Genomic DNA, 72089 nt, shown 5'->3' on the forward strand with positions numbered 1-72089 from the left:
CTAGAAGCAATTCCGATCTCCGCCGCCATGGCCAACAAGTTCCAAGGGACCAGAATTCCTGTGACGGAACCCTGCCGGGACGGGGAACTGCCCCCGGATTCATCTCGATCGACGTTTCTTCCTCCCTCTATGAAACGGGAGTAGTTCCTCCTCGGGGCTGAGGTCTTCTACTATAGCTATGTGGTTAATTCTCTCTCCCATGATGTGATCTTGATTGTGATCATAGGCTATGTTAATCTAGGGTGATCCCATGATGTTTCCCCTTCTTCTATGTATTGGATTGATGTACTCACTTGATCTTATCTAGTATAATCCCCAAGACCATGGTGACATCGGTCTATTGGACATGGATTAGAAGAATATTTTGATGAGTGACTTCCTCTTTTGTGAATCGATTGAAGATTGATAGTATCTTGGTGCTTGACTTTGACTATCCTTGAGATACGTTGTGGTGATTGTGGTACTCTCTTTGGATGGCGGCGATGACATTGAGAAATCCATAGATGAGAACTACGAACTCTGAGGTGTGCTTTTGTAGCCCTACATAATCCTCATCCTCTCTTGATCACAAAGGAATGACCTCTGAGTACGTCTCCATTGCATATTTTAGTGGAAATATCATGTTATTAGACTATGTTAATGTTGTTGGGAGTTGCCACTAGTGAAAGTATGAATCCTAGGCCCTGTTTCTCTCCATTGTTACACCGTTTATGCTCACTTTTGTCACTTGCTACCTTGCTGTAATTTTTATTACAGATTTATATTACCTTGCTTTGCCACACCTATCACCCATATTTTACCATCTCTTTGCTGAATTAGTGCACCTATACAATTTACCATTGTATTAGGTGTGTTGGGGACACCAGAGACTTCTTGTTTCTTAATTGCAGGGTTGCTTGAGAGAGACCATCTTCAACCTCTACTTCCCTGAGTTCGATAAACCTTAGGTCATCCACCTAAGGGAAATTGCTGCTGTTCTACAAACCTCTACGCTTGGTGGCCCAACATAGTCTACAAGAATAGAAGCGTGCGTAGACATCAACCAACAGGGTTTCTCATTTCCCGGGGCAGTGTTTCAACAGTAAAACCAAGTTTTAGCCCACCCTTTGGGATGGCTTGGCATAATAGCAGAAGGAAATCACGCATGTCGGGACCCCGATCCTAAGTCATAAGAACCAGCTTGTAACACATCACATCACTTTGCGGCCTCACGCACAGTAAACTCCACGGCTGCCATCCTACCTTGGTCGGGACCGCTTGCGTCATTTGGCTCATGTATATGAATGTTTCCTAGCATTCGAACGACAAAGAACCCGGGTCGACATGACTAGTTATAAACCCAAGTGGCACATCCGTACATGGACAGGCATACATAACCCAGCAAAGCAGGTGTCGGTCAAGAACGTGTGTAGACGAGTCATAGCAAGCTACATGGACTCCATTACACCGCATGAAATTTCCCCGAGGGGACAAACACACCAGGAAAGAAGGATACATGCCAGTCAATCAATGTGTTTGGAGCAGTACCAAGCTACCAAGGCTTGGTGGAAGCAAAAAGAGGCATTTCCCCATAAAGGGTACTACTAAAGGCACATAACTAGGTGTCGAATCCCACACATACCAATGCATTTCAAACACACACACAATATGCACGATATGTGTAGATACAACATGGCATCACAACATAACTCTATGACCCAAGCATTTAATGAAGACTCAAAAGAGTCAACATATTATGATATTACAAACATGGGTCACATGACCCAACACTCAAGTCATACAAGCATCAAGCGGAAGCATATCATGTTTGGGTACATACATCTACTAAAAGTGGCTGGAGGATCGTGAAAATCTACAACGACCCTACCAAACGAGCCAGACCTTTATCTGGGATTCCCAAGCTATTCCGGTCAACATTGATCACATCACGTAGAACCAATATTGAGACTAATGTCTCCTCTGCAAAACATAAATTAAGCAACCATGAGTACAAAGGTACTCAACAAGACTTACGTTAGAACTATCTATATATGCATCAGTATCAACGAAGGGGTTGTGGGGTTTAATTGCAGCAAGCTAGCTTTGACTCTTGGCTAGTCTGTACTATGACTACAAGTACTTTCTTTGAGGTGGGATAGCGCACAGAGTCCATATATTGACCAATCAATACACCACTATGTATCCACTGTCGTCTCCCAAAGAAAAGGCCATCCATAACACTCACACTTATCTTGCATGTTTTAGAGTATCCATTTTAAGTTGTCTATGTACCACATCAGTTTCCAAGTAGTCCATACCCGGGGACGCGGCTATTCAAATAGATTAATTCACCCTGCAGGGGTATACTTCTTCACACACGCTCTCACCACTTACCACCATATGCACGTCATTCATCTCGGCAACCTTCAAACGGAAGCACTAGCATGGGCGTCAGCCACCAACTGACTAACCACACATAACTCTAGTCCAGGTTTACTGCCTATTTGAGACTGAACCTGCCAGGAAGTCCGGCCGGAGTTTCCATTACGGCCCCAAATGATGTGTACAAGGTTCCCAAGCCCACATCGACGGATGGTTCTACGTTGGGTACACCCGGCCACTGGTGTATCTACCGTGCCATAGCCTACACCCCCCCGGTCAGCGCTATGCACGACCGCCAACACATCCTACAAACACGAGAAACTAGTTGAAACAACTGGACAAAGATCAAGGCGATTAATAAGTCGAGAGAGTCAATTAAGGTGCCAAATGTGCGGTAGTATCTTGTCTTGGATAACATACACATAACTCAGTTCTTAAGGATGGTCCCAATGAGACAACCCACCATGCATGTACTCCTAGATGGCCTCTCATTGCTACCTTTACCAAATCGGATTCACACCTTTACTCTCACACTAATGACATAGGCCCACCAGTCAGTGACATAGGGCTCATCGCCGGTCAAACCAGAGACTAATTAGGATATGACCCCCTGTGGGGCCCTCTGTCAGCGGATGTTAGTCATGCTAACCATGGGAGATTAGTCCCTAATGACATCCACGTCGGACGTCATCGGAGTTTCACCGACGACTTCACGCCGGAATTACGTGAACGGCGGCGGTTGGATGCGCGGAGACCACCAGAAGGTAGCCCACGCTGGGCTTCATCTAGTTGGAGGGTTAGGTGGTCGCGGGGCTATCGGAATTGTTGCCGGGGGCGACCTTGGCGGACGTCGGCGTTCGGGCGTCGATCGAGCTGGTGCTACAGACAACTAGGGGATTAAATGGCGGCACCTACGGGTTCTCGGGGATCCCCTGGGCATGCTTACGTGCTCAGGTTCGATCTTGAGACACCGTGGCTACGGTAGAATCGTCGTCGGTGGTGAGGAGCTCTCGGACTCGGTGCAACTCGGCCTATGGGCAACAAAGGATGGGGAAGAGATAGGAAACGGGGCTAGCAGCTCACGGCGGATGCAGCAACGTGGGAAGCATCCTCAGGGACAACTTGGAGACGGCGAATCGACGGTGATGGTGGTCGGAGCCGAGGATGAGGAAGACGTCGATTGCAGCGATGGGGAGCTTCCTGCGATGCTTTGGCTCGGCGAGGAGTAGCAGCAGGTCAAGACAGAGCTGATGAGCTGCTCGAGTGCGAGAGGGAGGCACTGGGGAGGCGTGTCTATGGCGCAGGCTGCGGGGTGCGGCGGCCATGGCGACACAGACGAGGAAGAGGGGAGAGGGGCGACTGAACGACGGGAGAGCGGTCGGGGGGCTTCGTGGCGCTTCAAGCGACCACCAGCAGCAAGCAAACGAGTAGGAGGTGGCCGGGGCAGCGTCGGCGTTGCGCCACGCACATGCGTGTCCTCCTCGGAGAGGATGAAGAAGACCCCCTGCCCCTGGTGGGATGGGCCGGCTTGTGCTCCAGGGAGGCCAGGTAAGTACAAGTTTATTCTTTTCTGTGTTTTCTATTTTCTGAGGTTTGTTTTGATTTGTTAAAAACACGAAATCACTTTCTAAATTTCTGATAACTTATATGTGGCATTTTATAATATATCCAAAGCCACTCTCAGGTTTTCAGAATTATTGGATCTATTAAATACTTATAGTATTTTGATAAGTCCAATTCAAATAATATTTGGGTTAACTCAAATGCCCAAGATAGTACTTATGTGACTGCAAAAGACTCCAAAAATATTGGTTTTACTTTTAGACCTTGCCAATATTTTCATAGAACAACTGGAACATTTTCTTGGAGTTATTTGAGGAGAATTTTTATATGGCGTATTTGACAAAAAATCTTTGTGAGGCTTGATCATTCCTCAATTCAAATTCAAAAGAAAAATAAAAATGCATGCATGAAATGCAATGACAAACAAGTCTAAATCTAGGGCTTTGACAACTCACCCCCACTAAACAAGAATCTCGTCCCGAGATTCAGGCATAGGGTAAGAGGAAGAGGGTACTAACTATCACAATATTCACGACCCAATTTCCCTTCTCACAGATGTTGATTCATTTCATCATGTTGATCTTCACGTCTCTATCTTTGAGGTCTTCATCTAACACGACGACAAAAAGAACAGGAAGACTCGACAAGATTTGACCTCCTCGAAGATGGAGCAACTCATGATCAACTAATAGAATGAGACGGAGGAACGTCCCTTGAAGTGAGACACAAAGCACATAACAGTAATGAGGAAATGAGGCATATGATAGAGGTTCAATTGGTAGACCACAATTCCAAGCTAAAAACAGATGGTGACGAGGTTTCAAAGTAGCGAGGATTATGTTGCCCTTCACATCGTAACGATGCACTTAGGAAGGTGACTCGTAGAGTTATTCCCTTAAGTGGCAAAAAGAATTACATTTGATCCAGAGATCATCGAAACTCTTCGTACCAAGTTAAGGTAATTCACAAATGATCGTTTGAAGGAATTCGGAAGAATGGGATACTCAGCTCGGAAAAGAAAGCTAGAGTTATAGAGCAACTCGGCAAACGGAAGGCACATTCAAATAGATACCGAGGATATAACCTAGTGTCTGAGTGTGCTCTCAAGAACTTGATCATTTCCATATTCATCAGGGTTCTTCCAACATCTATGCCAAGATCTGAGTGACACATCATACTACCATGATGAACAATGATGGAGGATGCAGATGCAAAGGAACAACACTTTCTCAGATTTCACCTTAGCTATACCAAGGGAACGAAATCTGGATGATCGACCGAGAGACATTTAGCAGTCCGCTTCTAATGTTATCCTTGATGTGCTAGCATAACCCAATTATAGGTAACGTTTGGTATCTAGAACTTCAAGTAAAAGTCAGACTTCGGGTCTCCAAGGGTCCATGATGAACAAGTTATAAAATAAGTCATACAAAGTCCTCATGGGGGAATGGCTAAGGTTGCTGATACAAGATACTATAATAATAGGTATTCCGGCTAGGTGTGTTAGCCACAACATCACATTACCGGGTTACAGAGAGACCAATATTATAATTCTTGGGAATGTTTCAACCATCATAACTGCTTGAGATTCAGACTTGATTGGAGACAAGATGCTTCAGACTCAGGATGTCTGAAAAAGAAAGGTTTGCAACTTAAATCGACGAGATAACGTTGCGAGATTCTCAGGAGATGAACTACGGAAACAACTCCAAAACATGAGCTGGATGGCAGGACACATGTGAACACAATGTCCAAGACAATGATGACCACATGGAAAGTCTTACAACAAAACACTACCGAGTTCTCGGTAGGAACCATCATTGCGGATAAGGAAGCAATGTGCAAGTCCATCTGGGCCCTTCAAGAATAACACTTAACTTATTTTCCTTAAACAAATCAATCAGTGGCTTGGTGTGCTAGGAATTACATATGGAGTGGAGATGATCATTCTATCAAATTATAGAATACTTCGCACGTGTGTAACTGACTTGGGATGATTCCAAAGAATACGAAATAACTTTTATCGAATTCATGGCGGAAACTTGCATCAATTACATGTGAATGGAGAGGAAGTCACTTCTTACACCTAACATATAGTTCATGAACAGACACGAAGACAATATCTACAAAGTTTCCAACAATAGCTTAATGTCCAACATAAGTTATGGAGAAGACAAAGGTGTTGCTAATGGGCTCAACAACAGTTCATCAAAATATGCATATAGATGGAATTCCACATCTCATGTGAGAAAGATGATAGCATTGGTGAGATCAAAGAACATAATGATGTATGCTCAAGGACTTCCACAAGTAAGACACCATTACGAAGATCTTTGGTTCTAGTTTTGATTTGACGATAGCCCACACTCAAATCAAAGGTTGGAGAAGAAGATAGGTGCAACAATTGATCACACGAATCAAGCGATGGAATATCATCTTCTTTCAAAGCTGACACACACGCACACAAAGATATCCCTCTGAAATGAACTAAATTAGGCAGAGCTTTTATCTTCCAACTCTCCAAGTTGTTGTTTAGCTTAACCAACTAGTTCAGGGGTATCCAACACATATTCTTGGAGAAGGGGTGGATTATAGGAAAACCAACGTGATCGCAAGCTCACCATAACAGTCAAGTAACAACTTGGTAATACTTCCAAGAAGATATTCGAAAAATCACGAACCACCAATATGTTGTTAGGCTCGAGAAAAATCTTACTGTTGAGGGCAATAAGATATGATCGAAAGAGCGAAGGATTGACACAATCCTAACCCATTGATCGAGTAGTGCACCAGGTAAAATGGACTAGGTAGCAAGATCAATCTTTAGAATGATGATTTAATAACCAACACACTAAGAATGAATTTATTGTCCTTTAAGTACAAGGCAATTGGGTTTCTAGGAGTATTTATTTCACACATCATGGTTCACTTGTTGCTATTCCCGTTACAATCGACACGGAAATCGAGAAATGAATAATGATGGCAAAGAGCATCACTGTATCAAGAGTTCATAGGAGGGGTGCAATTCTCATAATATTCTTGACAAAAAAGGGTAATACTCCAAGGTAGAACAGAACAAAAGCTGGATTGGCATTTGATTTGTGGAATACAACTTCTTTGACCTAATCCAAAAAATGGATGAGGTACTGGAGTTTGCTTCTCCTAGTCATTTTGAATTAGAATCACTCGACACACCATAACAATAATAGGCATCGATGACACGAATGCACAACTACTCTTGACTTTCGTGTGCTAGATGAAGGTCAGAACTCATTTGAAGTGGGGCAACTCAAGAGCACATGATTTTTCTATGTTGTAGATGCATAGGCTAGCATGTCAAACAAGTTCGACATAATTCTTCTGGAAAACCCATGCAGAAAGGCAGAATTGGCAGAGTCACAATATGAAATGGAGAACTCATCACAAGCACTACTATTGTGATCATTTAGTTTGTGAAGAACTTCTGCCATGATGGCTCATGGTAGTGGAAGAATGATATACCACAAGCATGGAAAACTAGAACAAGGTTACTAATCATCCTAAAGGAATGAGCAATTACTATCACCAGGAGTGAGTAGAATGAATCATGGATTCAAAAACCGAGAAATAGAATACCTACTAGCTAAATAACATAACGAGATGTTTTTTATATCGGTGGCCAGAATTATCACACCGAGAACACAAAACACAACTCAAATATTGGGTGGTTTACTAAGAAAACATGGTTTCCTAAAACTTTTACAAATATGTCGAGGTAATAGAGTACCTTGCTGCGGCAACAAAAGTACTTCCCTGGCGCTTAGGAATTCTTCTTGTTACTTCTCTGATTTGCGTTGGTTTTTCCCTTGAAGAGGAAAGGGTGATGCAGCACATGAGCAGTAAGTATTTCCCTCAGTTTGAGAACCAGGGTATCGAACCAAAAGGAGGGCCTCGTCAAGTCAAGAGTACCTGCGCAAAAACAAACAACTTGCACCCAAGGCTTCAAAGGGGTTGTCAATCCCTTCAAGATTGTTTGCAAAAGTGAGACGTGAAGGCGGAAAGTGCAACGAAGTAAAAAGTGCAAGGCTGAAAATTGGTGTCGAGTAGACCCTGGGGGCCATAGTGTTCACTAGAGGCTTCTCTCATAGTAGCAAATATCACGGTGGGTGAACAAATTACTGTCGAGCAATTGATAGCGCAAAGTCATAAAAATATCTAAGGAAATGATCTAGCATATAGGCATCACGTCTGAGACAAGTAGACCGATACTTTCCGCATCTACTATTGAAGATCCAAGAGAGAGAAGAAGCCATATAGTTACTAGCTATGGACCCATAGGTCTATGGTGAACTACTCATGCATCATCGGAGAGGTCATGGTGTTGATGGAGAAGCCTTCCGTGTCCGAATCCCCCCTCCGGCAGGGCACCGGGACGTGCCCCAGATGGGATCTTGCGGAGACAGAAGCTTGCGGCGGCAGAAAAGTGATTACAATGCTCCCCTGATTTTTTGTGGAATTTTTGGGGATATATAGGCACAAACCCTAGGACAGACGTGGCCCAGGGAGCCCACAAGCCTGGACGGCGCGGCCCCCCTGGCCGCACCATGAGGGCTTGTGGGGTCCCTGAGGACCCCCTGCCTTGGTTCTCAAGTCTCCCGATCTTCTTCCATTCTGGAAAAAATCTTTTCGGAAGTTTTTTTTCGTTTGGACTCCGTTCAAAATCCTCCTCTGAAAGGGGTGAAAAACATGGAAAAACAGGAACTGGCACTTGGCACTGGATTAATAAGTTAGTCCCAGAAAATAAATAAAAGGCATGCAAAACATCCAAGGTTTGACAAGATAATAGCATGAAACCATCAAAAATTATAGATACGTTGGAGACGTATAAAGCATACCCAAGCTCAACTCCTGCTCGTCCTCGAGTAGGGAAGTGATAAAGAATGAATTTTTGATGTGGAATGCTACCTAGCATAGTTGTTCCTTGCAACTTCTTTCACGTGGCATGAACGTTCAGATCCTTAAGATTGAAAACAATAGTTTGCTATTGACATGAAAATAGTAATACTTCAAGCAAACTAGCAAAGTAGTCATGAACTTTCAAAATAACAAGGCCAAAGAAAGTTATCCCTACAAAATCATATAGCCTGGCTATGCTCCATCATCCTCACACAACTAATGTAAATCATGCACAACCCCGGAATTGGCCAAGTAATTGTTTTCACACTCTTACTTTCTCAAACTTTTTATAACTATCACGCAATACATGAGCGCGAGGCATGGATATAGCACTATAGGTGGAATAGAGTGTGGTGGTGGTTGTGAGACAAAAAGGAGGAGATGGTCATATTGACTCGGCGTATCAATTGGCTGTGGAGATGCCCATTAATAGATATCAACGTGAATGAGTAGGGATTGCCATACAAGAGATGCACTAGAGCTATAAGTATGTGAAAGCTCAAAAGGAAAACTAGTGGGTGTGTATCCAACTTGCTTGCTCATGAAGACCTAAGGCAATTTTGAGGTAGCCCATCATTGGAATATACAAGCCAAGTTATATAAAAGGTTCCTACTAGCATATGGTAGTGACAAAGCAAGAAGCTCTCAATCATGAAGAACATGGTGCCAATATGAAGCACAAGTGTGGAAAAAGATAGTAGCATTGTCCCTTCTCTATTTTTCTCTCATTTCTTTATTTGGGCTCTTACGCCTCTTTTTTTCTCTTTTCTCTTTTCTATTTTTTTTGTTTTTGGGCTCTTTCGCCTCTTAATTTTTTCCTCACATGGGACAATGCTCTAATAATGATGATCATCACACTTTTAGTTACTCAAAGCTCAAAAATCACAATGATGATGACTCCATAGGAAATTCCTCCGGCAGTGTACCGGGATGTGCAATGATCTAGTATGATCATGCAATGGCAATATGAGAGTGACGGCACAAGTCATGAGACGGAATGGTGGTAGTTGCATGGCAATATATCTCGGAATGGCTATGAAAATGCCATAGTAGGTAGGTATCATGGCTGTTTTGAGGAAGGAATTTGGTGGGTTTTGTGCACCGACGAGAATTGCGCGACACTAGAGAGGCTAGCAATGGTGGAAGGTGAAAGTGCATCTAATCCATGGACTCAACATTAGTCATAAAGAACTCACATACTTGTTGCGAAAGTTTTTATTAGTAATCGAAACAAAGTGCTAAATGCATACTCCGAGGGGAAGGGTTGGTAGGTGTAAACCATCGCGCGATCCCGACCTCAACACAAAGGATGACAATCAATAGATCAATTATGCTCCGACTTCCTAACATAGTGGTTCACCATACGTGCATGCTACGGGAATCACTAACTTCAACACAAGTATTTCTAGATTCACAACACCCTACTAACATAGCTTTTAATATTCCCGAATCCATGTCTTAAAAGTAAATGAGAGGAATCAAAACTTTTCTTTCTACTCAATGCACATGAAGATGGAAGTTTTTGCATCCTCTTTGGGTACCTAGCACATGGGACTACTTTCATAGCATAAGCCAACTACCAAATCACGCACCGCCGTGCTCTAAAGATATAAGTGAAGCACAAGAGAAAAAGGTATCTAGCTCAAAGGATATAAGTGAAGCACTAGAGCAAAAGTATCTAGCTCAAAAGATATAAGTGAAGCACTAGCGCAAAAGTATATAGCTCAAAAGATATAAGTGAAGCACTATGAGCATTCTAGCAAAATCATGATGAGTGCGTGTCTCTCTCTCTCAAAAAGGTGTGCAGCAAGGATGATTGTGACAAAAAAAAGAAAATCCTCCTATGATACACGACGCTCCAAGCAAAACAGATATCATGTGGTGAATAAAAATATAGCTCCATGTAATGTTACCGATGGATTGAAGACGAAAGAGGGGATGCCTTCCCGGGGCATCCCCAAGCTTAGGCTTTTTGGAGTCCTTTAATTTGGCTTGGGGTGCTTTGGGAATCCCCAAGCTTGAGCTCTTTCCACTCCTTATCTCTTTGTCCATGAGAACGTCACCCAAAACTTGAGAACTTCACAACACAAAACTTAAACAGAAACTTGTGATAACATTAGTACAAGAAAGCAAACTACCACTTCTTTTGGTACTGTAGCAAACTTGAATTCCATTCATATTGATGATGAGCTACTTTATTCTCTCTTTTACATGGCTAGTACCCCCCCCCCCCCGATACTAACCGTAGTTTCATCAAAACAAGCAACCAACTCAATAAAAACAAAATCTGTCAAAAACAGATTAGTCTGTAGCAATCTGTATACTTCGTATACTTCTAGTACCTGAAAAAATCTGAACAATTACGAAGGTCTAGGGAAAAAGAATATAAATCAGTTGAAAAAAGAATCAACCCAAAATCTATTTCTGAATAAAAATTAAAAATCATCTCGTGAGCGAAAAGTTTCTGTCTTTTTCCAGCAAGATCAAACAACCATTACCAAGACCAATCATAAAGGTCTTGTTTGGCTCAAACACAAAAAGAAACACAAAAAACACAATCACAACAGAATTGTGAAAGTGTGGACGCAACAAAACAGAAATAAAAAGATAAATTCATTGGGTTGCCTCCCAACAAGCGCTATTGTTTAACGCCCTTAGCTAGCCATAGTAGCAATAGAATCACGTATCGTCGTCTTTGGTGCTCAAACCATAAGTAGTGTGATCAGTTATCATCTTGAGGTTTTCATATTTCTTTCTAGATGATTCACCACTACTTTTAGGAACAAAGACGGACTTTGTGATTTTATTGTGGGCAAAATTTGGAGTATTCTGCACAGCGGCAAAAGCGGAACCCAAGTTGGTTATAACATCCTCTAGTTTGCCAATCCTAGCGGAATCATGACCTAGTTTTTCGCTAACTGTGGGTTCCTTCTCCTTTAAATTTTTCAAATCCATTCCCATCTTGGAAACGTACTGACTGATTTGATTGTGGATCTTTTTATCCAAATTCTCAATGAGTTCAATCGTAGCAACTTTATTTTCAATAGCACCCAGCCTACGCATCACATGTTCTAGAGTTAAGGTAGTTCCATTAACCATGAGTGGGGGTGAGCCTACTAAATTTATCACAACTCCATAAGAATCAACGGTATGGCTACCTAAGAAATTTCCACCTACGATGGTGTCAAGAATATACCTATTCCAAGGAGAAATACCCACATAAAAACTGCGAAGCAAGACGGTAGTGGATTGCTTATGAGTAGATCTACTATGAGCATTGCAAATCCTATACCAAGCGTCCTTTAAGTTTTCTTCCTCGCTTTTTTTGAAATTGAGAACTTCGCTCTCGGGAGTATCGTTCGAAGTGGTGGATCTAGCCATCAGGATAGACTATCCAACACAGACGAGCAGAAAGAAAGCGAGAGAGAAAGGGCAAACGAAAAGGCGAACGAAAAAGGCGAATGAAAAAGGAAAATTGTGAAGTGGGGGAGAGGAGAACGAGAGGAAACTGGCTAACAAAGTAAATGCAAGAGATGTGTTTGCGACGCTTACTTGGATGAGTTCTTGACTTGATCGTCCTCCCCGGAAACGGCGCCACAAATTCTTCTGCTGCGGCAACAAAAGTCCTTCCCTGGCGCTTAGGAATTCTTCTTGTTACTTCTCTGATTTGCGTTGGTTTTTCCCTTGAAGAGGAAAGGGTGATGCAGCACAGGAGCAGTAAGTATTTCCCTCAGTTTGAGAACCAAGGTATCAAACCAAAAGGAGGGCCTCGTCAAGTCCAGTGTACCTGCGCAAAAACTAACAACTTGCACCCAACGCTTCAAAGGGGTTGTCAATCCCTTCAAGATTGTTTGCAAAAGTGAGATGTGAAGGCGGAAAGTGCAACGAAGTAAAAAGTGCAAGGCTGAAAATATGGTGTGGATTAGACCCCCGGGGCCATAGTGTTCACTAGAGGCTTCTCTCATAATAGCAAATATCACGGTGGGTGAACAAATTACCGTCGAGCAATTGATAGAATCGCGCAAAGTCATGACGATATCTAAGGCAATGATCGAGCATACAGCCATCACGCCCGAGACAAGTAGACCGATATTTTCTGCATCTACTACTATTACTCCACACATCGACCGCTATCCAGCATGCATCTAGTGTATTGAGTTCATGACGAACAGAGTAATGCTTTAAGCAAGATGACATGATGTAGAGGGATAATCTCAAACCAATGATGAAAACCCCATCTTTTTACCCTTGATGGCAACAACACGATACGTGCCTCGCTACCCCTTCTATCACTCGGTGAGGTCACCGCACGGTATGAACCCAAAACCAAGAACTTCTCCCATTGCAAGAATCATAGATCTAGTTGGCCAAACAAAACCCACAACTCGAAGAGAATTACAAGGATATGAAATCATGCATAAGAGAGATCAGAAGAAACTCAAATAAGATTCATAGATCATCTGATCATAAATTCACAATTCATTGGATCTCGACAAACACACCGCAAAAGAAGATTACATCGGATAGATCTCCATGAAGATCAAGGAGAACTTTGTATTGAAGATCCAAGAGAGAGAAGAAGCCATCTAGTTACTAGCTATGGACCTGTAGGTCTATGGTGAACTACTCACGCATCATCAGAGAGGTCATGGTGTTGATGGAGAAGCCTTCTGTGTCTGAATCCCCCCTCCGACAAGGCACCAGGACGTGCCCCAGATGGGATCTTGCGGAACAGAAGCTTGCGGCGGCGGAAAAATGATTACGATGCTCCCCTCATTTTTTGTGGCATTTTTGGGGTTATATAGGCACAAACCCTAGGGAAGATGTGGCCCAGGGAGCCCACAAGCCTGGATGGCGCAGCCCCCCTGGCCGTGCCATGAGGGCTTGTGGGGTCCCTGAGGACCTCCTGCCTTGGTTCTCAAGTCTCCCGATCTTCTTCCGTTTCAGGAAAATCTTTTCGGAAGTTTTATTCTGTTCGGAAAATCCTCCTCTGAAAGGGGTAAAAAACATGGAAAAACAGGAACTGGCACTTGGCACTGGATTAATAAGTTAGTCCCAAAAAATAAATAAAAGGCATGCAAAACATCCAAAGTTTGACAAGATAATAGCATGAAACCATCAAAAATTATAGATACGTTGGAGACGTATCATACCTCAACACAATAATTTGTGTGCTTTGTCTGGCCAAAAGACATCGGGAAAAGGAGGAAGGAATTTTCCGTTGCATCAGATTTAACCCTTGGATAACTCGGACAACATAACGGGTGTATGGGCATGAAATAAGAGACAACCTGCATGAAAACTTACAAAATAACAATGAATTCATATGGAGATATCGATCCAGGAAAACCACAACTTTCCTATAAGTCTCTTAGCATAGTCACTCGTCATCCTGATAGATAGATGAGAAAACCTAATTCTTAAACCCCGTAGAATAAAGAAGAGGTTGACTCGGAATAAGAATGACACAAGGAAAGGAGTAAAAAGACCCTTGCGTTCGCTTCCACAAGCAATTCCCTTAACTTAAGAGTTGCTAGACCCAACATCGACCAGTTTGGCTTGGTTATCCTACACGCAGTCAAGCTCTGATACCAAAGCAGTCAGGACCCCGATCCTAAGTCATAAGAACCCAGGCTGTAACACATCACATCACTTTGCGGCCTCACGCACAGTAAACTCCACTGCTACCACGTTACCTTGGTCGGGACAGTTTGCGTCTTTTGGCTCACGTATCTAAATGTGTCACTAGCATTCGAACGACTAGTTATAAACCCAAGTGGCACATCCGTACAAGTACAAACATACATAACCTAGCAAATCAGGTGTAGGTCAACAACGTGTGTAGACGAGTTGTAGCAAGCTACAAGGACTCCATTACACCGCGTGACATTTACCGAGGGAACAGACACAACACCAAAGAATGATACATGCCGGTCAATCAATGTGTCCGGAGCAGTAGAATGCTACCAAGGCTCGGTGGAAGCACAAGAGGCATTTCCCCATAAAGAGTACTACTAAAGGCACACAACTAGGTTTCGAATCCCACACATACCAATGCATTTCAAACATACACACAATATGCACGATATGTCTAGATACAATCTACAACGACCCTACTAAAGGGGACAGACCTCTGTCTGGGATTCCCAAGCTATTCCGGTCAACGTCGATCACATCACGTAGAACCAATAGTGATACTAATGTCTCCTCTGCAAAACATAAAATAAGCAACCATGAGTACAAAGGTACTCAGCAAGACTTATGTCAGAACTATCTACATATGCATCAGTATTAACGAAGGGGTTGTGAGGTTTAATTGCAGCAATCTAGCTTTGACTCTTGGCTAATCTGTACTACAACTGCAAGTACTTTGTTTGAGGTGGGATAGCACACACGAGTCCACATATTCACCAATTAATACACCACTATGGATCCACTCTCGTCTCCCAACGAGAAGGCCATCCATAGCACTCACACTTATCTTGCATGTTTTAGAGTATCCATTTCAAGTTGTCTATCTACCACATAAGTTTCCAAGTAGTCCATATCCATGGACGCGACTATTTGAATAGATTAATTCACCTTGCAGGGGTATACTTCTTCACACACGCTCTCACCAATTAACACCATATGCACGTCATGCATCTCGGCAACCTTCAAGCGGAGCACTGGCGTGGGCGTCGGCGATGACCTGACTAACCACACATGAATCTTGTCTAGGTGTATCACCTATTTGGGACTGAACCCGCAAGAAAGTCCGGCCGGATTTCCCATTACAGCCCCAAAAAATGTGTACAAGGTTCCCAAACCCACCTCGACGGATGGTTCTACGCTTGGGACACCCGACTACTGGTGTGTATCTACCGCGCCATAGCCTACCCCTCCGGTCAGTGCTAAGCACGGCCGCCAACACATCCTACAAACACCATAAACTAGTTGCAACTCTTAGACAGAGATTAAGGCGATTAATAAGTCGAGAGAGTGAATTAAGGACCCCAATATTTGGTAGTATCTTGTCTTGGATAACATACACAGAACTCAGTTCTTAAGGACGGTCCCAATGAGACAGCCCACCATGTACTCCTACATGGCCTCCCATCGCTACCTTTACCAAACAAGTTTCACACCTTTACTCTCACACTATAGGGCATGAACACAACCATCGCGATTCATCATCCAGATGGATCAGACCCGACACGACTCTAAGCATAGAAGGCATAGTAAGAAAGCATGGATGAGTAAGCACAACAAGGCTCAAGCAGTTTCTACTCATGCTAAGTGGTTTCAACTATTTACTGTGGAGAAAACAGGTCATGCAGAGGAATGGGTTCAACTACCGAGAACAGGTAATAGTTGAATCGTGATTGTCCTAATGCAATAAAAGGAAGCAGAAGCGAGAGAGTAGGATTGTATCGGAATGCTGAAGGGGGGTTGCTTGCATGACAGTTCTCAAGATAGTACTTCTGTTCATTAATGTCAACGAGCATAACATCGGAACCATCGCCTACCGAGGAGGAACAACACCGGCAAACAGAAAAGGAATAACATTTACTTCATCGAAATGCAACACTATGATGCATGATCATGACATGGCAATTGTCACATCCCTAGTTTCCATTTGATGATTAGCAAAATGTGCTCATGTTTTATTCTTGCATTAAAAATGAAAATAGAAATCAAAGAAAAACTCTAGCACTTCCATATTCAACCCAATTCAAAACTTGTGATAAATCAATGAACCCAAAATGGCCTTCATAAAAGCCCACCATTTTTGATAAATATCGGCAACAATATTTCAAAGGTGGAATTTATTTTTAAAATACATTTGTCATTTTATTTAAATCACAAAAGCCACTGAAATCACCCAAATATGTGATTTTAAATATTTCAGAATATCATAAAATCTTGAATTATTTATATGGGCTTGGAAATAATTCAAATACCACCCACAACTATTTTCACTATTTATGGGAATAGTTAGGAGCCAAAATAAAATAAAACAAATGTGAGAAATGATTTAACAAAAATCAGAAAAGAAAGAAAAATAGAAAAAGCTTACCTGCCGCTCTCCTTGGCCCATCCGAGTTGCTCCTGTCGTCTTCCCCTCGCTAGTTGGCAGCAGGAGGTGGCCGCTGCTTCCTCCAGCGCGGCCACACACGTGAGTGCGTGCCTGGCCTCTCCATCGCTCTGGCCATGAAGGGATAAGCCTCCCGAGCCCATTCCATTCCTCTTCCTCTCCCCATTAGCTCTCCTGCTCCCCTCTCTCTCGGCCGCCATTAGAGCCGAGCTCGAGCTCGAGCTAGTTGTCACTTCCGGCCACCGCAATCCTCCCCGAGCATGCCATCCTCTCAGCCTTGTCGAGCACGTCGTCCACGCCAAAGGAAACGAGCCCCCGAGCCCTGCATCGCCTCAACGTCGTCGTCTTCTTCCTCGTATCGCCGAAGTTGGCCGCCGTCGTTCTTCCTCTCCAGGCCATCCCCGAGCCCGCTCTCGACGCCTCTGCAACCCCCGTGAGCTCAGGGTGCCTTTCCCCCTCTTTCCCCCTCGATCCCGAGCTCTAGGCCTCGATTCCACCGGAGCCCAACGAGATCCGCCGCGGGAGCTCGTCGCCGGTGAAGCTCAGGTGATCGGTTGGTCAATCCAAGGCCACCATCGGCTCCAACTCGTCGAGTAGGTGCCATAGGAGCCCAGCCCTGTGCGTGTTCAGCCCCGTAGCAGTGACCTCCATGAGGCCCGAGCTTCGGCCGCCGCCAAGCTCGTCGCCGGCGTCGATTCCGGCCACCCCAACCCCTAGGGTTTGCTCCATCGTGCAAGCCATCGAGTGGCCGTTCTCCTAGTTCCTTCCTCCGCTCGATTGGTCATCGGAGACGCGTTTCCGACACTCTCCGACGTCCCTGGTGCTGCCGGAGGCTGACCGCCAGCGAGATCGACCTCGTCGCCGGTGGGTTCAACCCCCCTGAGCCTATGACAGGTGGGGCCAACCCCTAGTTCAATAAAAATAACCTAAACAGAATTAAAGAAAATGTTAATTACTAATCAGTCACTGACATGTGGGCCAGCCACTGTTAATTAGCTATTTAACTTAAAGTTTAACTAAAAACTAACCAGAGTCACTCACCAGTGGGTCCCACTAGTCAGGTTTGACTTTCAGCGGCCAGATTGACCTGCTGATGTAGTAATACTATTTCTGTTTTAAAACAATTCTAGAATAAGTGAAAAATTGGGAAATTCATATAAAATTAAATATAACTCCAAATTTGACAAATAATATATGTAAAATGATCAGAAAAATTGAATGGACATAATGGTGCTACTTTCATGCATGACAAACAAAGTTATGAAACAGCATCAGGTCAAATCAATTAAATGAATTTGATAAATATATTATTTCAAATAATATTTGAATTTTGAATTCAAATCAAATTCACACTAAGGTTATGTTAGTCACCTCAAACCATGCTATATTTCATTTCATGTTATGATCATGCATCATATTGATGCATATGAATGTTATTGATTGTGGTTATTATTTCGTTTGGCTTTGCCCTTCCAGATACGTCTGAATATCCGACTGACAGATTTAATCCTTCTGCTGAGCAACAAGGCAAGCACACTTTTGATCATCCCGATATAATCCCATGTTCATGCTCCTGCTCCCACTTATTTCATTAGGACAAAATATTTCAAAAATTTACTTCGGTAGCTGAACCTACTCCTTTGCATGACCTGTCATTGTCACAGTAAATAGCCAAACCTTGCAACCTAGCATACATGGTAGTTGCTTGAGCCATGGTGTGTCTTATCCTGCTATGCTTCCTATGCCTAGAGTTGTGTCAGGTCTGTTTCATCTGGGTGATGAACAAGAATGGATGAATGTGTTCTAGTCACAAAGAATAAGTGTGGAACCTGATTTGGTAAAGGTACCGATGAAAGGCTATGTAGGAGTACATGGCGGGTTGTTTCATTGGAACCATCCTTAGGAACTAAGTTCTGTGTATGTAATCGAAGACTAGTTACTACCACATGTTGGGCCCTGAAATATGACCCCGCTCGACTTATTAATCGCCTAGTACTCGGTCCAGGATTTGCAAGTAGTTTCTCGTGTTTATAGTCATGCTGGAGGCCGTGCATAGTGGTGACCTTGGAGGTGGGCTATGATGCGGTAGGTAGTGGCACGGTGTACCATGTGGCACCCGGATGGTGGGCTTTGGAACCCTGTGCACATCGTTTGGGGCACTGGCGGAAACCTCGGCCGGACTTCCGTGCGGGTTCACTCTCAAATAGGCGATAAACTTGGACTAGGTATTAGCGTGGTTAACGGTCGTGGCCGACTCCCTCGCTGGGCTTACGCTTGAAGGTTGCCGAGGTGCATGACATGCACATGGCGATAAGTGGCAAGAGCGTGTGTGACGAAGTACACCCCTCCAGGGTTATGATCTATCCGAATAGCCACGTCCGCGGATATGGACTACTTGGAGACATATGCTGTTCATAGATAATGTTAATGGCTACTCACACTACACCATCCACCAGAATTCCCTACAGCTGTCTGTTGGGAAAAGGTCATTATTGCCGACCCACAATTGGACATGAAAATTTCTAACATATTGTGGGTCGGGAAAACTATTTATGGTGACCCACTGTCGGTCGGCAATGATAAAATATATACCATCCAAGTATCGGTCGGGAATTCCATTATGGCCCACAGACCATCGGTCGACAAATAACCCCGACCAACAGTTAGATGCTAGATTGGCCTTGCGTGCGAACGTCAAAATTTCAGCGCCAATATTTGGCCCAACCCGTGAGATGTTTTTCCTCAAATCACCCCCAGCCAAATCCCTAAAATCTTTCCCCACACATGCCGCCCCATAGACAACTCCACCGCCGCCCCACGCCTCATGCCGGTCGTTGCCGACGTCGCCCAACCACCACCCCACGCCTCACGCCAGTCGTTGTCGACGCCGCCCAACCACCGCCCCAAGCCTCACGCCGGTCGTTGTCGCGGCCGCCCAACCGCCGCCCCACGCCGCCCTGTCTTTGCTATGTTGGTCGTCTTGTCCCGCCCTTTGTTGCGTCGCCTCGCACCTGCGCCTCTACCTCTGCTATGCTGCCCCTCGCTTTTGTGCGCCTCCCCGCGTCGTCCTGCCGTCCTGCGCCGCCTTGTCATGTGCCGCCCCGTCTTACCGTCCTGCGCCAGCCCGCGCCGTCCTGAACCACCCCGCTTGAGGTACATCAATCTCTCTTATCTCGCTCTCTCTTAGATGCATGTTGTGATAGTGTGCTGCGTTGAATGGAGAGCTCTGGTGGCGAAGAAGATGGAGCTCAGCAATGGGGAATGAGAAGCACGAGAGATCTTCTGTAGAACACATGTGGCTGGGATGGGGAGACCTACGATAGTGTGGATATTCATCTCTCTGAACATACCTAACTTAAACTCTCTTGTTTTTTGCAGGCAGCACAGAGAACCACTAGTTGCACCATTGAGCAGAGGAAGAAATAATAGTAGCAGAATATTTGGTACTTAGCAACCAGCTTGTGGGTTATTTTACTCTTACTACTACTATTATTAGAGAGGCCACATTCTTTTTGTTTCATTCATGCCTTTGTTGTTGATAGTATCATTATTATTCTTATCACTTGAGATATTGCATGTGCTGACAGTCTGATGCCTTTAGAATTAGCTCCCAAAACTTTCAACCAAGATTAGAGCTAGCCTACAATTTGCAATTTATACTCATACTCATACTGAATGAGTCCCTACCTCGGCTACCGTGCAACATATTCTTTACTTTCACATAAGCTCTAATTTGTAAAGCATTATTGCAGCTATTAGAAACTCTGAATCTCAGATTTGTTTTAGATACAAAAATACCAGTTTGAGATTCATTGAGATAAGGAGATCTTATTCAACCATGTAATTTAAATCTTATCCCAATGAAAATTGTTGATTGTCATTCTAACAATCAACTTATGATCACTTCCATTTGTTTACTTCAGCACCATTCTTTTCTTTTATTCATATTGGCAAAAAGAAATCTCTCACTATCAAATGTATTATGTATTCGTTTTTGCTCGGCAGAAGTAAATTTCATAGAGATAATGTCATTATTGCTGTAGAAGTTGCAGACGTGTAATGTTGACTGTACTCAAATGATGACTATCCATACATCCATAACATATTATAAAGAGATCTTCCTACGTGCCCCTTCTATAAGGATGTATGCTGATGTGCGCATATCCTCTCTAACTTATTTTGATGCATCTTTTATCCTGCTTCAGCTTGTTAGCATAAATCCTCTTTTCTCCTGATTCAGTTGATTAGCAACCACTATTGTTCAGGAATTTCAAGTGGCGCACATCTTGGTCTGGTGAGCCGACGACCGGACATCTTTTGTCAAGGTTTGTTTACACTGAAAACTCTTGCTGAGGATATGAATGATATTCATCGCAAACTGATGTAGCTTCTCAATGGAGAAAACTTCACCATGGAGAAAACTTCGGTTGCTTTGAGCGACAGAGTTTTCTATCTTCTCTCAAAAACACAAGTCTAAATGTTTAGCTTCTGTTGCTTTGAGCAACAAAGTTTTCTGCCTAATTTAGTAGTTAGCATTTTTTTCTTATAGACCACAATATTACCTCTGCTGAGAATATTTGAGCCAATTGTTCCTTGCTATCAGGAACATTTTTGTCATTATGGATGTATAGTTTAAAGTGAATTTATCATTGCTGCTGGGAGAGCTGTCCACCCTAGCAGAAATTATGGATGTACTGTTTTAGTTATGGTGGTATCTATTTTTACTATGTGTACTACCATTGAATTTGTTCCATGATTCCTTGTATTCTCTGGTTCTGATATTATCCATTCGGGATTTAGTGTTGCTTTGGTAGTAACCAAGTGTGAAGCTAACCTACCATGATATTATCCTTGAAAGCTTTATATCAGGTAGTTTCCGCTGATCGAATTGTTTGGCGTGTGATATTGACTCAAGATTACTTTGCCAGATGAAGCCCTAGAAGCCAGGGGCATCTTCCTCGACCCGCCGCTAAGGTACTGTCCTTGACCACCCCTAGCGCTGCTTGCGTTCTGATATTAATGAAAGGGTTAATAGTTAGAGACTGCATCTGCACTTGTGTTAACGGTAGCTTACATTAAACTTACAGTAAACCAACACAAAGGGTATAGATACCTTTGAAGGCATAGAATTTTGTTCAATGATCAAAACCATAGCAATGACAGAGTTATCATGAAAACAGAGGACTATAGAAAATTGGAAAATAGAGCAATGTTATAAATGGGCACAAAACTGCTGCTTCCACATTGGGCATAAAAACTGCGGCTATAACAAAACTGCTGCTGCCACAATGGGCACAAAACTACTGCTGCCACAAAACTGCTGAATTATCAAAAATTGATGGAACACCTCAACAAAAGTGGATGGATGAACTACTCTGCATGCAGCAGCTGCAACACATCCTCCCTCCCTTTTAATCATGGAGGCCATTGCTTGGGCTGTTGGTGCCATCAGTTGCCCCTTGAGCTTTTATCTGGGACCTGACAAACATAAAAAAATCTTTGTGCTGGGCGAGCGAAGGGAAATAGTGCCATCAATCCGTCGAGCAATCCATCATGAATGTTGTAGCTTAGCGTACTCCATAGATATGCGTAGCTGGCTTGCAGTATATACGTTGCTGCTGTCGGCCGTGCTTTTGCCGTTGTATTGCTGCAACGTTTGTCGCGCGACGGTGGCCCTAGCCAGCCCTTGCTTCCTCCTCGTGGTGGCAGCACGGCGCGGTGTGAGACCACCACCCACCTTTGTACAGGATGTTAGACATAGATGAGCACAAAATTTAGGATACTAAAATAATTCCCCGCTGATAAGAAAGAATGACGACCGTCGACAAATTCCTCCTTTTGACTTTAAATAGATGCCTGGTTACTACTTGATCAGAACATGACAGATTATAGGATTCAACATTTTTATGGTTGGGGAAACAAAAATTATCTAACTGAATCCAATTTATATTTTATTTCTTAGAAATGTGTGGTTAATTTATTTCTTCTGACTACCAATGTGTGCCTGATGAAAATAATAGATATTTTGAAAGATACACGTCCAGTATTTCAGGGACACCACCTTGTTTGTGGCTCAACACTCAACAAATGACAATCTACCACAACAGTTATGGGATGTGCCTTCATATAACTGTATATTTAATTAACCTGACTGTATGGTTGGATGCATTTTCAATGTTGAGACTCTAGTGTAGCAACCAACTTTTGATCATTAAGAGATCTTGTGTGCATGTGACTTAGTGACACAGAGCCTATACGAACAATATTCCACAATTTATATGCCATTTTACTTGCTAATAGTTAAAAAATACATTTTTATAAATCCGATATGACCCTTACTATGTCATCTCTGTTGTTAACATTGTAGGAAAGACAAGAGGACAAGGAAGGCACCATGAAGCTGTATGGTGGACCTAGCTATCGTTTTGTAAATCTATATGGTGGATCTCTTAGCCATCGTTTGGTAATGGTGGATCATTTAGCCATACTATGAACAATGGTGTAGAAACAATGCACATTTTAGCTCTCGTTAATTAGCTGGGTATTTTGTAGCAAACAAACGTAGATGTTTGCAAGTGTAACGGAGCAACAAAAATTGATATGTTTGCAGCTGTTTTAATATTTTGAAGTACATGCATATTGTATGGTGAGTTAGATATCTAACGTGGTTGATATTGTTTAAGTAAGGGAAAATAATATATATCATCAGCCTTTGCTGAATTGTTGGTTGGCATTAAGTAAGGCCAAATAATATATATCATCAGCCTCTGCTGAATTGTTGGTTGGCAAAACAAAACATCATCAGACTGTTGGTTGGGAAATTTTTATGATAGGTCTGATGGCAAGTCGGTCGGCAAAGAAGCCACCATCAGTCCATCAGTTGGGGAAGGTTCATATATGGACAACAGATAGTCAGTCGGCAAAACAAAAATATCAACGACACATCGGTCGGGAAAGGTTACTTCAAGGGCCAACATGTCGTCGGTCAGGAAAGAACCATGACATAGTCGATGGACTATCGGTCGGCAATTCTTCCTACTATCGTCGGTCTGTTGGTCGGCAAAACTTTATCGGTCGGCAATGGGCTTTCCCGTCTGGTTTTTCCCCAACAGACCTCATCGGTCGGCAATAATTTTTCCCAACAGAATGTTTGTTGGTGGAAGCTGTTATACCGACCAACTTGTGTGTTAAGAATGTAGTGATGTGGTGTAGTGTCATAAAAGTATCAAGATAAGTGTGAGTATCATGTATGGCATTTCTGTAGGGAGGCAGAAAGGAATCCATTATAGTGTATTGTTTTGGTGGTAGTGGACTCTTGTACGACTTATCAAAGTTGTTTAAAACTATTTAAAATTCTAGTTTAGTCTAGCCAAGATTCAAATCTGGCTTGCTGCATGAAACCCCACAAACCCCCTTTATTGATACATGTGCATGAGTAGATAGATCTATTCTAAAGTCTTCCTGAGTACCTTTGTACTTATGTTTGTTTAATAAATGTTGCAGAAGATACCCACGAGCCAACAGGTGGGTTCTATCTAGACCTCGATGATGACGAGTAGCTGGTGTCCCAGCTACGACATGGCCCCTTTCAGAAGGGATCTGTAGATAGTCAGGCTTTATGCCTTTTCCTTACAACTGTCTGTACTCAGACAGCTTAATGCTTCCGCTTGGTTTGTATGACTCTGCTTGTATGACTTGATTGTCGGGTCATGTGAACCCTACCTGTATGAACTTATTATGCAAGACTCTTCTGAGTCTTCTAAATAAATGTTGTGATGTTGTATGGTTATGTTGTGATGCCATTGTTGTATCTATGCATATCGAGTATGTCATGCGTACGTGTGATGCACTGTGATATGTATGGGATTTGACACCTAGTCGTATGCCCTTAGTAGCTCTCTATACAGAGAAATGCACCTTTGTGCTTCCAACGAGCCTTGGTAGTTCGCTACTGCTCCGGACACATTGGTTGACCGGCATGTATCCTTCTTAGTTGATGTGTCTGTCCCTATGGGGAATGTCACATGGTGTAATGGAGTCCTTGTAGCTTGCTACGACTCGTCTACACTCGGTGATGACCGACACCTGCTTTGCTGGGTTATGTATGCTTGTCTCTGTACAGTTGAGCCACTTGAGTTTATGACTAATTATGTCGACCCGGGTTCTTTTACATTAGAATGCTAGCGATACAATTGCATACGTGAGTCAAAAGGCGCAAACGGTCCCGGCTAAGGTAAGGTGGCAGCCGTGGGGTTAACCGTGCGTGAGACCACAAAGGGATGTGATGTGTTATAGGCTAGATCGCTATGGCTTAGGATCGGGGTCCCGACAGCAATATGTTGTTGATTGACCTAATGCATCCAGAAATAACATTAAACGAAGTTGGTTTGAACCAAGGTTCAAATTCAAACTTCATATGTGGTTATTTGAATGGCATTTAATTGATTTGTCCAAAACAGAGGACATAAGTTGTTCTAACATGCATGAAAACGTCATAAACAGATTATTTGGATTTTTTGATAATTTTTCATATATAATTTATTTTCATTGGACTTACAAATTATTTTCTATGATTTTTAGAGGTTTTAAGCATTTTCTGGAATTAAATATATCGAGAAAGTCATTTATTGCGTTAGATGTGCGTCAGCATTGCGCCAGCAGTCAACTGGCCGTTGCCAGGTCAAACCTGACAGCCAGTACCCACCATAGACTGAAATGGGGCTAAGCCCCGGACAAACCAGAGACTAATTAGGCTTTGACGCCATGTGGGACCCTCTGTCAGCGGCTGTTAGTCGTGCTAACCACGGGAGGTTAGTCCCTAATGACGTCCACGTTGGACGTTGCCAGAGTTTCGTCGGCGGTGACCAAACTGACAACGGCTTCAAGTCGGAGTCGCCTGAATGGCGGCGGTTAGATGCGCGGAGACCACCAAGAGGGAGCCCACGCTGGGCCACATCTAGGTGGAGGGTTAGGTGGCCGCGGGGTTGTCGGAATCATCGTCGGAGGCAACCTTGGTGTACGTCAGTGTTCGGGCGCGAATCGAGCCAGTGCTACAGACAGCTAGGGGATTAGCTTGCAGCACCCATGGGTCCTAGGGGACCCCTGTGCACGCCTACGTGCTCAGGTTCGAGCTCGAGCCACCGTGGCTACGGCAGCATCCTCACCGCTCTCGGAATCGGTGCAACTCGACCTACATGCAACATGACGGGGCAGTGAGAGGAAACGGGCTAGCAGCTCACGGTGTATGTAGCGGCGTCAGAAACTTGCCTGGGGACGGCTTGGAGATGGCGAATAGATGGCGATGGTGGTCGGAGCCGAGGAGGAGCAAGACGTTGATGGCAACAATGGGGAGCTTTCAGTGATGCTTGGCTCGGCGTGGAGCAGCAGCAGGTCAAGACGGAGCTGATGAGAAGGTCGGGAGTGAGAGGGAGGCGTTGCGGAGGCGTGTGTGCGATGGCAGGATGCAGGGTGCGGTGGCCATGGCGACAGAGATGAGGAATAGGGGAGAGGGGCGACTGAATGAGGGGAGAGCGGTCAGGGGGCTTGTGGCGCTTCAAGCGACCACAAGCACCAAGCAGACGAGCAGGAGATGGTCGGGGCAGCGTCGGCGCCGCGCCACGCAGCTGCGTATCTTCCTGGCACAAGAGGAAGAAGATCCCCCTGCCCTTGGTGGGCTGGGCCGGCTTCTGCTCCACGAGGCCCAGGTAAGTGCAGGTTTGTTCTTTTTTCTATTTTCTATTTTCTGCAGTTTGTTTTGAGTTGTTTAAAATACCAAATCAGTTTATAAAATTCTGATAACTTATATGTGGCCTTTTATAATATATCCAAATCCACTCTTAGGTTTTCACATTTATTGGAGCTAGTAAATACTTATAGTATTTTGATAACTCCAATTAAAATAATATTTGGGTTAACTCAAATGCACAAGATAGTACTTGTGTGACTCCAAAAATATTGGTTTTACTTTAAGCCTTGCCAATATTTTCACAGAACAACAGGAACATTTTCTTGGAGTTATTTGAGGAGAATTTTTATATCGCTTATTTGACAAAAAATCTTTGTGAGGCTTGATCATTCCTCAATTTGAATTCAATATAAAAATATAAATGCATGCATGAAATGCAATGACAAACAAGTCTAAATCTAGGTCTATGACAACTCAGCCCCACTAAACAAGAATCGTGTCCCGAGATTCAGGCGTAGGGTAAGAGGAAGAGGCATTTCTATGTCTTTGAAGTGAAATACCACCTAGTTCCTAGCTAGGGCCATCTGTGCACTCAGTCCCGTGGTTCAAACAAAAGAATTCCAGGAAAAGCAGAACATTGGATTCCATTTGCAAGTACACCTCACATAAAACTTGAAATTGGCAAAGGTTTGAAATGGAGTTGGGGCCCAAATCTTGCGGATGATGGTGAAGAAAGTTGAGCTTGTCCCAGAAGAACTTTGTCCTGGGTGGAGAGAAGCCTCTGAAAAGGTTATCTATAAAAGCTACAACTTCTCCTTCGTTAGGATTCGTGCGCTCCTCTCCCTGAGGATTCCTCCAGCCAATTGCTTCTTTGGATGGCAACAAACCTTGGTTTGCATAGTCATCGAGTAATTCCTCCAAATCTTGTGAAGGTACCCGGTTGCAAATAGAAGTCTTCAACATGATGACACGCGTGGACATTAGAGAACAGATTGCAAAAATACCCGTGTTATAGTCAAGGATAAGACAGTATAAGAAGCGCCCCGAAGACAAGCCGGTACCCAAGAAACTGTCAATATCTACATGTGGTGGGTTATTGTCTTTTAAGACAAACCAACAATGATAGAGATTCCTTACGCCAAGTAGAAGTTTACCGATTCTCCTATGTGTGAGACAAAGAGGTTCCTATCAATTTGGCTACAATTATGGATCTAGAAAAGGTTCAGAAAAGGAAACGATTGCCAAACCTAAAGAATGGAAATGGCAGTGGTCTATGTCACAAGATCTTGGAAAAGATCTGAGCATGTATGTTTGAAAAGAAGTTTCTATGTTCACTACCTCATTTTATAAAAATGAGGACTCGAAGCATGCGGAAAACGGTAATGGCGACGAATAGACGAGACTTTCTCATTTTCTCCCATGAACTTCAAGGCAACTAAGATGAAGGTTTAAAGGGGGGTAGAAATGACATGCCACGCGGTTGACGGAGGTGTCGAAGACACTTAAATGAATCCTCGAGAGGACGGGGAGTCGTTGTAGCCCGGAATAGTCATCGAAGCAAGCAGGTGAAACAACAGAAATGGCGTGACCTGGTTTTTCCGGCCCGAGGAAGAAGAAGAGAAATTGGTCGTGATGACACTACGTCTCCATTAACTTCTAGCGGGTGATGTCATAGGTGGACGACACAAAGGGAAACTACTAAGTTTAATGGAGCTATAATATGGCGACCGAAGAAGCTGAGAAGACGCGAGTACAAGACAGAAAGTTGAGCCGCCCAACGGAGGTAGGGAGATTGATATGAACAAGTTCAAATCAACCTCGGGCCTTGTTGGAGAACCTAGTAATAATTCAAAATTTTCCTACGTGTCACCAAGATCAATCTAGGAAATGCTAGCAATGAGAGAGAAGGAGTACATCTTCATACCCTTGAAGATCGCTAAGCGGAAGCGTTGCAAAGAACGTGGTTGATGGAGTCATACTCGCGGCGATTCAAATCACGGAAGATCTGATCCAAGCGTCGAACGAACGACACCTCCGCGTTCAACACATGTACAGCCTGGGGACGTCTCCTACTTCTTGATCCAGCAAGGGGGTGTGTTGAAGGAGAGCTCCGGCGGCACGATGGCGTGGTGACGGTGGAGCTCGTGGTTCCTTGGCAGAGCTTCACTAAGCAATATGGAGGAGGACGAGGGGTAGGAGGGGGAAGGGTTGCGCCAGGGGCAAGGGGATCAGGGGTGCCGCAGCCCTCTCACCCCCATGCATTTATAGGGGGAAGGGAAGAGCCCCCCCCCCTAGATGCATCTAGAGGGGGCGGTGGTGGCCAAGGGGGGAGGCTTGTCTCCCAAGTTGGTGGGAGGAGCCCCCACGCCCTAGGGTTCCCAACCCTAGGTGCCTTGGGGCCTTGGGGGCGCACCACCCACTAGGGGGCTAGTTCCAACCCATATTCAGCCCACGTGGTCCTCCGTGGTAGGTAGCCCCTCCCGGTGGACCCTTGGAACCCTTTCGATGGTCCCAGTACAATACTGATAAACCCCGAAAGTTTTCCCGTGACTGATATTGGACTTCCCATATATAAATCTTCACGTCCGGACCATTCCAGAACTTCTCGTGACGTCCGGGATTTCATCCAGGACTCCGAACAACTTTCAGTAACTACATACAATTCCCATTACATCTCTTTCGTCACCGAACCTTAAGTGTGTAGACCCTACTGGTTTGGGAACCATGCAGACATGACCGAGATACCTCTCTGGCCAATAACCAATAGCGGGATCTGGAAACCCATATTATCTCCCACATGTTCCACGATGATCTCATCAGATGAACCACGATGTCGGGGATTCAATTAATCTCGTATACAATTCCCTTTGTCCATCGGTATGTTACTTGTTGGAGATTTGATCGTCAATATCCCTATACCTTGTTCAATCCCGTTTACCGACAAGTCTCTTTAATCGTTCCATAACACATGGTCTCGTGACTAACTCCTTAGTCACACTGAGCTCATTATGATGATGTATTACCGAGTGGGCCCACAGATACCTCTCCGTCACACGGAGTGACAAATCCTAGTCTCGATTCGTACCAACCCAACAGACACCTTCGGAGATACCTGTAGTGCACCTTTATAGTCACCCAGTTATGTTGTGATGTTTGATACACCCAAAACATTCCTACGGTATCCAAGAGTTACACAATCTCATGGTCTAAGGAAATGATACTTGACATTAGAAAAGCTCTAGTAGACGAACTACACGATCTTGTGATATGCTTAGGATTGGGTCTTGTCCATTACATCATTCTTCTAATGATGTGATCCCGTTATCAATGAGATCCAATGTCCATGGTCAGGAAACCATGACCATCTATTGCTCAACGAGCCAGTCCACTAGAGGCTCACCGGGGACATGGTGTGGTCTATGTATTCACACATGTATTACGGTTTCCGGTTAATACAATCATAACATGAACAATAGACAATTATCATGAACAAGGAAATATAATAGTAACCATTTTATTATTGCCTCTAGTGCATATTTACAATAGTCTCCCACTTGCACTAGAGTCAATAGTCTAGTTAAATTGTGATGAATCAAACACCCATAGAGTTCTGGTACTGATCATGTTTCAGTCGTGGAAGAAGTTTACTCAACGAATCTACGACATTCAGATCCGTATGTACTTTACAAATATCTATATCTCCATCTTGAATGTTGCTATCCCACAGACAACAACGCCAGAAATTGACGCGTTGACAGAGGTTGGGCTTGCGTTGGTTCTTCCCTTGAAGAGGAAAGGGTGATGTAGCACAAGAGCAACAAGTATTTCCCTCAGTTTGCGAACCAAGGTATCGATCAAGAAGGAGGGTCTCGTCAAGTCCAGAGTAACTGCACAAACACAAAAAAGCTTGCACCCAATGCTTCAAAGGGGTTGTTAATCCCTTCAAGATTGTTTGCAAAGTGAGATGTGAAGGCGGAAAGTGCAACAAAGTAAAAAGTGTAAGGCTGAAAATATGGTGTGGAGTAGACCCTGGGGGCCATAGTGTTCACTAGAGGCTTCTCTCAAAATAGCAAGTATCACGGTGGGCGAACAAATTACTGTCAAGCAATTGATAGAACTGCACAAAGTCATGACGATATCTAAGGCAATGATCATGCATATAGGAATCACGTCCGAGACAAGTAGACCGATACTTTCTGCATCTACTACTATTACTCCACACATCGACCGCTATCCAGCATGCATCTAGTGTATTGAGTTCATGACGAACAGAGTATTGCTTTAAGCAAGATGACATGATGTAGAGGGATAATCTCAAACCAATGATGAAAACTCCATCTTTTTACCCTTGATGGCAACAACACGATGCGTGCCTCGCTACCCCTTCTGTCACTGGGTGAGGTCACCGCACGGTATGAACCCAAAAACAAGCACTTCTCTCATTGAAAGAATCATAGATCTAGTTGGCCAAACAAAACCCACAACTCGAAGATAATTACAAGGATATGAAATCATGCATAAGAGAGATCAGAAGAAACTCAAATAAGATTCATAGATAATCTGATCATAAATCCACAATTCATCGGATCTCGACAAACACACCGCAAAAGAAGAATACATCGGATAGATCTCCATGAAGATCATGGAGAACTTTGTATTGAAGATCCAAGAGAGATAAGAAGCCATCTAGCTACTAGCTATGGACCCGTAGGTCTATGGTGAACTACTCACGCATCATAGGAGAGGTAATGGTGTTGATGAAGAAGCCCTCTGTGTCCGAATCATCCCTCCGGCAAGGCACCAGGACGTGCCCCAGATGGGATCTTGCGGAGACAGAAGCTTGCGGCGGCGGAAAAGCGAATTCAATGATCTCCTGATTTTTTCTGGAATTTATGGGAATATATAGGCGAAAGACCTAGGTCAGGGGACGTCCAGGGGGCCCACAAGCCTGGATGGCGCGGCCCCCCTGGCAGCGGGGTGGGGGCTTGTGGGGCCCCTGGGGCTCCCCTGCCTTGGCTCCCAAGTTCCCCGATCTTCTTCCGTTCCGAAAAAAATCTTGTCGGGGATTTTCTTCCGTTTGGACTCCGTTTCAAAATATCTTTTGAAAGGGGTCAAAAACATGGAAAAAACAGGAACTCGCACTTGGCACTGACTTAATAAGTTAGTCCCAAAAAATATGTAAAAGGTATGCAAAACATCCAAAGTTTGACAAGATAATAGCATGAAACCATCAAAAATTATAGATACGTTGGAGACGTATCAAGCATCCCCAAGCTTAACTCCTGCTCGTCCTCGAGCAGGGAAGTGATAAAGAATGAATTTTTGATGTGGAATGCTACCTAGCATAGTTGTCCTTTGCAACTTCTTTCACATGGCTTGAATGTTCAGATCCGTAAGATTCAAAACAATAGTTTGCTATTGACATGAAAACAGTAATACTTCAAGCAAACTAGCAAAGTACTCATGAACTTTCAAAATAACAAGGCCAAGGAAAGTTATCCCTACAAAATCATATTGTCTGGCTATGCTCCATCATCCTCACACAACTAATGTAAATCATGCACAACCCCGGAATTGGCCAAGTAATTGTTTTCGCACTGTTACTTTCCCAAACTTTTTATAACTATCACACAATACATGAGCGCGAGCCATGGATATAGCACTATAGGTGGAATAGAGTGTGGTGGTGGTTGTGAGACAAAAAGGAGGAGATGGTCACATTGACTCAGCGTATCAATAGGCTATGGAGATGCCCTTTAATAGACATCAATGTGAATGAGTAGGGATTGCCATACAAGAGATGCACCAGAGATATTAGTATGTGAAAGCTCAAGAGGAAAACTAGTGGGTGTGCATCCAACTTGCTTGCTCACGAAGACCTAGGGCAATTTTGAGGAAGCCCATCATTGGAATATACAAGCCAAGTTATAAAACGAAGATTCCCACTAGCATATGGTAGTGACAAAGCAAGAAGCTCTCAATCATGAAGAACATGGTGCTAACATGAAGCACAAGTGTGGAAAAAGATAGTAGCATTGTCCCTTCTCTCTTATTTTTTTTTCATTTGGGATCTTAGGCCTCTTTTTTTTCTTTTCTTTTCTCTTTTCCCCTTTTTTTTTTATTTTTGGGCTCTTTGTCCACTTTTTTTGAATTTCCTCACATGGGACAATGCTCTAATAATGATGATCATCACACTTTTATTTACTCACAGCTCAAAGATCACAATGATGATGACTCCATAGGAAATGCCTCCGGCAGTGTACAGAGATGTGCAACGATCTAGCATGGCGTATGACGTTGAAACATCTCGCTAGCTATCTTACGATCATGCAATGGCAATATGAGAGTGATGACACAAGTCATGAGACGGAACGGTGGGAGTTGCATGCCAATATATCTCGGAATGGCTATGAAAATTCCATAGTAGGTAGGTATGGTGACTATTTTGAGGAAGGGATTTGGTGGGTTTGTGCACCGGCGAGAATTGCGCGACACTAGAGAGGCTAGAAGTGGTGTAAGGTGAAAGTGCATCTATACCATGGGCTCACATTAGTCATGAAGAACTCACATACTTATTGTGAAAGTTTTTATTAGAAATTGAAACGAAGTGCTAAACGCATACTCCGAGGGGAAGGGTTGGTAGGTGTAAACCATCGCGCGATCCCGACCTCAACACAAAGGATGACAATCAATAGATCAATTATGCCCCGACTTCCTAACATAGCGGTTCACCATACGTGCATGCTACGGGAATCACTAACTTCAACAAAAGTATTTCTAGATGCACAACACCCTACTAACATAACTGTCAATATTACCGAATCCACGTCTCAAAACTAATTTAGAGGAATCAAAACTTCTCTTTCTACTCAATGCACATGAAGATGGAGGTTTCTGCATCATCTTTGGGTACCTAGCACTTTTGGGACTACTTTCATAGCATAAGCAAACTACCAAATCACGCACCGCCGTGCTCTAAAGATATAAGTGAAGCACTAGAGCAAAAGTATCTAGCTCAAAAGATATAGGTGAAGCACTAGAGCAAAAGTATCTAGCTCAAAAGATATAAGTGAAACACTATGAGCATTCTAGCAAAATCATGATGAGTGCATGTCTCTCTCTCTCAAAAAGGTGTGCATCAAGGATGATTGTGACACAACAAAAATAAAAGACTCCTAATATACAAGACGCTCCAAGAAAAACAAATATCATGTGGTGAATAAAAATATAGCTCCAAGTAATCTTACCGATGGATTGAAGACGAAAGAGGGGATGCCTTCCCGGGGCATCCCCAAGCTTAGGATTTTTGGTGTCCTTGAATTTGGCTTGGGATTCCTTGGGCATCCCCAAGCTTGAGCTCTTTCCACTGCTTATCTCTGTGTCCATGAGAACATCACCCCAAACTTCAAAACTACACAACACAAAACTTAAATAGAAACTTGTGATAACATTAGTACAAGAAAACAAACTACCACTTCTTTTCGTACTGTAGAAAACTTGAATTCCATATATATTGATGATGGGCTACTGTATTCTCACTTTCCCATGGCTAGGACCCCCGATACTAACCATAGTTTCATCAAAACAAGCAACCAACTCAATAAAAACAGAATCTGTAAAAAACAGACCAGCCGTAGCAATCTGTATACTTCGTATACTTATGGTACCTCAAAAAATCTGAACATTTACGAAGGCCTGGGAAAAACGCATATAAATCAGCATCAAAAAGAACCAACTCAAAAGCTCTTTCTGAGTAAAAATGAAAAATCATCTCGTGAGCGAAAAGTTTCTGTCTTTTTCCAGCTGGATCAAACAACCATTACCAAGACTAGTCATAAAGGCTTTGCTTGGCTCAAACACAAAAAGAAACACAAAAAACACAATCACAACAGAATTATGATGGTGTGGACGCAACATAAGAGAAATAAAAAATATATATTCATTGGGTTGCCTCCCGACAAGCGCTATTGTTTAACGCCCTTAGCTAGGCATAGAAGCGATAGAATCACGTATCGTTGTCTTTGGTGCTCAAAACATAAGTGGCCCTCATCATGGATTCATAAGGCAATCTTATTTTCTTTCTAGGAAAGTGTTCCATGCCCTTCATTAAAAGAAATTTAATTCCAATATTCCCTTCTTTCATATCGGTGATAGCACCGATAGTCCTTAGGAAAGGTCTACCAAGAATAATAGGGCAAGTAGGATGGCAATCAATGTCAAGCACAATGAAATCCACTGGTACACAGTTCCTATTTGCAACAATAAGAACATCATTGATCCTTGCCATGGGTTTCTTGACAGTAGAATCAGCAAGATGCAAATTAAGAGAACACTCTTCAATCTCATTAAAACCCAGAACATCATATAAAGACTTTGGAATCGCAGAAACACTAGCACCCAAATCACACAAGGCATAGCACTCATAGTTTTTGATTTTGATTTTGATGGTAGGTTCCCACTCATCATGAAGCTTTCTAGGGATAGAGAGTTCCAATTCAAGTTTCTCCTGAAGAGATTTTATCATAGCTTCGACGATATGATCGATAAAGTCTTTGTTTTGGCTATAAGCATGTGGAGAGTTCAACATGGATTGCATCAAATAAATGCAATCAATCAAGGAGCAACTATCATAATTGAATTCCTTGAAATCCACGATAGTAATTTCATTACTACTCAAAGTTTTAACGTCTTCTACTCCACTTTTAATGCTTTTAGCATCAAGATAGATGGACTTCGAATCATTGGGGCACTTTTCATATCCAGCCCCCATAATCATTAGGTTTTACACAAGAAAACAAAGATTCAATGGGAGTCACACCAAGCACTTTAAGATCTTCGTGATTCTCATCACGAGAACACGCCTTTTTAAGCCATTCATGTCTAGCTCGAATTTGGGTGGTTCTTTCTTGGATCTCAATCATGGAAACACGCATAGCTTTCAACGTTTCATCCATGTTGATTTTCGGAGGAGCACATCTAACTTTCAAAGCATTTACATCACAAGAAATCCTATCCACGCTCTTAACCAAATCGTCAATTTTGAGTAGTTTTTCCTCTATGGACGCATTGAAAATCTTTTGAGAGTTGATGAACTCTTTGATATTACTCTCTAGATCAAAGGGTAATCTTTTGTAATTTTCATGAGTATTATTGTAGGAGTTGCCAAAGTTATTAGAGGAGTTACTAGGAAAAGGCCTAGGAACATAATTTCCTCTAAAAGCGTTGTTGTTGCCAAAGTTATTCCTACCAACAAAATTAACGTCCAAGCTAGCGTTGCTACTATCAATCAAAGAAGACAAGGGCATATCATTAGGATCCAAAGGAGCACTTCTACTAGCAACCAAATTCATTAACTCGTCCATCTTAGCACTCAACGAGTTAATTTCTTCTATAGCGTGTACCTTCTTACTAGTAGGTGACCTTTCAGTGTGCCACTAAGAGTAGTTCGTAATGATGTTGTCTAAGAGCTTTGTGGCTTCCCCTAACGTGATTTCCATGAACGTTCCACCTGAGGCGGAGTCCAAGATATTTCTAGAAGCGAAATTCAAGCCATCGTAAAATATTTGAATAATCATCCAAAGACTCAAGCCATGAGCGGGACAATTTCTAATCATTAATTTCATTCTCTCCCAAGCTTGTGCAACATGTTCATGATCAAGTTGCTTGAAATTCATGATATCATTACGGAGAGAGATGATCTTAGCCGGCGGAAAATACTTGGATACATAGGCATCTTTGCACTTATCCCAAGAATCGATACTATTTTTGGGCAAAGAAGAAAACCAAGTTTTTGCACGATCTCGTAACGAGAAAGGAAAAAGCTTCAACTTAATCACGTCATTATCCACATCTTTTTTATTTTGCATATCGCAAAGCTCAATGAAGGTATTGAGATGGGATGCAGCATCTTCACTAGGAAGGCCAGAGAATTGCTCTTTCATAACAAGATTCAGCAAAGTGGCATTGATTTCGTATGACTCCGCACTAGTGGCGAGGGCAATCGGAGTACTAATAAAATCGTTATTATTAGTATTCAAGAAGTCACAAAGTTTGGTGTTTTCGTCCATGGTGACTTCAGCAAGGAAGCAAGCACACAAGAAAACAAAGAGCAGGCGAGAAAAAGGGCGAACGAAAAGGGCAAACGAAAAGGGCAAACGAAAAGGCGAACGAAAAAGGCAAATTGGTGAAGTGGGGGAGAGGAAAACGAAAGGCAACTGGCAAACAAAGTAAATGCAAGAGATGAGTTTGCGACACCTACTTGGACGAGTTCTTGACATGATCTTCCTCCCCGGCAACGGCGCCAGAATTTCTTCTGCTATCCCACAGACAACAGCGCCAGAAATTGACACGTTGACACAGGATGGGATTGCATTGGTTCTTCCCTTGAAGAAGAAAGGGTGATGCATCACAGGAGTAGTAAGTATTTCCCTTAGTTTGAGAACCAAGCTATCGATCTAGAATGAGGGTCTCGTCAAGTCCAGAGTACCTGCGCAAACACAAACAAGCTTGCACCCAACGCTTCAAAGGGGTTGTCAATCCCTTCAAGGTTGTTTGCAAAGTGAGATCTGAAGGCGGAAAGTGCAACGAAGTAAAAAGTGTAAGGCTGAAAATATGGTGTGGAGTAGACCCTGGGGGCCATAGTGTTCACTAGAGGCTTTTCTCAAAATAGCAAGTATCACGGTGGGTGAATAAATTACTGTCGAGCAATTGATAGAACCGTGCAAAGTCATGACGATATCTAAGGCAATGATCATGCATATAGGCATCACGTCCGAGACAAGTAGACCGATACTTTCTGCATCTACTACTATTACTCCACACATCGACCGCTATCCAGCATCCATCTAGTGTATTGAGTTCATGACGAACAGAGTAACACTTTAAGCAATATGACATGATGTAGAGGGATAATCTCAAACCAATGATGAAAACCCCATCTTTTTACCCTTGATGGCAACAACATGATGCATGCCTCGCTACCCCTTCTGTCACTCGGTGAGGTCACCGCACGGTATGAACCCAAACCCAAGCACTTCTCCCATTGCAAGAATCATAGATCTAGTTGGTTAAACAAAACCCACAACTCGAAGAGAATTGCAAGGATATGAAATCATGCATAAGAGAGATCAGAAGAAACTCAAATAAGATTCAAAGATAATCTGATCATAATCCACAATTCATTGGATCTCGACAAACACGCCACAAAAGAAGATTACATCGGATAGATCTCCATGAAGATCATGGAGAACTTTGTATTGAAGATCCAAGAGAGAGAAGGAGCCATCTAGCTACTAGCTATGGACCCGTAGGTCTATGGTGAACTACTGACGCATCATTAGAGAGATCATGGTGTTGATGAAGAAGCCCTCCGTATCCGAATCCCCCTCCGGCAGGGCACCAGGATGTGTCGCAGATGGGATCTTGCGGAGACAGAAGCTTGCGGCGACGGAAAAGCGATTTCGATGATCTCTTGATTTTTTCTGGAATTTATGGGAATATATAGGCGAAAGACCTAGATCAGGGGACGTCCAGGGGGCCCACAAGCCTGGATGGCGTCGCCCCCCTGGCCGCGGGGTGGGGGCTTGTGGGGCCCCTGGGGCTCCCCTGCCTTGGCTCCCAAGTTCCCCGATCTTCTTCTGTTCCAAAAAAATATTTTCGGGGATTTTCTTCCGTTTGGACTCCGTTTCAAAATCTCCTCTGAAAGGGGTAAAAAACATGGAAAAAACAGGAACTGGCACTTGGCACTGAGTTAATAAGTTAGTCCCAAAAAATATATAAAAGGTATGTAAAACATCCAAAGTTTGACAAGATAATAGCATGAAACCATCAAAAATTATAGATATGTTGGATACGTATCAAATGTAACCACGAATGGACTTGAAACGACGCTTGATTTTTTGGTCTTCTAGTGAAACCAGGGCTCCTTGGTAATGGCAATAGCTCCACTGTTGTCACAGAAGAGATTCATCGGACCCGACGCATTGAGAATCACTCCTAGATCGGTGATGAACTCCTTCATCAAGACTCCTTCCTGCGCTGCTTCCGAAGCAACTATGTACTCCTTATCACATGTAGATGCCGCCACGGCACTTTGCTTGCAACTCCACCAACTGACTGCCCCACCATTCAAAATATACACGTATCCGGATTATGACTTGGAGTCATCCGGATGTGTCTCGAAGCTAGCATCGACGTAATCCTTTTCGACGAGCTCTTCGGCACCTCCATAAATGAGAAACATATCTTTAGTCCTTTTCAGGTACTTAAGGATATTCTTGACCGTTGTCCGGTGTTCTATTCTGGGATCACTTTGGTACCTACCTACCAAACTTATGGCAAGGTTCACATCAGGTCTGGTACACAACATTGCATACATAATAGAGCCTATGGCTCATGCATAGGGGATGACACTCATCTTTTCTCTATCTGGTCAGGCATTGAGCTTTGCTAAATCTCAAACCTTGCAATACAGGCAAGAACCCCTTCTTGGACTTATCCATATTGAACTTCTTCATTATCTTGTGAAGGTATGTGCTTTGTGAAAGACAAATAAGGCGTCTCGGCCTATCTCTATAGATCTTGATGCCTAATATGTAAGCAGCTGATCCAAGGTCCTTCATTGAAAAAGACTTATTCAAGTAGGCCTTTATGCTTTCCAAAAGTTATATATCATTTCCCATCAACAATGTGTCATCCACGTATAAAATGAGCAATGCTACACAACTCCCACTCACTTTCTTGTAAATACAGGCTTCTCCATAAGTCTATACAAACTCGAATGCTTTGATCACCTCATCAAAGCGAATGTCCCAACTCCGAGATGCTTGCAACAGCCCATAGATGGAGCGCTGGATCTTGCATACCTTGTTAGCATTCTTAGATTGACAAAACCTTTCGGCTGCATCATATACAATTCTTCCTTAAGAAAACCGTTAAGGAATGTCGTTTTGACGTCTATCTGCCAGATCTCACAATCATAAAATGTGGCAACTGCTAACATGATTCAGAGGTACTTCAGCATTGCTACGGGTGAGAAAGTCTCATCATAGTCAACTCCTTGAACTTGTTGATAACCCTTAGTGACAAGCCGTGCCTTATAAATGGCCAGATTACCATCCGCGTCAGTCTTCTTCTTAAAGATCCATTTATTTTCTATGGCTTGCCAATCATCGGGCAAGTCCAGCAAAGTCCATACTTTGTTCTCATACATGGATGCTATCTTGGATTTCATGGCTTCAAGCCATTTGTTGGAATCCGGGCCCGCCATGGCTTCTTCATAGTTCAAAGGTTCACTGTTGTCTAGCAACATGATTTCCAGGACAGTGTTGCCGTACCACTCTGGTGCGGAACGTGTCCTCGTGGACCTACAAAGTTCACTAATAACTTGATCCGAAGTTTCGTGATCATCATCATTAACTTCCTCTCTAGTCGCAGCTGGCACCACAGAAATATTTTCATGCGCTGCGCTACTCTCTGGTTCTAGAGGGGGTACAATTACCTCATCAAGTTCTACTTTCCTCCCACTTACTTCTTTCGAGAGAAACTTTTTCTCCAGAAAGGATCCATTTTTGGCAACAAAGATCTTGCCTTCGGATCTGAGATAGAAGGTATACCCAATAGTTTCCTTAAGGTATCCTATGAAGACGCACTTTTTCAAGTTGGGTCCGCGCTTTTTAGGTTGAAGTTTCTTGACATAAGCATCCTATCTCCAAACTTTCAGAAACGACAACTTAGGTTTCTTCTCAAACCATAGTTCATATGGTGTCATCTCAACAGATATAGACGGTGCCCTATTTAAAGTGGATGCGGCAGTCCCCAATGCATATCCCCAAAATAATAGCGGTAAATCAGTAAGAGACATCATAGATTGCACCATATCCAATAGAGTGCGATTGCGACGTTCGGACACACCATTATGCTGAGGTGTGCCAGGCGACATGAGTTGTGAAACAATTCCACATTTCCTTAACTGCGTGTCGGGGGGATAACCCCGGAGTAGGCTCAATGAGCCTGCTCCTTTATCTTCGGCCCAAAAGGAATGACCAAAGACAATTCTACAAGGCCCAAGTCCCCTGGCCACCTAGGCGACACCTACCGACTGGGGGGGTGAGATGGCCAACTCTCTAGCCGGCCAGGCAACACCTGCCGGCTAAAGTCAAGAGGGCTACCTCTTCCTGGACGCCTAGGCCAAGCCATCCGGCTAGGGATGAGGCGGCCGTGCCCAGGCCGGCTAGTCAAACAGGCTAGCCGGCCGGGGATCTCAAGTCACATGAGATCGTAGGTCATGATGAGACCCTACGATTAAAGGTGGCTACGCGTCAGCAAAGGTACTGGATCGGAGTGCACGGAGGGTACTAGCATGGGCGGCCACGCCGCTAACCTCCCTCGGCTCTCATCCATCACCCAGCACAGTGTCGGCCCGTCAAACTCCCACTCCATTACTGCACTCCGCGTGGGAACAGTGGGGGTGGTCGTACTGTCTGCCCATGACGAATCTCGCTGGACGACGCCGGACGTACCACATGTGTCTTGCGTCAACCTTACGCGAGAGCCTCGTTGGCTAGCCGGCGGGTCCCACATCCAGACGGGACCTCGCAGCTGGCGGGCCCCTCAAGCAACAAGACAAGACCCCCATGGGCCCCCTGGCCAGCTGGCGAGGCTGCCAGCCGGGTCCCACTCTTGTACCCTTGATCCATATTGTAAGCCGGTGGGTTCGTCTATAAAACCCCCCGACCCCCTCCATGCTGAGGGTCGGTCAATGATCACACATACGCACACCAACCACATAGGAGAGGCAGAGACGAGCCGGCTGCTCCATCTTTCTCCTCCGCAATACAGCTCCAGGAGCAACTTGTAATCCCATCCATACATATCATACACTCCGGCAGGACTAGGGGTATTATCTCTACGGAGATCCCTGAACCTGGGTAAATCGTGCGTTCCATGCTTGTACCAACCTCGCCCCCAGTACCCTCCGGTGCCACTTTGGTTCTACCTTCTTTAGCCTACCCATGGCTTATGTTGTGAGTATTCACGGACAGTGCGTGCCAAACTCGTGACTCAAATATTCTCCTCCACGATCAGATTGTAAGAACTTTATTTTCTTGTCATGTTGATTCTCTACCTCACTCTAAAATTCCTTGAACTTTTCAAAGGTCTCATACTTGTGTTTCATTAAGTAGACATACCCATATCTTCTTAAGTCATCAGTGAGGATGAGAACATAACGGTAGCCACCGCGAGCCTCAACGCTCATTGGACCGCATACATCGGTATGTATTATTTCCAACAAGTTGGTTTCTAGCTCCATTGTTCCGGAGAATGGAGTCTTAGTAATCTTGCCCATGAGACATGGTTCGCACGTTTCAAGTGATTAATAATCAAGAGACTCCAAAAGTCCATTTGCATGGAGTTTCTTGATGCGTTTGACACAGATATGACCAAGGCGGCAGTGCCACAATTATGTGGGACTATCACTATCAACCTTACATCATTTGGTACTCACACTATGAATATGTGCAACATCACGTTCGAAATTCAATAAAAATAAACCATTGACCAGCGGGGCATGACCATAAAACATATCTCTCATATAAATAGAACAACCATTATTCTCGGATTTAAATGAGTAGCCATCTCACATCAAACGACATCCAGATACAACGTTCATGCTCAAAGATGGTACTAAATAACAATTATTGAGGTTTAAAACTAATCCCGAAGGTAGATGTGGAGGTAGCATGCCGACGGCGATCACATCGACCTTGGAACCATTCCCGACGCGCATCGTCACCTCGTCCTTCGCTAGTCTCCGCTTATTCCGCATCTCCTATTTTGAGTTACAAATGTGAGTGACCGCACCAGTATCAAATACCCAGGAGCTACTACGAGCGCTGGTAAGGTACACATCAATAACATGTATATCATATATACCTTTGACGTTACCGGCCTTCTTCTCTGCTAAGTACTTGGGACAGTTCCGCTTCCAGTGACCGATTCCCTTGCAATAATAGCACTCAGTCTCAGGCTTAGGTCGATTCTTGGGCTTCTTCCCGCAACTGATTTACCGGCTGCGGCAACTGATTTGCTGTCCTTATTGAAGTTCTTATTACCCTTGCCTTTCTTGAAACTGGTGGTCTTATTCATCATCAACACCTGATGTTCCTTTTTCATCTCCACCTCCGTTGATTTCAGCATCAAATATAACTCAGGAATGGACTTCTCCATCACATGCATATTGAAGTTCATCACACAGCTCTTGTAGCTAGGTGGAAGTGACTGGAGGATTCTTTCAATAACCGAGTAATCTGGAATATTAACTCCTAGCTGACACAAGCGGTTGTGCAACCCAGACATTTCGAGTATGTGCTTGCTGACAGAACTATTTTCCTCCATCTTACAACTGAAGAACTTGTCGGAGACTTCATATCTCTTGACCCGGGCATGAGCTTCGAAAACCATTCTCAGCTCTTGGAATATCTCATATGCTCCATGTTGCTCATAACGCTTTTGGAGCCCCGGTTCTAAGTTGTAAAGCATGCCACACCGAACCAGGGAGTAATCATCACTACGCGACTGCCACGCGTTCATAATGTCTTGAATTGCTGAAAAAATGGGTGCATCACCTAGCGGTGCATCAAGGACATATGTTTTCTTGGAAGCTATGAGGATGAGCCTCAAGTTACGGACCCAGTCTATATAGTTGCTTCCATCGTCTTTCAGCTTGGTTTTCTCTAACAACGCGTTGAAGTTGAGGGCAACATTAGCGTGGGCCATTGGATCTACAAGATAGATTGCAAAGACAATTTTAGACTAAGTTCATGATAATTAAGTTCATCTAATCAAATTGTTTAATGAACTCCCACTCAGATAGACATCCCTCTAGTCATCTAAGTGATACATGATCCATATCGACTAGGCCGTTCCCGATCATCACGTGAGATGAACTAGTCATCAATGGTGAACATCTCCATGTTGATCGTATCTACTATACGAGTCATGTTCGACCTTTTGGTCTCTCGTGTTCCGAGGCCATATCTGTCCATGCTAGGCTCGTCAAGTAAACCTAAGTCTTTCGCGTGTGTAAATCTGGCTTACACCGGTTGTATGCGAACGTTATAATCAATCACACCCGATCATCACGTGGTGCTTTGAAACAACGATCCTTCGCAACGGTGGACACTTAGGGGGAACACATTTCTTGAAATTTTAGTGAGCGATCATCTTATTTATTCTACCATTGTTCTAAGTAAATTAGATGTAAAAACATGATAAACATCACATGCAAATCATAAAGTGACATGATATGGCCAATATCATCTTGCGCCTTTGATCTCCTTCGCGGCATGATCGCCATCATCACCGGCACAACACCATGATCTCCATCATCATGATCTCCGTCATCGTGTCTTCATGAAGTTGTCTCGCCAACTATTAATTCTACTACTATGGCTAACGGTTAGCAATAAAGTAAAGTAACTATATGGTGTTTTTGATTAACATGCAGGTCATACAATAAATTAAGACTAATCCTATGGCTCCTGCCGGTTGTCATACTCATCGACATGCAAGTCATGATTCCTATTACAAGAACATGATCAATCTCATACATCACATATATTTCATCACATCCTTTTGGCCATATCACATCACATAGCATACCCTGCAAAAACAAGTTAGACGTCCTCTAATTGTTGTTTCAAGTTGTACGTAGCTGCTATGGGTTTCTATCGAGAACGTGTCTCACCTATGTAAAAGCCACAACGGTAATATGCCAATTTGTATTTACCCTTCATAAGGATCCTCGTCATCGAATACGATCCGACTAAAGTGGGAGAGACACACAGACGCTAGCCACCTTATGCAACAAGTGCATGTCAGGCGGTGGAACCAGCCTCACGTAAGCGTACGTGCAAAGTCGGTCCGAGCCGCTTCATCCAACAATGCTGTCGAATCAAGATAGGACTAGTAGCGGCAAGCAAGTTGACCAAATCATCGCCCACAACTACATGTGTTCTACTCGTGTATAAAACCTACGCATAGACCTAGCTCATGATGCCATTGTTGGGGAACGTAGTAATAATTCAAAATTTTCCTATGTGTCACCAAGATCAATCTAGAAGATGCTAGCAATGAGAGAGAGGGAGTGCATCTTCATACCCTTCAAGATCGCTAAGCGGAAGCGTTGCAAAGAACGTGGTTGATGGAGTCGTACTCGCAGCGATTCAAATCGCGGAAGATCCGATCCAAGCACCGAATGGACGGTGCCTCTGTATTCAACACACGTACAGCCGGGGGACGTCTCCTCCTTCTTGATCCAGCAAGGGGGGAGAAGTTGAGGGAGAGGTCCGGCAGCACGACGGTGTGGTGGCGGTGGAGGTCGTGGTTCTCCGGTAGAGCATCGCTAAGCACTACGGAGGAGGAGGAGGTGTAGGAGGGAGAAGGGTTGTGCCAGGGACAATGGGATCATGGGTGCAACAGCCCTACCACCCCCATCTATTTATAGGGGGGAGGGGAGCGCTCCCCTAGATGCATCTAGAGGGGGTGGCGACGGCCAAAGGGGGAGGCTTGGCTCCCAAGTTGGTGAGAGGAGCCCCCACGCCCAAGGGTTCCCAACCCTAGGCGCTTTGGGCCCTTGGTGGGTCGCACCAGCCCACTAGGGGGCTGGTTCCCACCCATATTCAGCCCACGTGGTCCTCCGGGGCAGGTGGCTCCACCCGGTGCAAAATCAGTAAACCCCAAAACTTTTCCGATGACTGAAACTGAACTCCCCCCTTATAAATCTTCACCTACGGACCATTCCAGAACTCCTCGTGACGTCCGGGATTTCATCTAGGACTCCGAACAACTTTCGGTAACCACATACAATTCCCATTACAACTCTAGGTCATCGACACATTAGTGTGTAGACCCTACGGGTTCGGGAACCGTGCGGACATGACCGAGACACCTCTCCAGCCAATAACAAATAGCGGTATCTGGATACCCACATTGACTCACACAGGTTCCACACTGATCTCATCGGATAAACCACGATGTCATGGATTCAATTAATCCTGTATACGATTCCCTTTGTCCATCGGTATGTTACTTGCCCGAGATTTGATCGTTGGTATCCCTATACGTTGTTCAATATCGTTACCGGCAAGTCTCTTTACTCGTTCCGTAACACATGATCCCATGACTAACTCCTTAGTCACATTGAGCTCATTATGATGATGTATTACTGAGTAGTCCCAGAGATACCTCTCCATCACACGGAGTGGCAAATCCCAGTCTCGATTCGTACCAACCCAACAGACGCTTTCGGAGATTCATGTAGTGCACCTTTATAGTCACTCAGTTACGTTGTGACGTTTGATACACCCAAAGCATTCCTACAGTATCTGAGAGTTGCACAATCTCATGGTCTAAGGAAATGATACTTGACATTACAAAAGCTTTAGAAGACGAACTACACGATCTTGTGCTATGCTTAGGATTGGGTCTTGTCCATCACATCATTTTCCTAATGATGTGATATCGTTATCAATGACATCCAATGTCCATGGTCAGGAAATCATGACTATCTATTGATCAACGAGCCAGTCAACTAGAGGCTCACTAGGGACATGGTGTGGTCTATGTATTCACACATGAATTACGGTTTCCGGATAATACAATTATAGCATGAACAATAGACAATTATCATGAACAAGGAAATATAATAATAACCATTTTATTATTGCCTCTAGGGCATATTTCTGACACGACTAATGTCGGGGATATAACCCCGCGGTATAACCCGCCATTTGGGTCGGGTTAGACCATAAGCGTCTCTTGGAGCACAAACTCAATGGTATGTAGACACGCAGCAGAATGGCCTAAAGCCTTTCCTAGTAAGCCGCCAAGCGGCCCAACACCGGAAGGCAGCAACACAAGGTCCGCAGGGTAGAAGACGTTACAAGCTTTCCTTTTTTGGGGAGACAAGATGAAGTAGAATTGTAATAGGTCACGGGCATTTATTCCACCCGGACTGTGTTGTAAACTCGAGGTCTCGACCTATATATATAAAGGACGTAGGATATTACCTCCATTGGACGAGCCGAACCTGGGTAAACCCATCTCCCTTTCCCGATTAACCTCTTCGAGTCGCCACACCACGACGATGGTCTCACCACTTAGTCCTTCACGAGGACATGTGCTGTGACAAAACCATGACATAGTGTCTATCACACCGGATCATCACGAGGTGCTTCAAAATGACGAACTTTCACAATGATGCATAATTGAGGAGAACACAAATTTATCTTGAAATTAAGTGAGGGATCATCTTATAATGCTACCTCGTCCTAAACAAAATATGATGCATAAGAAGATAAGCATCACATGCAAATCAAATAAGTGATATGACACGGTCGTCATCGTCTTATGCTTCTGATATCCATTTTCAAAACACTGGCATGATGTCCATCATCACTGGATGACAACTTGATCTCCATCATCATGTCATCATGTGGTTGTCTCACCAACTATTGCTTCTACAACTATTGCTAACTCACAGCGATAAAGTAAATACAAAAAAATCAAATACAACCCTATGGCTCCTGTCGGTTACTGTACTCATCGACATGCATGCTGTGATAACTACTACAAAAACACGATCATCTCATACATCACATATATCATATCACGTCTTGGCCCCATCACAACATACCCTGCAAAAACAAGTTAGACGTACTCTAGTTTGTTGTTGCAAGTTTTACATGGCTGCTATGGGCAACTAACAAGAACCATTCTTACCTATGCGACGCCACAATGGTGATAATGAAGTTGACTTTTAACCTTCTACAAGAACCCCTTTTGTCAAACCCGATTCAACTAAATTTCAAGAGACATACATCCGTCATCCACCTTTTTGCAAAACAAGTTGCATGTCAAACGGTGGAACCGGTCTCTTGTGCGAGGAAAAGTAAGGTTGGTCTAAGCCGCTTCATCCCACAATACCTTCAAATCAATATAAGACATGGGAGGTAAGCAATATGAACATCAACGCTCACAACTTTTATGTGTTCTACTCATGCATATCATCTACGCATAGACCTAGCTCATGATGCCGCTCTTGGGGAACAATGCATTGGAATCAAAAAAAATCCTACAAACACCCAAGATCTATCGACGGGGATGCATAGCAACGAGAGGGGAGAGTGTGTCGACATACCCTCGTAGACCATTATGTGGAAGCATATATAACGTGGTTGGTGTAGCCGTTCTCTTCATGATCCAATCGCGATCCAATCCGATCAAGCGCTGAACGGACGACACCTCCGCATTCAGCACACGTGCGGCTTGATGACGTCTCTGCATCCTCGATCGAGCGAGCGAGAGAAGAGTAGTAGATGGGATCTAGACCAGCACGGTGGTATGGTGAAGATGGTGGTGGATCAATGCTAGCAGGGATTCACCAAGAACCTTCGGAACTACGAACGAGAAAGAAAGGGAGAAGTGCGAGGGAGAGGGCTTCCCAAAGGGATAGGACTTGTTGTGTTCAGCCTTCCCCTCCCCTCCACAATTTATAGGAGGCAAAGGGATGGAGGTGGCGCAGCCCTAACCCCTCCTCCAAGAGAGGGGTGTCAGCCAAGAGGGAGGAGTCCTCCCTCCCCAAGGCACCTCCTAGGTGCTTTTCCCCTCAAGGTTTCTACCCCATAGCCGCTGGCCCAATAAGGCTAGGGCGCCCCCCGATAGTTCATGTTGGCCTAAGGGGCATGGTGCAACCCTCCATGGACTTCCAGACCCCTCCAGAATCGTTCGGAAACTTTTTAAAACTTCTTGGTATAATACTGGCAAAACATGAAACGTTTCCAGTAGCCAAAATATTACTTCCCATATATTAATCTTTACAATCGGACCATTCCGGAGATCCTCGTGATGTCAGGGATCTCATCCAGGACTTCGAGCAACATTCGGTCACCAACATACATATTCCAATACTACCCTAGCATCACCGAACGTTAAGTGTGCGTACCCTACGGGTTCGAGAATCATGTAGACCACGATATTGGTTCCTACATATTCCACGAAGATCTTCATCAGTCAAACCACGATGCCAAGGATTCAATCAATCTCGTATGCAGTTCCCTTTGTCTATTGGTATGTTACTTGCCCAACATTCAATCGTCAGTATCTCCATGCCTAGTTGAATATAGTTACGGGCAAGTCTCTTTACTCGTTTTGTAATACAAGATCCCGTGACTAACTCCTTAGTCAAATTGTTGGCAAGGTTCTTGTGATGTTCTATTACCAAGAGGGCCCACAGATAATTCTCTATCACATGGAGTGACAAAGCCTAGTATTAATCCATACCAACCCAACACACACTCAGAGATACGTGTAGAGTACTTCTATGATCACCTAGTGTAGGGGGATGACCACGGGGAAGCCCCACCGCGGTTGTTACCCTCTTTCAAAAAATATCGGGCCAGGCTCCTCCCCACCAAGCGTCAGCTCCCATTGGCCTGCTCCAACCGCATGAGTTGGGCTGGCACTATGCTATCTTCCATCCGGCTCTCAGCGACACACTAGCCAACAGGCCCATGCCTCGCTCATCAGCCCATACGACAAGACAACACCACTACGACTGGATGTATCTGTAGAGCCAACCACTCCATGACGTTATATAGGCATGGCGACAGTGGAGCTGTCCGTACCGCTGACCGCTGCCGGCTGTGAACAGGCAAGGCGGTACAATGGCGACAACAGTGTTGGCCACTCCATGACGCCATATGTGCATGGCTACACTGGCACCGGTGGTACCATTGACTATTGCCAATTGCGACCGAGCGAGGCGGCACAATGTCTGCACTGTGCCACCATATCCCTGACACCGTGGATGCATGGCTATAGGGGAGCCAACCGTACCGCTCACCACAGGTGATTGCAACAAGGCGCCATGGGGCCACCACTTCGATTAGACCCCTCACCTGGCGGGCCCTACCTGTGACAAGACCGCACCGGCGGTGGGGCCCCTAGCCATCCAAAGAGGCTGCGAGCCGAGCACCACCCGCACTATCCATGCATATTGTAAGTCGGGGCACTGGCTATAAAGCCCCTCGGTACTCCCCTCATGCAAGGGATCCCATTGTGCCACACACACACATAGGTAAAGGAGCGAGGGCAGCAAGCAGGCTCCTTCTTCCTCCTCCATCGTATAGCTCAAGGAGCACATTATAGCTCTCGTCTACTACATACTAGCTCTACTAGGACTAGGGGTGTTACCTCCGACAAAGGGCCCCGAACTTGGGTACATCGTGTGCTATCACCACTTGTTGCTAATCCCATTCTCGGAGCCCATTCATCCCAACCACTCCAGTTAAGCCACCTCACAATGTATGTCGTGACAAAACAACGATAGTTGTGCCCACCTTGGGGCCGTGGGCGGCCCCAGCTGGCGACACACCCTGGGAGGGACCCCTCGCGACCTCGGCCGAGCTCATCGCGCCTTGACCACTCTGCAACATCGCGACATCGATAATGCGGGCGACGATGCATCACGCAATGCCAGCTCCAACTGCCTCGCATGCGGCATCATTGTTCCGCTTGACGAGCTACCTAACGGCAGCAAGCCCGTTGGCATCGGCAGTGTCTGCACCCACTTCGATGAGCTGTGCATCAGCAATACGCCCGCCTCCGGTGATTAACCTATTGAGGTACTCACCATCTCTGACCCACTCGCTTCCTATTGGTGGCGTGTCCCCCAGCGACATTGATGACCTCTGCGCCCCTTTCGCAGAGTTGCACTTCAGCACCACTCCCGCCTTCGACGAGTACCCTGGCGAGGTACTCGACATCTCGGACCCATTGCCTGCCTCTAGTGGTACTGTTCCAGGTGATGCAGATGGTCCTCATATTCACATCGTGGTGATGACCACCAGATCCACCACCAGCTCAGGGCGTGCTAGCGCTGAGGCGGCGGTAATGCGGTTGTGGCCCGCGCGGGCCCGTCTGACCCCCTGCACACCACCTTGGAGAGTGTGCGTACCCTCATCGCGCCATCGGCCAACCCAAACGCTGCCATAGCCGAGCTTGTGGCGAACAACAAGCATCTTCTTGCGGAGGCTACCACCCTCGCCACCATGCAACGCCGGATGGAGTTCATGAATCGTGAGTACAACACTCTATCTGGACTCACCCCAGCTAGCACCGAGCCCAGCCGGCGCTGTGAAGTGCGTCAGCGCTGGCCACGCTGGCGCTGACATACTCGATGGGAACTTCCTCACATATGACACTCCCGCGACCAACTTGAAGGCCGCCAGCATCGCCAAGGCCGAACTAGCTGACCTGGATGGCGAGGAGCGCGTGCTGCAGGAGCAGCTCATCCGTGAACTCATCGACACTGCCAATGCCCTTCAGGCCTAGTTCAAGCTTCCTCAGGCCAGCTCTGTGTCCCCAAACGCCTAGGGAAACAGCCAACTGCATGCTGGCGAGGCTCGGGCAACACAACATGCGTCCTCCTCCCATAGTTCCGGGGTCCACGCCAGTCGAGGCCACGACGAGTGTCCTCGATGCTGCGACGACCCCAGCACCCGAAACAACCGATAGGAGACCGGTCGGCTTCGAACGACCGTGCATGCTCCGCCTACGCGCCAGTACATGGCTGCCTTGGTCGGACCGATGAAGCGGCCCAAGGTAGCCGCCCATCTGGGTCCCCGCATCCAGGATGAGAACGATGCTCGGCGTCTCCTCGACCGATTGGTCGAGTCCAGCCTCCTGGAGGAGGAAGGGCCGATCAGTCTGGACTGCTTCGCCCCCGCATCCACAACTAGCCATTCCTGTCACGCCCAAGATGCGACCCTATCCTCAATTTGGCACGAATGCCTCGTCAGGGATAGAAGCACATCTCGTGGTGTCGCAAGAATGGATATCGTCACAAGTACATGTACTGAAACGAAGAGATATATATTCAGAGTTGGCTTACACTCGCTACAAGCTACATGAGAGTCACATCAGTACATTACATAACCATCAAGGGTAAGAGCAGGGTCCGACTATGGAAGAAAACAAATGAGAAAAATAAGAACGACGTCCATCCTTGCTATCCCAGGCTGCCGGCCTGGAACCCATCCTAGATCATGATGAAGAAGAAGAAGAAGCAACTCCAAATGTACAATTAACGCGCTCGCTTCAAGTAACCTTTACATGTACCTGCAACTGGTGTTGTAGTAATCTGTGAGCCACAAGGGACTCAGCAATCTCATTTCCAAAGGTATCAAGTCTAGCAAAGCTTAATGGGTGAGGTAAGGTTAAGTGGTGAGCTTGCAGCAGCGGCTAAGCATATATTTGGTGGCTAAACTTACGAGTACAAGAAACATAATGGGGGGAGATCTACGCATAACAGACGTGAACTACTGATGATCAAATGAATGATCCTGAACACCTACCTACGTCAGACATAACCCCACCGTGTCCTCGATCGGAGAAGGAACTCATGAAAGAGACAGTCACGGTTACGCACACTGTTGGCATGTTTTAAATTAAGTTAACTTCAAGTTATCTAGAACCAGTGTTAAACAAAGTTTTCCACGTTGCCACATAACCGCGGGCACAGCTTTCTCAAAATATTTAACCCTGCAGGGGTGCTCAAACTAGTCCATCACAAATTACCACAAGCCGCATAGAAATCCTCAATCACGAAGCTCGCGATCTCGTCGGATTCCCTAGTGGAAAACCTCAACTCTGAGATTACCCAAAGCATCACCGGAATCCCGATGCACAAGATATCTCGTCAAAGGTAAAACTAATCCAGCAAGGCCGCCCGACGTGTCAACGATTCCTGAGAGGAGTCGCGTACCTCGTTCTCAGGACACGACGGATGAGCGATGGTTACCACGCCAAACGCCGAGTTGCCCCGGGTAGCGTTAATAAGCTGCTCTGTTTTGGACCAACACTCATGAGGAGCACTGGCCCGGGGGTTGATTAAATTATCCTCGGGTGCCGGCAGGTCCCTATGCATTATTATTAGGTTATTAGGCAAATGTAGTACCAAAGTTGGGCCTTGCCAGACCAGTCTTAATCTAAATTGAATTATCAAGGGGGTCCCCATAACAACCCCGATCGTGTTAGGAGCGCTCATTTATGGAACATAACACCGGTAGCCGGAAACTAAGGGGGCAAAGGTGGAACAAAACACCAGGCTAGAAAGGCCGAGCCTTCCACCTTTTACCAAGTATATAGGTCCATTAAATTAAATAGCATTAATATGGTGATATAACAAGGAACCCATGTTTTCACATGGAAGCATCTGCACTTGCAACTAGCAACGCTACGCAGGGTTAAGCAAGCAGTAACATAGCCAATCAGTGGTTTGCTAGGTTGAACAGGTTGAAGGTTTTCATGTCATTGTTGAGAGGCTGATGTTTAACATGTGGTAGGCAACGAGACATAATCGATAGAAACGGTAAACTAGCATGGCAATGATAGTAATGGTATCTGGGGAAATGATCATCTTGCCTGAGATCCCCCTTGGAAGAAGAACAACTCCAAGAAGTCGGTGAACCAACGTAGTCGAACGGGTCCTCACATTCCGACACGCTTGCGGAGCTCTATCGAGACGGGCAAACCGGAAACAAACATCAACACAAATATACCACACGATGCACAGATGATGCACAACCTACTATGATGCATGATCAGTTCAACATGCAAGGGATGGCATGGCAATTCACCTCATGCAAACACTACACATTAAATGAAGCTCGATATGCAACGGGTTGCATATCGATGAAACTCCACGATTAATTATTTAATTCACTCCCGATTATTTACACTACAATATTAAATTGTTGTTATCATGGCAAGGGGTGAATCGGTGATCCTACATGGCATCCTAGACGGTTTAACTCGCGGAACATAGAACGGAGCTACGACACAAGAACATGCAACACAAGATTATATGCCATGAATGCAACATGCATGCAAGGTCACAACACCACGGACAAGATTAAAAAGAAGCATGTGTCGCCACGGCGAACGAAAGGGAACCATGGCTGCAAAACAGAAACGATGCCACGGCAACGTTCAGGTCCCGAAAACTCGAAGAGGTATCGGTGCCAATGAATTGTGAGCCTGTGCGTGTCATGCCAAAGAATGATGGGGTGTTCCCAGTTAACGGGATCCCATGTGCCGGGGACACGACAAAAGGGAAACAACATGCAGCTAACATGGCATCTACAAAATGGACAACATCACATCTCATACAAGCATGCATGTCTAGGTTAAAGATGAAATCATAGGAGGAAAAAAACACATAGGCCGAATTGCAATATAGTGCGGCGCCCGAGGGAACTAAGTGTGTGAGAGTGCAAAAAGAGAAAAAGAAAGCATGTCAAAATGTGAGCTACATGGGACTTGAACCCAGGATCCCTTGGGTGGAGTATAAATGCACTATCCAACTCGGCTACACACTAATTGTGATATAATGCAGTGTTTTAGTCTAAAAGAATATGCCATGGTGCAGGTTAACAGAACAAGCATAAAAAGAAATGGGCATAGCTGGGATTCGAACCCCAGATCCCATGGGTGGATTTTGCCTGTGCTACCAGCAGACAAATGAGCCATCTCCTAGCATACTTAGACTAAAAAGTAAATAAACATAGACAAAACTATTCCGCTGGAGAGGAAAAAATGCATGAAAAAGTATGTATCATTGGGGACTCGAACCCAACATCTTGCAGGCGCAGAACTACTGCAACAACCAACTAAGCTAGAATCTAATTGTTGAATAACTAGTACCAAAAAAAACAAACTACACTTGCCAGAATGTATCTACCAAATAGACAGGATTCAGCTATGGGGAAGTGCTCACAGCGGGGAACAGGGAGGCCATGGCGGGCTAGGCAGGCTAGGTCGCCGGCTGACGCAGGTTCAGCCGAGGTCGCGGCGTGCTCCGGCGCAGGAGGCGCGGCAAGTCAACGCGAACGGCTCCATGCTCGCTCGAAGCAGACGGGGGGGGGGGGGGGCTAGCTCTGCTCGTCTCCCTGCCGTACAGAGACGCCAGCAGGGGTGCACCAGGATGGGCAACGGGGCGGCATGGATGGGGCAGGGAGGCGAGCTTGAGTCGGATCCGGAGGGTCTTGGCACAGCGGATCCATTCCCGGTGGTGGCGGCGTCTAGCATCGCAAGGCCGGACAACGGCGAGCTCCTTGGGGCAGCGGCCATGGTGTACTGTAGAGAAGAAAGGAGAGAAATATATGTGAGACAGGGAGAGAACCAGAGAGAGGGGAACAAGAAGAGGGAGGAAGACCTCCAACGAGCTTCTCTGGCGACCGACCTGAACGACTCGAGTACGACCATGGAAGCACCGTCGTGGAGCTATGGCGGGCGGGTTCCGTTCGTTCCTTGGCACAACAGAAAAACCAACGGAAGAGGGAGAGAGATCAAGAGCAGAAGAGGAAGGGAGCAAGGGCGATGGGGCTGGCCTGGCTTTGGTGCTCACGGGGTCATGCGGCCCTTCAGAGGAGGCGGGGTGTCCGGCGCAGGCAAATGCCTCGATCTGCTCCAGATCGAGCGCTCAGGCAGCAGGGTCAGAACGGCAACGGAGATCCCAAGGTGGGAGATGGGACAAGGGGGGCGGCGGCGGTTGGGACAAGCCTCCTAGTTTTTAGGGTTAGGCTAGGATTGATCTATATATATAGCAAATCGGTCAGCTTTAGGGACATCTCAACCCTCCGTTTAGATCGGACAGTCGAGAGAAATAGGTTAGGGGGTCCAGTGAACAAACCGATGACGGTTCGCGGTAAAACAGGGTTGATCCGGACCCAATGGTTACGACTGTGTGTTTCGTGTACCGGGAGGTTTTTGGGCTAGGCTGCGGGTAGGGTCGGTGCACTGTGCAGAGGGGCTAGGCGGGGGTGACAGGGAAAACAGCAACCCGGCAACGTGATTGTAAAACACCGACAAGATGTCCCACGATAGACCGAATACGGTGCCGTTACGGTCGATCGTTCGGGTACCAGATGGACTCCGATTGCGACGAAATTTGACAGGCGGCCTACGTGTAACCAAATAAGACCTCACGTCAAGTTTTAACCCAATCATAGAAAGTTTTACACACGCTTTTGAAAACAAGGATTTTGATGATGCCGCGGGCGCGTGCGAGTGCGGTCGGACTCAGAACGGACAACGATGAGAACCGACAACTACTAACGGATGCAAGTTTTGAAAACTGACGGCAACGGGATGCCGATGCAATGCTGATGATGCGCATGATGCGATGATGATGCGACAAAAGAAAATAGACACACAATGAAAACGGAATAGAAGGGGAATCTTCTGGAACGTCGGCATCGGGCTGTCACAACTCTCCTACATTACAAGAGGATCTCGCCCCGAGATCCAAGAATGAAAGGGGGAGAGGATGAGAAGGCAAGAGGTAAAAACTTAGTCGCTTCTTTGACAAACCAGTGAAACCAACGATCCTTGAAGGTTGCAAGGCGATGAGGAGTAAAATGAGAAACAAGCAAGAATTCACGAAAAATTTCGGCAGCACTTCGGTAGGAAAATGGGACAAAAAAATTCGATAAGATGGAAGAAATAGGCAATAAACATAAGAAACAACTAAATAGAGCAAGGAAACACCATGATCTTGATTGAACAAGAAGATTGACCCAAAAGAGCAACATCACAATGCCTCCGGAACAAAATAAATACGAACTAGCTCATACGGAAGAAGAGAATGAAGAAAAGAATCACAACTATCATGAAAAAGAATTGAAGAGCCTCCGGACAGAGAGTTGATGTAGTAGTTGTAAAATCAACATCGAGGAACAAGATGGTAGTGGGCTTATGAAAACCATCTCACATTTATGAGGTGACAACCACCCATTAAAAGAAACAATGAATGCTTGGGAGAAACAAGATATGAACAATTCCTTACACCAAGAGGATACATTGAGAACTTGGATTAATGACAAGCACCACGATAGCAACAATCCATAGGAAAAGCTTTAAGTGAAATCCAAACCAAGATAGCTCAATGAAGAAATCATGGGTTGCAAATATCTCAAGATCATAGAATTGGTGGGTTTAGTTATCTCATTCTTGAAAGGAAATCTCTTCGAGGCTCCTACACGAACAAGAATGCTATAATACCGCCTCAAAGGATAAAGGAAGAACAATTGCACAAAGAAATGCAAGAGAAAGGATACTTGAGGTTCTCCAACAAGAATCTTGAAGAATACTTGAGAATGAATTGAAACCTTGATGAACCACCATGAAGGACCTACATATACAAATGAACGATGCAACGACATGAAGGTAGAACAGAATAAGATTATGGCCTTGCCAAGATTAAGATGAAGCCTCACAAAAAGATACTTAAAAGAACTTGGAACTCCGGAAAATAAAGATAAACACGTGAGAAAAGAATCGATATCATGAACCACTCCGGAAAAAGAATTCAGATTACTATGAACAAGAATAAGAATTATGTTATGCTTACCCTTCATCAAGTTAAATTGATGACAAGCAACGGATTTAGCATACCACTTATTCTTCTTGAAAGAATCTTGAAGAGGCAGAGAGATAAGCACCACTTGAAGCATAATTGGAGGAAGCACCGGTAAGAATTCACAATTACATGGGAACACCACGAATTAATGGAGATACATGAGAATGAAAAGCTCATGAGCCAGCTGACAGAAAACTAGAACAAGGCACCGGATAAACGAGAGACGAACGAAGAGACAACAATTGAGAAGAATTGAGGATGAAAGCTGAAAGATGAGAACGAAGATTCTTCTAAAATGATGGCCTTCGGAGAATCGAGAATGAAACAATTCAGAAATGCACCGGATAGCAAGAAAGGGATACTCATGATTGACAACAATTAAGATGATGGCATAAAGCTGAAATGACGAATATCCAAGAGAATGAACCAAGATTCGAGAGAAACACTTCTTCGGTCTTGAAAGAAGAGAATGATGAGAAGAACACCACCAAGAATTAACTAGGACACTCCGGAATAAGAAGAATGAAAGGTTGAGCCAATATGAGAATTAATTGAAATAGATCTTGACGAAGGAATATGACTGATGAAAATCATACTTACGTCATAGTTGAAAAGAATTAAAGATCTCCGGATGATTACAAGAGCCAGACAAGATCTTGGGAAAACCTGTGGGTTATGGGCCCACTCAAAGAAACCACCGTTAGAGAAGATTGCTTAGAAGAGAGATATTGCACCGGTATGAAGAGAACTAGATGAGGTTGAGAACCTCGAAATACTTAAAAGAACTGAGAACAAGAATTCTGAGATAACTTCAACACTCCGGATAGAATAGAGAGAAACGGCAACAAGAAGATAGACTGATAAAAATTTCCAACATAGGAAAGAATTACAAGGATGAAAAGGATATGATGACACGGACAACTGAATTAAATTCACCGGTAAGGAAGACAAGAATGAACAAAGATGAACATGAAGCTCCTAAGAATCTTCATGATGAATCACCAGATAGGACACGGAATAAAAGAGAGCTGAAGCACAATGAAATGAATGCGCTTGGATGAAATCCAATCATCGAAGAAAAAGGGCGGGAGGGCGGGGAAAAACAAAGACGACTTGGGACAGATGAGATGAACTCCGGATGAAATGAGAGAACGATCTTGCAAAATTAGAGAGGATAGACTACACTTGAAGAGGAGCTCACGGGTTGGAAAAGAATTAACATGACGACTCCGGTTGATAAAATTGATGAGACAATTGATTGATCAAAAGGATTAGCACTCTCACATAAAAATATGAGAACACAGATTAGGAAAGATCTGAAATCACCACTTGACATCGAAGCAACTTGAATTACCATATTCCAACAAAACAAAGGGTGAGGCTTATGAAACAAGCCAGAACAAACTCATGAGGAAGATTTCGTTAGATATTTTCGTGGACAGGAATCCACTAGATGTCGAACCCCAACCTAACATCATGCATTTGTTGGAAGATTGTCCTATAAGCAAGTACTTGAATTCCCACCTATGAATTCCCAAAATATCTGGTCATGCAATCTGGTACACGGATACAAGGAGTAATAATCACACAACTCCTATACTAACCCGTCACCTGTATCACATCCGTCAACACACAACCAGAATCTCGGACCTTCATCTACAACAGACCCTCGTGATCACAACGATACAAAGTATGGCAGTACTCCCGAACAATCTGCACCAGTACTTGGGACATCGGGGTTATCTCGCCACTACTAGTATTGAAGAAATTACGAACATCCTTCGTTCTGAGATACTAAGAAATCTGAATGATAACGATGTGCTCAAGAATCCCCTGGAGCTCAACTCCCCTGAGACTTAGAGCAGATAGGAGGAACCAAGATAGAACTCCGTCACATCAGCATCATATAGATCTCAAAAATATCCGCGTGCTCCTAAAAAAATTTGAGTGAGAAGAGGAGTAGAATTAAATTATTACGTCAAGATTCCTCACCAGAGCATAGAAGAGGAGAAAAAAGAATCCAACTCTCCGATATATAACTAGACTCAAAGAAGTTTTTTTCACTAGACTTGACTCGGCCAAGTTCGATCAATCAAGGGGGCTCCTAGGTCGGTACGGCTCTGATACCAACTTGTCACGCCAAGATGTGACCCTATCCTCAATTTGGCACGAAGGCCTCGTCAGGGATAGAAGCGCATATCGTCGTGTCGCAAGAATGGATATCGTCACAAGTACATGTACTGAAAAGAAGAGATATATATATATATATACAGAGTTGGCTTACACTCGCCACAAGATACATCAGAGTCACATCAGTACATTACATAATCATCAAGGGTAAGACCAGGGTCCGACTACGGATGAACACAAACGAGAAAAATAAGAACGACGTCCATCCTTGCTATCCCAGGCTGCCGGCCTGGAACCCATCCTAGATCGATGATGAAGAAGAAGAAGAAGCAACTCCAAATGTACAATCAACGCGCTCGCGTCAAGTAACCTTTACCTGTACCTTCAACTAGTGTTGTAGTAATCTGTGAGCCATAGGGGACTCAGCAATCTCATTTCCAAAGGTATCAAGACTAGCAAAGCTTAATGTGTGAGGTAAGGTTAAGTGCTGAGGTTGCAGCAGCGGCTAAGCATATATTTGGTGGCTAAACTTACGAGTACAAGAAACATAAGGTGGAAGATCTACGCATAACGGACGTGAACTACTAATGATCAAATGAATGATCCTGAACACCTACCTACGTCAGACATAACCCCACCGTGTCCTCGATCGGAGAAGGAACTCATGAAAGAGACAGTCACGATTACGCACACTGTTGGCATGTTTCAAATTAAGTTAACTTCAAGTTATCTAGAACCAGTGTTAAACGAAGTTTTCCACGTTGCCACATAACCGTGGGCATGGCTTTTCGAAAAGATTTAACCCTACAGGGGTGCTCAAACTAGTCCATCACAAATTACCACAAGCCGCATAGAAATCCTCAACCACGAAGCTCGCGATCTCGTCGGATTGCCTAGTGGAAAACCTCAACTCTGAGATTACCCAAAGCATCACCGGAATCCCGATGCACAAGATATCTCATCGAAGGTAAAAGTAATCCAGCAAGGCCGCCCGACGTGTCGATGATCCCGATAGGAGTCGCGTACCTCGTTCTCAGGACACGACGGATGAGCGATGGTTACCACGCCAAACGCCGAGTTTCCCTGGGTAGCGTTAATAAGCTACTTTGTTTTGGACCAACACTCATGAGGAGCACTGACCCAGGGGTTGATTAAATTATCCTCGGGTGCCGGCAGGTCCCTATGCATTATTATTAGGTTATCAGGCAAATGTAGTACAAAAGTTGGGCCTTGCCAGACCAGTCTTAATCTAAATTGAATTATCAAGGGGGTCCCCATAACAACCCCGATCGTGTTAGGAGCGCTCATTTATGGAACATAACACCGGTAGCCGGAAACTAAGGGGGCAAAGGTGGAACAAAACACCAGGCTAGAAAGGCCGAGCCTTCCACCTTTTACCAAGTATATAGGTCCATTAAATTAAATAGCATTAATATGGTGATATAACAAGGAACCCATGTTTTCACATGGAAGCATCTGCACCTGCAACTAGCAACGCTAAACAGGGTTAAGCAAGAAGTAACATAGCCAATCAGTGGTTTGCTAGGTTGAACAGGTTGAAGGTTTTCATGGCATTGTTGAGAGGCTGATGTTTAACATGTGGTAGGCAACGAGACATAATCGATAGAAACGATAAACTAGCATGGCAATGATAGTAATGGTATCTAGGGAAATGTTCATCTTGCATGAGATCCCGCTCGGAAGAAGAACAACTCCGAGAAGTCGGCGAACCAACGTAGTCGAACAGGTCCACACATTCCGACACGCTTGCGGAGTTCTATCGAGACGGGCAAACCGGAAACAAACATCAACACAAATATACCACACGATGCACACATGATGCACAACCTACTATGATGCATGATCAGTTCAACATGCAAGGGATGGCATGGCAATTCACCTCACGCAAACACTACACATTAACGGGTTGCATATCGACTAAACTCCACGATTAATTATTTAATTCACTCCCGATTATTTACACGGCAATATTAAATTGTTGTTATCATGGCAAGGGGTGAAGCGGTGATCCTACATGGCATCCTAGACGGTTTAACTCGCGGAACATAGAACGGAGCTACGACACTAGAAGATCCAACACAAGATTATATGCCATGAATGCGACATGCATGCAAGGTCACAACACCATGGACAAGATGAAAAAGAAGCATGTGTCGCCACGGCGAACGAAAGGGAACCATGGCGGCAAAACGGAAACGATGCCACGGCAACGTTCGGGTCCCGAAAACTCGAAGAGGTATCGGTGCCAATGAATTGTGAGCGTGTGCGTGTCATGCCAAAGAATGATCGGGTGTTCCTGGTTATCGGGCTCCCATGTGCCGGGGACACGAGAAAAGGGAAACAACATGCAGCTAACATGGCATCTACAAAACGGACTAGAAAGTAAATAAACATAGACAAAACTATTCCGCTGGATAGGAAAAAATGCATAAAAAAGTATGTATCGTTGGGGACTCGAACCCAACATCTTGCAGGCGCAGAACTACTACAACAACCAACTAAGCTAGAATCTAATTGTTGAATAACTAGTACCAAAAAAAACAAACTACACTTGCCAGAATGTATCTACCAAATAGACAGGATTCAGCTATGGGGAAGTGCTCACAGCGGGGAACAGGGAGGCCATGGCGGGCTAGGCAGGCTAGGTCACCGGTTGACGGAGGTTCAGCCGAGGTCGCGGCGTGCTCCGGCGCAGGAGGCACGACAAGTCAACGCGAACGGCTCCATGCTCGCTCGAAGCAGACGGGGGGGGTTGGCTCTGCTCGTCTCCCTGACGTACAGAGACGCCAGCAGGGATGCACCAGGATGGGCGACGGGGCGGCATGGATGGGGCAGGGAGGCGAGCTTGAGTCGGATCCGGAGGGTCTTGGCACCGCGGATCCATTCCCGGTGGTGGCGGCGTCTAGCATCATAAGGTCGGACGAGGGCGAGATCCTTCGGGCAGCGGCCCTGCTGTACTGCAGAGAAGAAAGGAGAGAAATATATGAGAGACAAGGAGAGAACTAGAGAAAGGGGAACAAGGAGAGGGAGGAAGACCTCCAACGAGCTTCTCTGGCGACCGACCTGCACGACGTCGAGTACGACCATGACAACACCGTCGTGGAGCTATGGCGGGCGGGTTCCGTTCATTCCTTGGCACAACAGAAAAACCAACGGAAGAGGGAGAGAGATCAAGAGAAGAAGAGAAAGAGAGAGGAAGGGAGCAAGGGCGATGGGGCTGGCCTGGCTTTGGTTCTCGCGGGGTCACGCGACCCTCCAGAGGAGGCGAGGTGTCGGGCGCAGGCAGATGCCTCGATCTGCTCCGGATCGAGCGCTCAGGCAGCAGGGTCAGAACGGCAGCGGAGATCCCAAGGTGGGAGATGGGACAAGGGGGTGGCGGCGGCGGTTGGGACAAGCCTCCTAGTTTTTAGGGTTAGGCTAGGATTGATCTATATATATAGCAAATCGGTCAGCTTTAGGGACATCTCAACCCTCCGTTTAGATCGGATGGTCGAGATAAATAGGTTAGGGGGTCCAATGAACAAACCGATGACGGTTTGCGGTAAAACAGGGTTGATCCGAACCCAATGGTTACGACCGTGTGTTTCGGGTACCGGGAAGTTTTCGGGCTAGGCTACGGGTAGGATCAGTGCACTGTGCAAAGGGGCTAGGCGGGGGTGAGAAGGAAAACGGCAACCCGGCAACGTGATTGTAAAACACCGATAAGATGTCCGACGATAGACCGAATACCGTGCCGCTACGGTCGACCGTTCGGGTACTAGACGGACTCCGATTGCGACGAAATTTGACAGGCGGCCTACCTGCAACCAAATAAGACCGCACGTCAAGTTTTAACCCAATCGTAGAAAGTTTTACACAAGCTTTTTAAAACAAGGATTTTGACGATGTCGCGGGCGCGTGCGAGTGCGGTCGGACTCAGAACGGACAACGACGAGAACCAGCAACTACTAACGGATGCAAGTTTTGAAAACTGACGGCAACGGGATGCCTATGCAATGTTGATAATGTGCATGATGCGATGATGATGCGACAAAAGAAAATAGACACACGATGAAAAAGGAATAGAAGGGGAATCTTCTGGAACGTCGGCATCAGGTTGTCACAATTCCCCGCCAGCTTCACGTTGCTACGTTACACCCCCAAGTATAACGGCTCCACCAAGCCGGAGGATTGGCTGGTCGACTACACCACCAACGTCGGCATCGCCTGGGGAAACAAGCGTGTGGTAGTGTGCAACATCTCGCTCATGTTCCTTGGCTCGGCCCGGACATGGCTAAGCAGCCGGCTGGCTGGCAGCATTAACACATGGACCGACTTCGAAGATGCGTTCGTGCGCAACCTCATTGGCACCAACAAGCGTCTGAGCCATCCCCGCAAGCTCGCCATGTGTATGCATGGCCTAGACAAGTCCTTGTGTGACTACCTCACATGCTCGACAAAGCTGCAGAACTCCTGCGAGGGGGGTGCATGAAGTGCAGGCAATCGAGTACTCCCCTAAGGGCTGCCGAGCCGACACCCTGCTAAAGCACAAGCTCATGTGCTCTAAGCCGGCCTCTATGGCGGACCTTATGATCAAGGCGGACAAATACGCCACAACCGACTCTGCCATGCACGTCAAGGTCGACATAGTCGACAAGGCCATGCCGGCTCACCCAGCAAACCGAAAGTCGGCCGAGCCCGGTAGAACAACGAGCCCAACGACAAGCACAAGTTGGGTCAGCCGTACCCGCGCTACAATATCTAGCAGGTCAGAGCAACCAAAGAAGAACAGATGGCTAGCCAAGCCGGGGCCCGGCGGCAACGCACCGACAAATTAACCTAGTTGCCAAAGCTCAAGTTCAAGCAGATGGTCGACGTGCCTTCCAAGATGCACATCGGTGCGAAGCAGGCCATGCATACTCTTCGTCCCTGCAGCTTCTCCCAGTGGCTGGCTCGGAGCGAGGGCCTTTCGACGCCTCCTCCCCTCGGCCAGCGGGCTCCGGCTCCGACCCCAACAACGATCAGCTCCTAGACCACTTCCACGTGCAGAACGACAACAAGCACACCCAACGCAAGCGTCGTTACGAGGTGAGCACCATGGTTCCCTCCGTCCCCCAGTGCATGCACATGTCCGACAAATCGGTCATGTGGAGCCGAGAGGACCACCCGGCCATGATGTCAAACCCTCGCAGGTACGCCCTCGTCCTCGACCCCACCATCACTCCGAGAGGCTCACTCACATGTCTCCAACGTATCTATAATTTTTTATTGTCCCATGCTATTATATTATCATTCTTGGATGTTTTACAATCATTTTATAGCAACTTTATATCATTTTTTGGGACTAACCTATTGACATAGTGCCCAATGCCAGTTGTTGTTTTTTACTTGTTTTTTCCTTTGCAGAAAATCAATATCAGATGAAGTCCAAATGCCACGAAACTTTTTGGATATTTTTTGGACGAGAAGGAAAGTGAGAACCAAGGAAGCTTACCAGGGGAGGCTCAGGTGGCCCACTAGGCACCATGGCACGCCCTAGTAGGTAGTGGGGGCTTCGGGCACCTCGTTCACAGCCTCTTGACTCCATAAATACCCAGATACTCCAAAAACCCTAGAGGAGTCGACAAACAATTGTTTCAACCGCCGCAAGTTCCAAAAGCCACGACTTCCAATCTAGAGCCCTTTCCGGTACCTTGCGATATGGGAACACCATCACGAAGGGGTTCATCATCCTCATTGGTGCTCCTCCGATGGTGCATGATTAGTTCATATCAGAACTACGGGTCCATAGGCAACAGCTAGATGGATTTCTCTCTTGTTTTGCTTCTCAATATAATGGTCTCTTGAAGATCTATTTGATGTAACTCTTTCTTTTGCGGTGTGTTTGTTGGGTTTTGATGAACTCTGAGTTTATGATCAGATCTATGAAATTATATCTATACCTGATTATTATATCCTCATATTTCTTCTCCGAGATTTGAGTTTTTTTTTGGCAAACTTGATCTTTTTATATTGTAATGGGAAGAGGTGCTTTGTGATGGGTTTGATCTTGCAATGCTCAATCTTAGTAACAGAAGGAGACATGACACACATGTATCATCGCTATTAAGGATAAAACAACGGGGTCTATTCCTACATGAATATATCTAGCCTTGCGAAGACTTCTTTCACCCTGGGAATGTGAAGATGGTCATCTAGCCTTGCCTTCCCTAAATTCTCCCGAGTTTAGCCGTTCCACCCAAGACCTTTTCTAAGGGTTTTGCCGTCAAAACCCTACCTTCCGAATTGCCGGAAGGGAAACCCTGATGTCTCCTGTTTTAAAGGAACCCCAATTTCTTTTGCCATGTTGCCTCCCAAACCTTTTCCCAATGATCATCCTTCATCTTTGAACCCTGGATATGCAAAAATATTGCCAAGTCATTTGCAATATTTTTGATTTAGAATTAATTCCTTTTTCGGCCAGTTAAAGGAATTAAATCCACGAAAATAGCTATCCATCTCCAAAGCTCATGAAAACTTGTAGAGATATTCTTTGTGATCATATTGAGTTCCCATAAAATATTGGCCATCATAGAATAAGGGAAAATTGCATTTTCCTATTTAATGCCAATATAGAATTTTGGGCACTTTCTAAAGGAACTACCATTTTGGTAGCCAGGAAAACTCCCAAATAATTTCTGGAGCTTCTCCTATCCATATCTTCATCATTTCCATCAAAATCCCAAGTTCCCTAGTTCAAATTTTGAGCACAACATCAAATTGCAAATTTTGTCCAGTTGGGAAATTGCAAAGGAAGTGCTATATTCCTTGATCTCCTTGAGCTGAAACTTTTCATGATGGTTTACATTGTTAAATCACTAGTGAATACCAAAAATCAGCTCAATCCCTCTCACCATCTTTTCCCAGCAATTTTCGTAAGTTTCTCCCCATTTGGAAGCTCTGTTAAGGAAGTACCCTCTAGGAATTTCCAATTGAGCTGAAACTTCTCCAGTATCTTCATTTGATCAAATCATCATCTTTCCCCAAGTTTGAGCCAAATTCATTTAGCCATTTGAGCCCAGCTTCAAATTCTAGTTTCTGGACCATTTTATGGTTTGTGAAGGAAGTGTATGCAAACACGGTCCAGAAGACTTAAAATTTTGCAAGCTTATAGTTCTTCCTATCCTATTTCGTTTTGACAAAGATCCAACTCCAATTATCCACTCATTTCCCTAGAAACAACCTCAAACACCTTCATATCAGGATCTGTTTTGGCAAGTTCCTTCTTCCCTACAGCCTCCCATCTCATTCCAACTTCGATTCTTATCTCCTGGAGCAGTGAGGGTGATGTTGGACATGATTGGACACGCGGGAGGTGTCAAATCGGGTTGTGCACGTGGTTATCATCGGCAGAGCACACCATATGCAAGCTCTGTGCATTTTGGACCCGGCCCCGTCCACTCCCTCTGCCTCTCGCGTCCCCTCCATGTCGAGTAGCTAGCCCGGGATCGTGCCGTCCTTCCCCTCCCCTCTGTTCCTCGCCATGGACACCTCTGCCGACCACTGGAGCAATGCCGATCCTTCGGGAGCTCCGGACACCGGCGAGAGATGCCCAGAAGCTTCCCCTTAGGCTATTTAAGGTGCAAGTCGAGCCCCCCTCATCGTTAACAAGCCCAAAGCTCCCCAAGCCCCTCCCACTCGAGCTCGGGGAGCTCTCTGCCCGCCATGGCCGCCATTGCGGCATTCGGCTCCGGCTCAAGTTAGAGCACCTCGGCCGCTTCCTCCCTGCCTGAGACCCCTCTCGATCTTGCGCGATCGCCGACCCCGCTAGGGAAGGCCCTGCCGGCGCCGCCCACTACAACTCCTCGCCCACCGCGCATCGGCCCGTGGCGGTGGCGCTGTGGTCCATCTCCAGTGACCCCGCAGTCACCCTCGAGCGCGGCGAGGTGCGGCGGTTCTCCTGCGCCTGTCGGCCGGCCTCCCGGAGTAGCGTAGCGACGGCGAGGACCGGCGCCAGATCTTCCCCGTGGCCCTGTCAGGAAGTTGAAGAAGAAGCAGGAGAGAGAGAGAGGGGTTGGGGCAGGGCCCACATGTAAGAGAGAGAGAGGAGTGGATAAAGTGGGGCCTGTGCGTCGCCTAATGAGCGAGAGAAGGGACCCGACACGTGGGCCCCGACCCCACCTGTCGGTGACAGAAGACCTGGTCCAGCTGTTAAGTGGAAGCGTATTCCAGTAAATACGCTTTCATTTAAGCAGAAGCGTATTTCCAGCAATACGTTTTCTATTTTTCAGCCCAAGGACCTATTGGAGAGGATATTTTTGCAGATTGGTCCCTCATCTTCTTTTGCGTGTATCTTTTTAACCGTGACTCCGATCAAGGTGAGACCAACGCTCACGTCTTCATCTCGTCGAGCCCGTCATGCTCGTAACATTTTCAAAAGGTGGTTACACTGTGAAAATGACCCTTTTGTCCTTGTTTCCAATCAGCCCCCTTCGAGAGAGAGCAGTATCCGACGATCCTTTCTGCGGACTCTCCGCACCTCTTCCGGGAGTAGTTTTGGTTTGCTTGCGAGTACATTCAAAAGTACTCAGCGGCTTATGACGTGGCCAGGTTCTCATAAGGATCCATCGTACGCGAGGAGACAGAGTGTTCGCGGGCTAGGAGCGTAACCGAGTCAGATCCGTCTGGATTGGAGCTGCATCAAGACCATGCTGCCTTACATAGAGCTTTTCCACTGCCATCACCCTTGTGGCTCATCTTGTAAAACTCTTATATTCATTAATAGAAATGCCTATGTTGTAAACGTGCATGCCAGAGTGATTTCCTGGGCTGGTATGCGTGGCGACTGTCTGGCTACAGTGGTAATCAGGGGGAGCGCCACAATATCGTCATAATTATTCGCTCTTATATCAGTTGCCCAACGATAATTTCTTTAACCACCGTATGCTCTTTTCTCGAGAGAAGCCATTAGTGAAACCTACGGTCCCCGGGTCTATTTTCCATCATCTATTTGCAAGATCTATTTTGCTATTCATGTTTCTAATTTATTTTATCTTTTATTTTCATATCTATATTATCAAGAACCCAAAAATACCTTGTTGTGTTTTATTTGTCGTTACTTTATTTGCATCTATCAGTCTATCTATTTACCATTTTATCTTACCCACAAGGGATTGACAACCCCTACACGAGTTGGGTTGCAAGGATTTGTTGCTTGTGTGCACGCAATGCTTACTTAGTCTTGTGGATCTTCCTACTGGTTCGATACCTTGTTTCCATACTGAGGGAATTCTTGTCGTCTTGTGCTACATCACCCTTTATACTTGGAGGGAAAACCCAATGCATCAGCAACACCAAACACTCACCTGCCAGTTCTCATGGGTGCTCGTTGACGGCGGTAGAAGAATCAACATCCTCTACTTTGATACTTTGTTCAAGCTTGGTCTCTAGGAAACTCATCTATAGTCGACCCGGATGGTCTTCCATGGCATCGTGCTGGGGCAGTCTTGCTCCATGATACGTCCATTTTGCATCATGTTTTCATGTTGATATGTATCGCTTCTTGGGCTGTTATTTCACTTCAAGGTACAATAATTATGCCTTTTCTCTCTTATTTTGCAATGTTTACATGAAGAGGGAGAATACCGGCAGCTGGAATTCTAGCCTGAAAAAGGAGCAAGTTTGAGATACCTATTCTACGCAACTCCAAACGCCATAAAAATCAACGAGGATTTTTTCAGGAATTATCAAAAATACTAGGTCGAAGAAGTGCTAGAGGGGCGCCAGCAGGTGGCCACAAGTCTGCTAGGCGCGGTCACCCCCCTAGCCGCGCCTAGGGGGCTTGTGGGCACCCAACTGGCCCTCTAACCCCCGTCTTCTGCTATATGAAGGGTTTCGTCCGAAAAAAATGAAGAGGAGGCTTTTTCGAGGATTCGCCGCCGCCACGAGGCGGAACTTAAGCAGAACCAATCTAGAGCTACGGTAGGATGATCCTGCCAGGGAAGCTTCCCTCCCGGAGGGGGAAATCGTTGCCATCGTCATCACCAACACTCCTCTCATCGGAGGGGACTCATCACCATCAACATCTTCATCAGCACCATCTCATCTCCAAACCCTAGTTCATCACTTGTAACCAATCTCCGTCTCGCGACTCCGATTGGTACTTGTAAGGTTGCTAGTAGTGTTAATTACTCTTTGTAGTTGATGCTAGTTGGATTACTTGGTGGAAGAGTTTATGTTCAGATCCTTGATGCTACTCATTACCTCTCTGGTCATGAATATGATTATGTTTTGTGAGTAGTTACTTTTGTTCCTGGGGACATGGGATAAGTCATGCTAATACTAGTCATGTGAATTTGGTATTCGTTCGGTATTTTGATGTGTTGTATGTTGTTTTTCCTCTAGTGGTGTTATCTGAACGTCGACTACATAACACTTTGCTACTGCAACAAAAGACATTCCAACGGCGCCAAAAACAAGCGTGTTGACGGGAGACTATTCTTGTCTTGATACTTTTCAGCAACGGCACCAGGAATCCTTCTGCTACGGCTACGCCTTTAGGGACTTCGTTGGCAAATATGCAAAGGATTACCCCATGGCCTTGGAGCCTTGCGTTGGTGTTCCCTCGAAGTGGAAAGGGTGATGTAGCACAGCGGCGGTAAGTATTTCCCTCAGTTTGGAGAACCAAGGAATCGATCCAGTGAAGGATTGTCACAAGTACCTGCACAAACACAAAGATCTTGCACCCAATGCTATGAAGGGGTTGTCAATCCCTTATAGATTGTTTGCCAAGTGACAACTAAAAGAAAAATGAAACAAAGCAAAGTAAAAGCGAAAGTGGAAAGGATAGTTGTGAATAGACCCGGGGGCCGTAGTGTTCACTAGTGGCTTCGCTCATGAAAGCAAGTAGACGGTGGGTGAACGAATTACTGTCGAGCAATTGATAGAACCACGCAAAGTCGTGACGTTATCTAAGGCAATGATTATACCTATAGGCATCACGTCCAAAACAAGTAGAACGATACTTTCTGCATCTACTACTATTACTCCACACGTCGACCGCTATCCAGCATGCATCTACTGTATTAAGTTCATGAGAATAGAGTAACGCCTTAAGCAAGATGACATGATGTAGATGGACAATCTCATATCTATGATAAAAGCCCATCTTGTTACCCTTGATGGCAACAACATGATGCGTGCCTTGCTGCCCCTTCTATCACTAGGAAAGGTCACCACACAGTATGAACCCAAAACCAAGCACTTCTCCCATTGCAAGAATCATAGATCTAGTTGGCCAAACAAAACCCAAGACTCGGAGAGACTTACAAGGATAACAAATCATGCATATAAGAAATTAGAAAAGACTCAAATATAATTCATAGATAATCTGATCACAAATCCACAATTCATCGGATCTCGACAAACACACCGCCAAAGAGGATTACATCGGATAGATGTCCATCAAGATCATGGAGAACTTTGTATTGAAGATCCAAGAGAGAGAAGAAGTCATCTAACTACTAACTACGGACCCGTAGGTCTGAAGTGAACTACTCAAGATTCATTGGAGGGGCGATGATGTTGATGTAGAAGCCCTCCAACTCCAAAGTCCCCTCCGGGAGGGCACCGGGAAGGGTCTCCAGATGAGGTCTCGCGGAAATGGAAGCTTGCGGCGGCGGAAACGTGTTTTCGTGGATTCCCCTATTTTTTATGGATTTTAGGGAATATATAGGCGAAGGAGCTAGGTCAGGGGGGCACCAGGGAGGCCACAAGCCTGGTAGCCTCCGCCCCTGGTGGCGGCTACAGGGCTTGTGGGCCCCCTGTGGCTCTCCTGCCTTGGCCCTCAAGTCCCCTGATCTTCTTCCATTCTGGAAAAATTTATTTCGAGGATTTTATTCCGTTTGGATTCCGTTCCAAATCAGATCTGAAAAGAGTCAAAAACGTAGAAAAAATAGGAACTGACACTTGGCACTGAATTAATAAGTTAGTCCCAAAAAAGATATAAAAGGTACATAAAACATCCAAAGTTGATAAGATCACAGCATGAAACCATCAAAAATTATAGATACGTTTGAGACATATCAAGCATCCCCAAGCTTAACTCCTGCTCGTCCTCGAGTAGGGAAGTGATAAAGAATGAATTTTTGATGCTTTCATGCTACCTAGCATAGATGTCCTTTCTAACTCCTCTTATGTGACGTGAATGTTCATATCCATTAGATTCAAAACAATAGTGTGCTATTGATGTGGAGACAATAATACTTCAAGAAAACTAGCAAGGTAATCATGAACTTTCAAAATAACAAGGCCAAAAGAAAGTTATCCCTACAAAATCATATAGTCTGGCTATGCTCTATCATCCTTGCACAACGAATTTAAATCATGCACAACCCCGGTATTGGCCAAGTAATTGTTTTCACACTTTTACTTTCTCAAACCTTTTCAACTCTCACGCAATACATGAGCGTAAGCCATGGGTTTAGCACTATAAATGGAATGGAGTGTGGTGGAGGTTGCAAGGCAAACAAGGAGAAGATGGTCACATTAACTAGGCATATCAATGAGCTGTGGAGATGCTCATCAATAGATATCAATGTGAATGAGTAGGGATTGCCATACAAATGATGCACTAGAGCTAAGAGTAAGTGAAAGCTCTTAAAGAAAACTAGTGAGTGTGCATCCAACTTGCTTACTCACGAAGACCTAAGGCAAATTTGAGAAGCCTATCATTGGAATATACAAGCCAAGTTATATAATGAAAATTTCCCACTAGCTATATGGTGGTGATAAAACGAGAGACTCTCAATCATGAAGATCATGGTGCTTAATAAGCACAAGTGTGGAAGGATAGTAGCATTGTCCCTTCTCTCTTTTTC

Source organism: Hordeum vulgare, chromosome 4H (assembly GCF_904849725.1).
Source record: "Hordeum vulgare subsp. vulgare chromosome 4H, MorexV3_pseudomolecules_assembly, whole genome shotgun sequence".
In the NCBI taxonomy this organism is placed as follows: domain Eukaryota; kingdom Viridiplantae; phylum Streptophyta; class Magnoliopsida; order Poales; family Poaceae; genus Hordeum; species Hordeum vulgare.